This window comes from Ahaetulla prasina, chromosome 17 (assembly GCF_028640845.1).
Source record: "Ahaetulla prasina isolate Xishuangbanna chromosome 17, ASM2864084v1, whole genome shotgun sequence".
Lineage (NCBI taxonomy): Eukaryota > Metazoa > Chordata > Lepidosauria > Squamata > Colubridae > Ahaetulla > Ahaetulla prasina.
In genome coordinates, this window is record NC_080555.1 from 921,640 (window position 1) to 989,161 (window position 67,522).

The 67,522-nt window shown below is 46.5% G+C and overlaps 7 protein-coding genes across 16 annotated transcripts in view; 5 read left to right on the forward strand and 2 right to left on the reverse strand.

Moving 5' to 3' along the window:
* Positions 1-700: 700 nt before the first annotated feature.
* Positions 701-1,338, reverse strand: CTXND2 (cortexin domain containing 2). Its single transcript, XM_058160252.1, has 2 exons — positions 1,191-1,338; positions 701-965 (listed from the first exon to the last, which is right to left on the reverse strand). Exon 2 carries the CDS (start codon positions 872-874, stop codon positions 701-703), a length of 174 nt encoding a protein of 57 aa, XP_058016235.1. The 5' UTR covers positions 875-965; positions 1,191-1,338.
* Positions 1,339-2,502: 1,164 nt separating this feature from the next.
* Positions 2,503-18,347, forward strand: ARNT (aryl hydrocarbon receptor nuclear translocator). 5 transcript variants are annotated; one of them, XM_058160223.1, is made up of 22 exons: positions 2,503-2,646; positions 5,864-5,960; positions 6,099-6,143; positions 6,745-6,789; positions 8,104-8,148; positions 9,891-10,104; positions 10,771-10,984; positions 11,103-11,202; positions 11,639-11,704; positions 11,996-12,081; positions 12,285-12,361; positions 12,489-12,623; positions 13,233-13,307; positions 13,848-13,999; positions 14,742-14,852; positions 14,941-15,016; positions 15,094-15,217; positions 15,315-15,414; positions 15,624-15,783; positions 15,932-16,091; positions 16,505-16,641; positions 17,189-18,347. In XM_058160223.1, the coding sequence occupies exons 1-22, from the start codon at positions 2,622-2,624 to the stop codon at positions 17,276-17,278; spliced, it is 2,334 nt and encodes a 777-aa protein (XP_058016206.1). In that variant the 5' UTR covers positions 2,503-2,621; the 3' UTR covers positions 17,279-18,347. The 5 variants fall into 5 exon arrangements, with proteins under 5 accessions (XP_058016206.1, XP_058016207.1, XP_058016208.1 ...); XM_058160224.1 differs by having other exon boundaries at positions 15,627-15,783; XM_058160225.1 differs by lacking the exon at positions 8,104-8,148.
* Positions 18,348-21,772: 3,425 nt separating this feature from the next.
* Positions 21,773-27,593, forward strand: CTSK (cathepsin K). Of its 3 annotated transcripts, none has more exons than XM_058160244.1 (8): positions 21,773-21,957; positions 22,807-22,945; positions 23,617-23,739; positions 24,560-24,715; positions 25,736-25,954; positions 26,370-26,535; positions 26,843-26,948; positions 27,237-27,593. In XM_058160244.1, the coding sequence occupies exons 2-8, from the start codon at positions 22,808-22,810 to the stop codon at positions 27,334-27,336; spliced, it is 1,008 nt and encodes a 335-aa protein (XP_058016227.1). In that variant the 5' UTR covers positions 21,773-21,957; position 22,807; the 3' UTR covers positions 27,337-27,593. The 3 variants fall into 3 exon arrangements, with proteins under 3 accessions (XP_058016227.1, XP_058016228.1, XP_058016226.1); XM_058160245.1 differs by lacking the exon at positions 21,773-21,957 and adding an exon at positions 22,493-22,642; XM_058160243.1 differs by lacking the exon at positions 21,773-21,957 and adding an exon at positions 22,598-22,620.
* A 1,933-nt stretch (positions 27,594-29,526) lies between these two features.
* Positions 29,527-35,287, forward strand: LOC131186545 (cathepsin S-like). 2 transcript variants are annotated; one of them, XM_058160247.1, is made up of 8 exons: positions 29,527-29,825; positions 30,935-31,067; positions 31,179-31,301; positions 31,533-31,685; positions 31,764-31,988; positions 33,055-33,142; positions 33,314-33,419; positions 34,011-35,287. In XM_058160247.1, exons 1-8 carry the CDS (start codon positions 29,818-29,820, stop codon positions 34,108-34,110), a joined length of 936 nt encoding a protein of 311 aa, XP_058016230.1. In that variant the 5' UTR covers positions 29,527-29,817; the 3' UTR covers positions 34,111-35,287. The 2 variants fall into 2 exon arrangements, with proteins under 2 accessions (XP_058016230.1, XP_058016229.1); XM_058160246.1 differs by having other exon boundaries at positions 29,535-29,825; positions 32,977-33,142; positions 34,011-35,278.
* Positions 35,288-35,810: 523 nt separating this feature from the next.
* On the forward strand, positions 35,811-44,967 carry HORMAD1 (HORMA domain containing 1). Its single transcript, XM_058160242.1, has 12 exons — positions 35,811-36,747; positions 36,839-36,983; positions 38,054-38,117; positions 38,566-38,602; positions 38,808-38,834; positions 39,368-39,435; positions 40,349-40,494; positions 40,588-40,832; positions 40,981-41,047; positions 41,615-41,685; positions 42,138-42,221; positions 44,821-44,967. Exons 1-12 carry the CDS (start codon positions 36,715-36,717, stop codon positions 44,899-44,901), a joined length of 1,068 nt encoding a protein of 355 aa, XP_058016225.1. The 5' UTR covers positions 35,811-36,714; the 3' UTR covers positions 44,902-44,967.
* A 1,320-nt stretch (positions 44,968-46,287) lies between these two features.
* GOLPH3L (golgi phosphoprotein 3 like) overlaps positions 46,288-67,522 on the forward strand; it is a 46,596-nt gene continuing 25,361 nt past the window's right edge. For 2 of the 3 annotated variants that reach the window (XM_058160251.1, XM_058160250.1), the window contains exons 1-6: positions 46,288-46,474; positions 47,898-48,104; positions 53,870-54,001; positions 54,516-54,630; positions 55,374-55,572; positions 57,220-57,298. In XM_058160251.1, the coding sequence (XP_058016234.1) occupies positions 47,922-48,104; positions 53,870-54,001; positions 54,516-54,630; positions 55,374-55,572; positions 57,220-57,298 (708 nt within the window). In that variant the 5' untranslated portion in view covers positions 46,288-46,474; positions 47,898-47,921. Of the gene's footprint in view, positions 46,475-47,897; positions 48,105-53,869; positions 54,002-54,515; positions 54,631-55,373; positions 55,807-57,219; positions 57,299-67,522 lie in introns of those variants that run through there. The other variant, XM_058160248.1, reaches the window with a different exon arrangement.
* The window catches only part of LOC131186548 (hepatocyte nuclear factor 6-like), a 13,075-nt gene continuing 7,691 nt past the window's right edge, over positions 62,139-67,522 (reverse strand). Inside the window, exon 2 of the mRNA XM_058160253.1 lies at positions 62,139-62,437. Within this exon, the coding sequence (XP_058016236.1) occupies positions 62,139-62,437 (299 nt within the window). The remainder of the gene's footprint in view (positions 62,438-67,522) is intronic.

A 67,522-nucleotide genomic window follows, 5' to 3' on the forward strand; every position in this document is an offset into this window, starting at 1 on the left:
GCAAGCAGAGGTGGGTCTCTCTCTCTCCACCCTAAACTTGGACACAGACAGAGAAAAGAAGCCACACCTTTTAACAAATTCCCTGCTAATCACCTGCCCCCTTTTGCCCAGCCTCTTGCAGCCCCCAAAAATGGCCAAGAAGGTTAAACCTTGGACCTTCCCGTGTGGCTGTGAACAAAGGAAAGAAGGCTGCGCTATTAAACGATGGTGCCCTTGGAGAAGATTACCAGGAGCCTTCGGTCTAGCCAAAAAAGCCAACTGAGTCTTCCTGGATGAAATCATGACTCAGGAGACGACCAGGAAGCAGAAACTCATATATTTTGGGTGCGTGGGGTTACAAGCAGACGATGGAGCCCAAATGTCTGCCTCCGTTGAGGAAGTCAAAGACAGCAGAGAAAGCAGAATTCCTGGTCAATTTTGGATTATCAGGGACAAACCCCACCTAAGTCTTTCAGGTGACCAACTTTCCCCGTTGGAAAAGGAGGTTGCGTGTGAACAACAGTCCCCAATCTATCAACTTGGCCCTGTGTTTCCTGCAGACCGAACGGAGCAACGATAAACAGAATAACAAGAGTTGGAAGGAACCTTGGAGATCTTCTAGTCTAACCCCAAACCCAAGAGAGATTTGTAAGATTTGAGATCGCAATTTCTTTTCCACCTTACTGGACTCTCACCAGTCCTTTCCGTGACTGTCAGGCGGTCAGTCCACGGGTTCCTCCTGCCAGGTGGAGGTGGGGATGGCCGTGTAGGGGTCCACGATCAGCTTGGCGCACCTCACCATCATGGCCAGCAGGAAGAGACCCATCAGGGAGAGGAAGGTGAGGCAGATGCCTTGGTCCACGTCCACAAAGGGCTCCATCGTGGGACTTTCCATAGCCTGGATAGTGCTTGGTCTGCTATTTCCCAAAGCACCTGAAGGCCAGACAAGGAACAATGGATGGAAACTGGTCCAGGAGAGGTTCAACCTGGAAATAAGGAGAAATTTTCTGACGGTGAGAACAATCAACCGGTAGAACAGAAGTTGCCTTCAGAAGTTGTGGGAGCTTCGTCCCTGGAGGCTTTCAAGAAGAGACTGGGCTGCCATCGGTCAGAAATGGTGTAGGGTCTCCTGCTTGGGCGGGGGGTTGGACTTGATGACCTACAAGATCCCTTCCAACTCTGTTAATCTGTTAAATCTGCTTGGCACCAACCTGGTTCAAAAGTTTTCCAGCAGACAGAGGGAAAATCTGAGTCCGAGGCTCAAGATTCAAAGAAACGGGAGCCGTGCTGCGAGAAACAAGGCTGGCCTTGCAAGGAAAGGGATGGTTCTTGTTAGAGCGAGCCAGGGATCCACTCCGATCGACAAGGCACCCCAAAGGCCGTTCCTTCCCCTTCCGAAGAGCCAGGGGGCTGCTAGTTGGCCTTGGCTCCAGGCCACGCCAGGGAAACTGGTCCGCGCTGCTGAGCTGCTCCGGCTCCTCCGAGCTGCCCCTGGAAATATCATGAATACTTCAGAAGGTGGGGCTGCAATACGGGATCACGTTTCTTGCCATCCCTGCAGAAGAGAGGGAAGAAGACGGAGATGGTCCCTCTGGGGGGGGGGATCTATTTTCCTCCCCCGCTGCTATGCAAGGAGGACCCAAGCAGGTCTGGTGGGATGAGAAGTTTGGACAGTGCTCCTGAGCATGTGCAAAAAGCCTGGCAACGAATTTCTCCCTCCCCCATGTTTGGGGCGGGGTGTCCATCTGGATCTTGTTTGCTGGTGCAACTGGACAGAAAGCAGATAGGGCCATGCCGCAGGGCCTTCCGACAGAGCCTTTGGCAGCAGTGGCCACAATCTGAGGACTGGACACGAGAGCTTTGGGCTGGACTACAGCTCCCATCATTCCCCCACCAGCCCAAAGGATCCCTGTCCTTGCAGGCGTGCAGAGCTGGACTTTGCCCCCAAACTTTATTTTATTTCATTTATTTTGTCACACAGTATATATAAGCATAAGCATGAAAATAACTATATCATATATAAGCATATATATGAGCATAAGTACGTAATAACTATATTAATTGGATATAATGAAAGGAAACAATAGGACAGGAACGGTAGGCACGTTTGTGCTCTTATGCACTTCCCCAAATAAGCACCAAGTGCGTTAGCTCAGGATGATGGGGATTGTTGTCCAAGGGACCCATTAGGAGGGGGACGCATGGTGCACCAAGGCAAGTTGTATTTTACTAGGTCAAGCCAGACGGTTAGGCTGGGGTAAATGGGCCCTGTAGTGAGGGGCACGTTGGGCAGGGGACGATGGGAGCTCCAGCCCAGCCCTTGAATGGCAGCGGCGTGACGCGGGACCTTTAAAGCGACGTCACCAGCTGGCCCCTGACGTCACCCTCGCCCCGCCCCCTTCCCGTAGCTCAAGCGTCCCGCGGCGTCCCTTTTCCCCTACTTCTGGGCCACGCCCCCTTCCTCGGCGAGGGCCGTCGCGGGCCACGCCCCCCGGGCAGTTCGAGCCAATGAGAGCTCGCGCTGCCTCCAGCAGCCGCCCCTTCGGCCCCGCCCCTCCAGGGCTCGCCCGCCGCCGCCATCTTGGACCTGGCGCCAGCGAGGGGCGGCGGAGTCCGGGCGGGGGGCGCCCGCCTGTGTAGCCATGGCAACCGCCGCCGCGGGGCAGGGTGAGTGGGGGAACCTCGGGGGGAAAAAAGCGGGGTGGTCTTAGGACGGGGCTGGGGAGGCTCTTGGCCCTTCTTGCCTGCTGCATCCCAGCCGGGACTCCCTTTCCCATCGTCCCCGTGACTCTTCCAGACCCTCCTTCCCATCCTCCCCAGCCGTGGGTCCCCATCTGGCGAGACCTCCAGCTCCATCATCCCCTTTCCAGAAGAGCTGGGGGGGGGACCAGAGGCTCTGGAAGACAACTCCCATAATCCCCAGCCGCCGGGCCAGGGCTGGCTGAGCCCCATGGGCCTGTCCGGGCACTGGCAGGGCAGCGGGAGCGGTCACCCCCTGCCAAGGGCCGGAATAGCCACGCATGGGGCTAGACTGCCCCCCTGCATTGCTTGTGGGGCGGCCCTTGAAGACAGTCTGGAGCCTCTCCTGCCAAGGGCTCCTTCCAGCCCCGTGGGCAGGATCCCGAGTCCCATCGCTCCCAGCCAGAGCAGTTGTGGCTTCTGGGTCCTTCTGGAGGGCAGCCGGCCTGGCTGGAAGATCTGCTGTGCTTGATGCTGTCCTTGAAACCCTGATTGCAAAATCTGGGGGTTTTTTTCTTTTCTTTCCCCACTACTTGGAGGAGGTGGGATCAATTGCAAAATCTACAATGAATAAATATCCGGCTAAGGTACCGAAAGTGACTTTCCAGAGTTGTCATTTTCCCATTTGTGGGCAATATTTGAGTTTTGTTTTGGCCCAGAATCAGAGAAATGAAAGAGCGAGAGGTGTGTCTTTCCTGTACAGACGGTCCTCGACTTACAACCACACACGAGCCCAAACTCCCTGCTGCTAAGTGAGATATTTGTTAAGAGAGCTTTGACCCATTTTACAACCTTTCTTGCCGGAGTCGTTAAGTGAATCACTGCAGATGTCAAGTTAGAAACACGGTTGTTAAGTGAATCTGGCTTCCCCATGGACTTTGCACGTCAGAAGGTCGCAAAAGGGGATCACGTGATCCTGCAACTGTCCTAAATATGAACCAGTTGCCCAGTGTCTGAATTTTGGTCACATCCTGGAGATGCTGGAACGGTCATAAATGTGAAAAATGGTCCTAAATTCCTTTTTTCAGTGCTGTTGTAACTTTGAACGGTCACTAAATGAACTGTTGTAAGTCGAGGCCCACCTGCATGTGTATGTATATCTATATCTATAAAGGAAGCCAAACTTTCTACTTCTCTAACCAGCCCCTTTGTCGACCTCAGAAACTCCCGTGGAAGCCATAATTCGTTGGTAAAAACGCCCTCCCTGCTCAGCAAAACTTTTATCGAACTTTTCAATCATTCTTCGTTCTCTTACTTACTGGAACTCGGAGGTGGCTTTCGAGATAGGATCAACTTTGACTCCGCTTTTCGTGATTCAGACTTCCTAGAGAGGAGCCCTGTGAGATAAAATAACTCCCCCAGCCTCCTTAGTACACAGAATTATTTTGGAAATTCTTAGGAGGAATACGTCAGCGTTTGGCCGGCCTCGGGTGTTTTGTTTCTGATGTTTGAGAAAACAGACCCTTCTGCAAATAATATACTCATTCTGGAAAGGAGCTTCAGCTCTTGTCGGCGTTTGACTGAGCATTTGTCGTTTTGTTTTTTGTTTTGTTTTGTTTAAAAAAAAGTCGTTTTGCCCTCGGTGTAGATTGTAGAAGCCGGAGAGGTTGCAGCCTCGAGGAATGAGAACTACCGCGTTTTATGTTGAAAGGGTGGTTATATCAAGGACTTCTTGTTATTGCAAAAGTGCTACTCTCAGTGCTTCTGTTTTGAAGCCAGGGGAGTCTGCCTGTAAATATTTATCATTAAGTGTAGCATCCCTAGATCTTTTGTTCTCCCTCTTCGGCATTGTCTGTGCAATCGAAGTATTTTCTCTCAAAAGTCCAAATCTTGCATATTTTTTTTTCTGCCAGGAAATCAATGAAATCGAAATCCTTCTCTGGGAAGAAACTGTTTGGGTTTTTTTCTCTTTATAGACATTCTAGGAAAATCTGTCGGATCCCTTCTGTTCTTTTGATGCCAGATAGTTTTTCCCCCCATCTTTTTAGCTGCTTAAAAAAAAGGTGGGGGGGGAGCAGCTTCTTTGCCCGTTTAATCAAGTTGGGCCTTCTTTTGCATGGAGATCTTTTGGGGGTGTTTTCTGGCCAGCAAAGCCATCTCTGACGTCCTCCGTTTGAATTGTTTTCCTGCTGCAAAGTTCTTTCATCTGCACTTCATAATTCAGTGCAGAGTTTGCAGCATTTTCTCTTTTTTCCATGTGGCATCAATTTTCTTCCTCGGATTCAAGTGGAGTGGAGCAAGCCGCTGGTTTTAGCAAAACCTCCGTGTCTTTGCGCCTTTTCTTCATTTCCACGAAGAGACTTTGTGAGATTCTTTCTGTACTCAAATGGTTGATAAAAAAGTTGGATGTTGCTTCAGATACGGTTTCATCATCATCATCATCATCAGCCTCTCCTCCTTTCTCCCCTTAGTGCAATCTACTGTAGTATGGAACCACAGGCTGATATCTGTAATGTCTTTATGGGATAGAACAACTGAAACTATTTAATTAACTTGCATTTTTTAGTCTTCTGGAAAAAGAATCAGTCTTTGAATTTGTTTCTGCATGTTTGAGATGTAGTATAGGTAGTCCTCGAGGTTGAGCCCAACATTAAGCGAGACATTTGTTAAGTGAGTTTGGGCCCATGTTACGACCTTTCTTGCCATCGTTGTTAAGTGAATCACTGCAGTCATTAAGTTAGGAACACAGTTGTTAAGCAAATCCAGCTTCCCCATTGACTTCGTTGATCAGAAGGTCGCAAAAGGGGATCACTTGACCCCGGGACACTGTGACCGTCATATATACGAGTCAGTTGCCAAGCATCTGAATTTTGATCTGGGGATGCTGCAGCGGTCATAAATGTGAATAGGTTGTTCTAGCATCTGAATGTAAATCACATGGCCACTGCAATGGTCATAAATGTGAAAAATGGTCATAAGTCAGTTTTTTTCACTGCCATTGTGACGCCAAACGGTCACCAAGCAAACAGTTTTAAGTCGAGGACTACCTGTATTTTTTTGGGTTTTAATGTTTTTATAAGCTCGGGAAGCAGCCCAGAGTGGTTTTGTTATGAGTTGAACGGTAAATAAATTCAATAAATAAACGCTCAGCCCCTCCGAAACAGTTCGTGCCCTCGCCCACCCTCCTCTTTCTCCCTTGTTCCAGAAATGGCATCGGACGTTCCTCCCTTGGGAGCAGCTTCGGGCACGTCAGGACCAGCCGCAGGAAGCCTCAGCCAGAGAAGCAGCAAGCGGAGGACGGGGTACGTCAGGAAGGGTCAGGGCTCCTGGGGTTCTGGCCCCATCCCAGGGGCAAAGGCAGAGGAGGGACCTTCTCAGGCTGGGCCTGACCTGGGAGGACTTCGTCCGCCACCCCTAATTTTGTTGCTGTTGCATTTTAGGCTCGAGTTTGAGGAAGATGGCGAAGGGAACAGCAAATTTCTCAGGTGAGCTTCGTTTCCATTAGCAAGGAAGTTGGGATCGACAGAGGTGGAAGCGAAGAACAGAATTGGAAGGGAGCTTGGAGGTCTTCTAGTCCACCCTATCACAGAGGTGGGGAACCACGGCTCTTTTCTGCCTTGTGGGCTTCAACTCCCAGAATTCCTGAGCCAGCATAAAAGGGCCATGGTTCCCCCACCAACACCCATGCCCTATACCAGGGGTCTCCAACCTTGGCAACTTTTAAGACTTGTGGACTTCAACTCCCAGAATTCTGGGAGTTGAAGTCCACAAATCTTAAAGTGGATGCAGTCTCCTTCTGAAAAACCTCCAGCGTTGGAGCACCCACAACTTCTGGAGGCAGGCTGATTAATTGTCAGGAAATTCCTCCTTCCAAGAATTGGAAGAGACCTTGGAGGTCCTCTAGTCCAATAGCCCCTGCTCAAGTGGGAAACCCCATTCCAGGCAAATGGCTGTCCGGTCTCTTCTTAAAAACCTCCAGTGACACTCTTGGTAAAACAAGTGCAGGAGGGAAAGGACACGCTCGTTAATCCATGAAAATCCACCCCACTGGCCCTTTCATGGCCCCCCTTCTCCTTGTTCTTCTAGATGTGAGGATGACCAGCTCTCCACGGACAAAGAGCGGTTCGCTAGGTAAGAATTTTTGCACAGCGAGGAGAAGAGCCTCGGGGGATCCCTTGAGCCTCTTCTGCCAAGAAGCAAGATGGCCTTTTCCGTGTTCGAATGTAAGCAGGACTCCTTCCCCAATTCTTTGCAACATATCGGCTTGTTGGAGTCCAGTCTGGCCTTGAAATTAAGCCGAATTAATTGAAACAGTGCAGGAGCCTTTGATATTTCGGTACCATTTAATATTATGCATCGAAGTTCCTGGCTTTTCCTGTCGCGAAACGGTGGACTGCAGAAAGAGAGCAACCGCTGGTATCCAGGTGTGTTTTTATCGTTCATGATTTGCTAGCACCTTGAACGTAGTTCTTGGCAAACCTCTTTTTTTTCCCCCTCTTTATTTTGTCAGTTTCAGGAAATTGCTCAGGAGTTTGCTTTTATTTTTATTTATTTTGTCCTGATTTCTGCATCGTTGCAGCCAGGCTTGCAAATCAGACACCAAGCATTTTGAACCTTAGTGATGTTTTTAGTTGTCATTTGTTTTGCTACCCGTTTAAGATGCCTGTTGGAACATTCGGCAAATCATACAACAAAATCTAAATCTCGAGGATGTCCAGAAATTGCTGCAAGGCAACAGCCGGGTCCTTGATGTGAAAATGGAATAGCTGGTCGTAGCCACTGGAGCGGTGTTTTTCAAGTGTGGCAGCTTTTAAGAGGGGTGGCCTTCAACTCGTGGCTGGCTGGGGAATTCTAGGGGTTGAAGTCCATTCCTCTTAGAGCTGCTGAGATTGAGAGAACGCTGCATAAAGGCATAAAATCAACTCCACTGAGCCTGGCACTCCAAACGTCTGGGTCTTATTCAACAGTCTCCTTTTCTGCTTTACACTGGAAGAATTCTGGTTTTCTCTTATATTTTTCTGCATAGAAGGGGGGCTTCCAGTCTTTTGGGGCAGGGGGCAGAGTTCGTCCCCCCTGGTTCAGAGCCCTCCTCCTGAAATAAGTGTGTCTGTGGCTGAAAAGCAGCTTCCTTTGCACAACACGGCTCCCTCCGTGCTCCATCCATCCATCCATCCACCCGCCCCTCTCCTCCCTCTTTCTCTCCTTTCTTCCCCTCCCCTTTTCTCTTTTCTGTGCTGTGAGGCTTGGCAGCCCTTGCAGGGAGGGTCTTTTTTCTAGGGCTGTCGGGTCACCCCAACCCCCTCCTCTTCTGTTGGGCTTCTTCCGCTGAGAACCAGGCCCATAAGGTGGGTTCCCCCCCCCTCTTTCTCGGCCTGGGAGGCCAAACCCCTCCATCCACACACAACCCTCTGGAGTTTTAGCTTAGCTCACCCGTTTTATTTCTAGGTCTGATGACGAGCAGAGCTCAGCGGATAAGGAAAGATTGGCCAGGTAGGAAGACAGAGGTTTGCTTTGGATTCTCGGCGCATGACAAACCACCGTTTGTTCACTTCCCCTTCACCCCCCCTCCGTCCTCCTCCTCCTCCTGCTTCCCACCCATCACCCTTATTAGTCCCCCCTGCCCCCCTCCTCCCCCCCGTTGCCTCCCCTGCTTCCTTCCTTAATCAAGGGCTGGAAAGTGGACAGAGAGTTTGGGGAATCAGGCACTCAGTTGGACACCAGAAGCCGTGAAAAGCCGGCCAGGAAAGGTAGCAGCGTAGCAGGCAGGGCCGCAGCGGTGGCGGAAACTGGTTGGGGGTCTCGTGGACTCACAAAAGCCTCCGTGTCTCCTTCGGACGGCTAAGCGAGCCAGAGAATGGGGGGGGGGCTGCTTGGGTCAGTGACGCTGCCGTCATTCATGCAGAATTGCTTTTCAAATGCTGGCCCTTCTCAACTTACCTACCATCACCATTGAGCCTGACATTTCTGTTGCTAGGCAAAGTAGTTGTTAAGTGAGTTTTTGTTCCATTTTGTGACCGTCCTCGTCACCGTCGTTAAGTGAACTGCCGCAGGGGTTTAGTTGCACGGCGGTTAAGCGAATCCGGCTTTCCCAATGACTTGGCTCGTCAGAAGGCTGCCAAAGGGGAATCGGGTGACCCCAGGAGGACGCTGTGACCCTCAAAAACACGAGTCAGTTGCCAAGGTTGGAGAGAACCTGCAGTAAAGACTCACATTTGCCTCTTCTGCCTCCTCTTCTTCATTGCCCCCCTTAGCCCAGACACCCCCTGCCCCCCATTGCTGAACTCCTGGCCCAGGAAAGCAGAAATTTCTTCCCTCCAGAACAGTCTAAAATTTGGTGCTTTTTTTCTGTTCAGAAAACAACAACAACCCATCCAGCCTTTCCTTTCTTCACTGCGTCATTCACCCATTCATCCATCTTCCATTCCATGCTTCCAGGTCCCGGTTTTCTTATTGACTGATTTCTCTTTCTCTCTCTCTCTCCCCCCCTCCCCCCACCTCCCTTTGTCGGACAGCTTGTACAACCTTTTGGGGTGGGGGTGGGGGTGGGTGACGATTCTGCAGCAACGAGATTCTGCAAAACTTTGCAGCTGCAAGTGAGGTTTTTGCTCCTGAAGGGATGCAGAACCTTTTCTTCTCTCAAAGTGTGTTTCTACTATGCCAAGATACTAAATCTGGTTTGGGGGTGGGTGGGTTCTTTTCCCCTCCCCTCCAAAGTCGTGATGGTCCTTTCGGCACCAAGGCAGGGTGTGTTCTCTTCCTGCTCCATCGGATGCTTCTCTTTCCTAGAATTGGTTAGAAAGGGGGGAGGCCAGAATAGGCTACGATCTGCAGGTGAAGGTAGAAGGAAAAGCAGGCACACATGGGGGTGTTAAGGGATAGACTGCCTCTGTTCATGGAGGCTCCATTCACCGACACGGTTGGACCTCCAAGCCCTTTCTCTGAGCTTCCCAAAGGCAATGATGGCTGTCCATGTTTTTATTTCAAGCGGAAGGTTGCAGCTCTTCTTGAAATCTTTTCTGCTTTTCTCTGTCTGCATGCCCGGCACACATCCTCTTTCCAAACCTTAACACCTTGTGGCCCTCTTTCCGTTCTCCTTTCTCCGCTCCCCACCCGTCAGTTCTCTCCCTCTTTTTCTTTTTCTTTTTTTTTTTTTGCGAGCCCATAAAGAAAACTCTCCCGTTTTTTTCCTTTGCAACCGGGCTTCCTTTCTCTCCGCCTCTCTCCATCCCCAGGGAGAACCATAGCGAGATCGAGCGCCGGCGCCGAAACAAGATGACCGCTTACATCACTGAGCTCTCCGACATGGTGCCCACCTGCAGCGCCCTGGCCCGCAAGCCAGACAAGCTGACCATCCTGCGCATGGCCGTCTCCCACATGAAGTCACTGCGGGGCACCGGGAACACCTCCACGGATGGCAGCTACAAGCCCTCTTTCCTCACCGACCAGGTCTCTGTCCTCGGCGTTTCTGCGGAGGGGGAGGATGGAGGGGGCTGGAGATTACTATGTTTGTAATCTCCAATGTCAGCAGCGGGGTTGTGGGGGAGAAGAAACTCTACCAATGGCGCTTAGACTTATATACCGCTTCCCGGTGCTTTCCAGCCCTCGCTAAGCGGCTTACTGAGTCAGCCTCTTGCCCCCAACCATCTGGGTCCTCATTTGACTGATCTCAAAAGGTTGACTCAACCTTGAGCCGGTCATGATTGAACTGTTGGCAGTGGGCAGAATTAGATTGCAATACTGCATTCTAACCACTGCGCACCACAGGTGAATTTGAGTTCCAATTAATCAGTGGAACGGTTTCCCTCCAAAAGTTGTTGGTGCTCCAAAACTGGAGGTTTTTAAAAAGGGACTGAACAGCCATTTGTCCAGAATCGTGTAGGGTCTCCTGCTTGAGCGGGGGGGTTGGACTAGGAGAGAGTGGACAAAATCCCTTCCAACTCTGTTGTTTTGTTATTCTGCTCCCCTTTGCAGAGCTCCATAGTTCTGCTTTGAACCCGTAGCTCGTGTCCCTGGTGCAGCCCAAGTGCAGGAGAGTTGGCAGCCTTACGTGCCCACATCAGAGGGGGCTCCTTGGCCCTTTGAAACTCCGTTTCAGTTTCTCTCTTTCCACAGGAGCTGAAGCACCTCATCCTGGAGGCAGCCGATGGCTTCCTCTTCATCGTCTCCTGCGAGACGGGCCGAGTGGTTTACGTCTCCGACTCGGTGACGCCCGTCCTGAACCAGCCCCAGTCGGAGTGGTTTGGCAGCACCCTCTACGACCAGGTGCACCCCGACGACGTGGAGAAGCTGCGGGAACAGCTCTCCACCTCAGAGAACGCGCTGAGCGGTAGGTTTCCCCTGGGCTGAGCTCGGTGTGAGACACGGGAGAGCTGACGGCCGGTTCTCCTTCTTGGCTGCTGGAAGCAACCCGGTCCTCATTTTGTGGCTTGGCTTGGCTTCCACAGGCCGCATCCTGGATCTGAAGACGGGGACAGTCAAGAAGGAGGGTCAGCAATCCATGAGGATGTGCATGGGATCCCGCAGGTCCTTCATCTGTCGGATGAGGTGAGTTGGAAGCCGGCTATTGTGCTGAAGGGGGCAGCGTGCTTCATTTAAGCCAGGGGTGTCCAACCGTGGCCCCTTTAAGATGGGTGGACTTCAACTCCCAGAATTCCCCAGTCAGCAGTCCACCCTTCTTAAAGGGGCCACAATTGGACACCCCTGGCTTAAGCATGGTTTCTTTTAACCACCATTCAACAGGCCAAGACTGTGCTGCTTTGCGGCCAAGGACTGGCAGTTTGGTCAGCAGAGGAAAGGGCTCCTGTAACGCTGACGGGGATGCCTTTTTTGGGGGTGGGGAGGGGCGGGGCCCTGTGAGTCCCTGCCAGTTTAGCTGATCCGTGCCGGGGAGGCCTCTGCAGGCAGCATCTCTCAGGAGAGGCTATTCTGGCAAAAAAGCTGAAATTCGGGTTTTTTTTTAAAAAAACCCCTCATTCTGCAGATGTGGGAATGCAACCGTTGATCCCGTCTCCATGAACCGGCTCAGCTACATGAGGAATCGGTGCAGGTAAATGGCGGGGAGGGAGAAAATTTTGGAGGATGAAAATGCCTGTTGATTGTCTTTTTGGGGGGGATGCAAAGGCGGGGGCGGGGAAGAGCAGAGGGTCCCCCTTTTTTTCTTTGAAAGCAGAGATCGCAAAAGAAGAGGGGCTTCAGTGCCGTTTGGGGGTTCAGGAAAGCGACAGCCAGGTGGCTTTCGGATTTCAAAAGAAGGAAAGATTTGTTTTACTTGTTTTTGGGTTTTGGTCACTTTCCCCACCGGGTTCATAAAACCTTGTCAAATCTCTTCTCCTTCCAGGAACGGGCTGGGTGCCATCAAAGAGGGGGAACCCCATTTTGTGGTCGTCCACTGCACGGGCTACATCAAAGCTTGGCCACCGGCAGGTAACTTACCTGGGCCTTCCCCCTCCCCCACCTTGACAATTGTGCCACGCCCGTTGCCTGGCTCCCCCATCCCATGTCTGACATTTTGCAATTATTTAAAAAAAAAAAAACTACCATGGGGGGGGGGCAGAGAAACCGCAAACCGTTGCCTTCTGGAAGCCAGTTGGCTTGAATTGATTCTGAATTCAAATCCCTCTTTCCAGGAGTTTCCCTGCCTGATGATGATCCGGATTCTGGACAGGGCAGCAAATTCTGCCTGGTGGCCATTGGCAGGTTGCAGGTAGGCTGTGCGGCTGTGTGGGGCTCATCCCCCCCCAAACTCTCCCAAAGCTCCTTAGGGATAATCGGTTGCCCGGAGGATAATGCGCCCCCCTAAATTCACTGGGGTTTTCTCCACTCCTTCCTAGGTCACCAGCTCCCCCAGCTGCGCAGACATGAACACCGTATGTCAGCCCACCGAGTTCATCTCCCGCCACAACACAACTGGGCTGTTCACCTTCGTGGACCACCGCTGCATGGCCACGGTGGGATACAAGCCCCAGGTAGGGTCCCGGAGCTTTTCCAAAAAGTTGGGGGCTTCTGATTTAGACTGGAATTGAGGGACTCCAGGTTTGCAAAGAAGGGACGTCGGAGGGTGGTGGAAGCAGCCATGGAAATGCCCGAGAGGGGGGGCTGACGGGGAGATCAAATTTAATTTCATCTAAGGAGTACTGGAAAAACAATTACGTACCTTTTAAGAAGAGGCTTTCTTTGAGGGGCGGTGACAGACCCATAAGTGTTTTGCTGTCTTCTTGCTCAGTGCATTTGGTCACTGCTTGATTTAGAATACTCTTTAAAAAAAAACTTTTGGGCGCTTCCACCCCCACAATTTGGGGAGGGGAGCTGCGTGCATGTGTGCTTCCATTTGGATCACGGCATCTCCACGAACAAAAGATGCCATATTAAGAGGAGGGGGCAAAAGGCTATGAATACACCCAAGGCAAAAAGGGGCTTCTGAAAATCTGGGTCTTTCTCTTTGGAGAAGTGGCGTTTCTCTGGCCAAAGGAAGAGGAAATGCTGCCACGTGTGGCTAGGCAGAGCTTCCCCCTCCATGACACCAAAGGATGGAGGGAGGGGCCTGGTTTATAAATGGTGCCTCTCCTCTGTGCTAGGAACTCCTGGGGAAGGACATTGTCGAGTTCTGCCATCCCGAAGACCAGCAGCTGTTAAGGGACAGCTTCCAGCAGGTAAGCCCACCACAGGGCAGCTTGATATCGGCCGTCAGCAGAGCTGGGATTGCCTAATGGGTGTCCAGGCTTAGAGCAGAGGACGTGCAGAAAGAGAGAAAGAGAGAGAGAGAGTAGGGGGCTTGCAAAGGGTCCATAACACGGCATTCCACCCCATAACCATCGTCACCCACTCCAGCCTTCCAGGTGCCTGTTGAAAGGTGGGCCCAGGAGCCACCAAGTCTTCAAACGTGGTCACTTTTAAGATTTGTGGTCTAAGCCAGCTGAGGAATTCTGGGAGTTGAAGTCCACAAGTCTTAAAGAGGGCCAAGTTTGGAGACACCCCCCCCCACTTCAGGAGATGGAGCGCTCTGCCTTGTGAGTCCAAGAGACTCGATTGTCTCTTGGGACTCCTCATTTTAGAGCGAAAGGGCAGAACACATCCTCCCCCACAACTTTGGGCAGAGGCAGAAGGGCACATTGGCCCTTCTGAAGGTCGGGGGGGACCCCTCAGCCCCGGACCCTCGATGGCATCTGACAGGGTCCCACCCCTTTTTCCAGGTGGTGAAATTAAAGGGCCAAGTGCTGTCCGTCATGTTCCGTTTCCGATCCAAGAACCGCGAATGGCTCTGGATGCGGACTAGCTCCTTCACTTTCCAGAACCCCTACTCGGACGAGATCGAGTATATCATCTGCACCAACACCAACGTGAAGTACGTACTCAGGACGCCTCCCCTGCCCCTGCACCCACCTTTCCCTCGGGGAGGGCTTTGTGATCGTCTGCTCCCCCCCCCCCACAACTCCAGGAAAATCACCCCACAGCTGTCATCCGATCCAAAACGGGGGGGGGAGAACTTTAGTTCTGAACAGACTCAGCCTTGCTTCTTTGCGATTGGCCGGCCTGCTGTGATGTCAGGGCGAGTGGGCGGGACTTTCTCACAGGGAGGGGTGGGGTCAGCCAGCAGGAGGGACCCCTCGGCCTCCGTCATCATTTCAGGGCTTGAGTGATGCGTAGAGAGAGTGATGTGGGTTAATTGTCGCGGCCTCTGGAAAACCAACCATCTCCATCCCCATCTCCATTGTTTAGCTTCCGGGGTGGGGAAAACTGCCGCACCCAAACCAAGAGAGGCTGGGAGGGTCTGCAGACCAACTGACGGGGGCCACATTGCCTCAGGAAACCCCCCCCCCCAGGATGAGGGTCTTCCTGGAAAGGCAGAAGCAGCATCTCGGAGGGCGCAGGGGGGCTCTTTGGGAATTGCTGGGCATTGATGACCTGGTGTGCTTTGCAAAACTGACTTCCTTGGGTCGACTGAGGGTTTTAACTACTGGTTGCAAATGTTCTGTTCCTCTCCCCCCACCCCCACCCCCGGCTTTCTTGGGGTGGTCTCTGTCCCTGAAGGGGCTGCCCGCCTGCCTGTCCACCTGCCTCATGGTTTTCCTTCCCCTTCCCTGCAGGAATGCCGGCCAGGAAAACCGCCCTGCCAGCTCGAACCCAATGCAGAGACCCCAGCTAGGCCCCAATGTCAGCCTACCTTTGGAGATGGGCTCGGGGCACCTGGCCGCCAGGTAAGAGCCTGTTTGGAGGGCTCTCTGAGAACGTCTCTCTGCACCCACCGCCCCGGGCTGTTCCCTGATCGGAGTCTCTGCCTTTTAGGACGCAGCCAGCCCAGCCGGCGGAGCTGGACGTGGTTCCCGGGAGAGAAAGCTTAGCCAGCTACGAGCACCCGCAGGTAAGGGGGCTGAGGGTGCCAGCACTGGGGCGGGCAGGAAGCACAGACAGTGGGTAAATATTTCTCTTTCTCTCCAGGCTGCCCTTCAGGCCGTGAGCGCCTCTGGGCCTGAGCACAGCAAGCCTCTGGAGAAGGCCGAGGTCCTCTTTGGCCAGGAGCGAGACCCTCGCTTTGGCGAGATCTACAGCGGCATCAGCCCAGGTGTGGGGCGGAGGGGAAAGGCCTCCCTTCTGTGGGGTGGTTTCCAAACTATGCCTGTATCAAATCTCCCCTTTGGGTCTCCCTCTCTCTCTGGCAGACCAGACGAAGCCCATTTCAGCCAACTCGGTGCCCACCAGCCAGCCCCTCTTTGCCCCAGGAAACACCTTTGGGGCTTCCCGCCCGGCTGAGAGCTTCCGGTAAGGCTCGGAGGCCTCCTCCTTTCGTCCACGATGAAACAGCCGTTCCGGCAAGGCTGCACCCTTCGTCCTTCGAGAGGATGAGAATTTGGGGGGTGGGTGAGGAAGGGGGTGTTTCCCCTTCAGCGGTTGTGGCCAGGTGTCGTCTCCTTGGCATTCGGATCTCCCAAGCAGGGTCTTCCTTCTGCTCTGCTCTTCCTTCCCGACAGCAGCAGCAGCCTGGCGCCCCCCATGAACGTCCTGCAGCCTGGCCGGGCGCACACAACCTCAGCCGGACCCATCCTGGCCCATCTCTCTCGCCACGCCAGCCCCAGTCAGGTCTCCGGAAGCGCCTGGCCTTCAGGATCGCGCCCGCCTTTCACGGCCCAAGTAATTTTGTCTTCCTTCGGCTGTTCTGTCTTCTTCTTCTTTCCGGGGCTTTGATTTGGGCACTTCTTCACCTCCCCTCAGCCTGAGCTGCTCTCAGAAAAACCAAACGGTGATTCATCGCTTCCTTTCTGCTCTTTGTCTTCTCCAGCCAGCAGCTTCCCAGCCAGTGAAGACTCGTCCCCCCTCTTTTGCCATGGGCAGCTTCCAGGCCACGCCGTCCTCCTTCGGCCCCATGCCGAATCCCGGTTCTGCGGCCTCGCCAGCCGGAGCTCCCTACCCAAACCTTACCGGCCGGAACGCCCCTTTCGGTAAGTCCCTGGGCTGCCCTCGGAGGCCGCCTTGTAGCTGCGATGCCTTCACGGTCAAATCGTTAAATGAGCTTCTTTGGGGAGCTGGGAGGGACCCCAGAGGCCATTTAGCTGTGCCTTTCTGACCCAGAGCCAGTTGTTGAAAAGGGGACCAAAAAGCCTTTGTCTCTTGTGGGTTCTCCTGCCGGCCTGTCAGCCTTTCCAGATACACCAGACAGGAAACTGACCCAATGAGCTAATGCTCCTTTATATGAAGGCCACATGAACAGAAGCGTTCAAGTTTCTCACCGTCTCTTTTACAGCCTGGAAAGTAGGTGGGCTCAGCTGTCTCTTCTCTAAATGTTCCCCGGATGGCATTTCCTTGCTCTGTCTCCCAAGGCCTTTCTTTCTTACTGATCACTATCCTTCCTCAGCTGCTGGAGAGAGTGGGCAGAATCCCGCCCCGTTCCAGGCACGGACGGCAGAAGGAGTCGGTGTTTGGCCACAATGGCAGAGCTCAGGCGAGTCCCACATCCAGCAGCAGCAATCGGCCCAGCCGGAGGTCTTCCCGGTGAGTTAGCTGACCGGCCAGAAGAAGCAACCAAGGGGGGGAGTGGAAGCATTGTACAAGTCCTCGACTTCCAACCATTTAGCGACAGCTCAAAAACAAAATGCTTTCAGAAGAAGAGACAACGGTTACAATGGCCACACCACAACCCCCAGAGCCACAAGACCACAATTGAAGCACTACGACAACCAGCTTACATTTATGGAGGTTGCAGGGTCTTGCCATCATATGATCACGATCTGAGACCTTCTAGCCGGATTTGCTTAACAGCCGCAGTTAAAAATGGTTGTAAAATTGAGTCTGATGACCTGCTTAAAGACCACATCACTCAGCAACCGAAATTCTAGCCCCAGTTGTGGTCGTAAGTCGAGGAATGAGAGCTGATTAGAAAAACGCAGGTCCTTTTTTTCGACTTGGCTCACCCCGTGTGTTGGTGGTCTCATTTCTTGGACCCTTTACAAGTTACCCCAAATTAATCGCAGGTCTTATTTTATTCCGGATTATGCTTATGGCTTCTTTTTTTCCCTTTTTTTTTTTTTTGACTTTCCAGGATATGCTGTCTATGTTGGGGGAACAAGGAACCAACTACAGCAGTGAAGAATTTCCCGAACTGAACATGTTTCCGCCCTTTTCGGAGTAAGAGAGGGAGACGACCTGCCCCTGATGGACGTTATCCTGTGTAGCAGCATGGAGAGGGGTCTCTTCTTCACTCCCCCTGACCCTTTGCAAAGAGCCCCCAAGTCTTCCTGTGGGGGGGAAGAGAAGCCTCGGGGGAGAGTCACAAACACAGGAAGGCTGAGGCTGTTATCTGCCCAGGAAGATCCTCCCTCTCTGCCAGCCCGCAACGGACGTGACTTGGGTTTTGGAGACCCTCCGAGACGTATTCGGGTAACCTTGGAAGGAACCTATGGGATGTATTTTTTGACATCCAACACGGGAAAAGATGCTGGGGAAGGCAAATGGTCAGCAAGGGTTGTTTTTTTTCCCCGGTCTTGTTTTTGTTTTTAATTCTACGACGTAATCTTTTATACTTACCTTGTATTCTTGTTTATACACGTTGTGAGAGCCGAATTTTGTCGAGAGGCTCCTGCTTCGTAGGCGGTTTTGTGACTTGTGAACCGGGGAGAACTCCCCGCCCCGTGTTTCTTCCCTGGCACGCTCGCACACGCGTGTCTCTCTTATCTCTCTCACAAGCAGTATTAATGAAATGCGGGTGGGGGTGGGGGTGGCTGATATGCCCCCACCCCCCTCATCTGGTCCCTTTGTTGGTTAGCTTGTCTTTCCACACCTCTTTCAGGCCACATTGCGCTCTGCGCTTGGAGATTGTGCTGGCACAATCTTCTTCGTGAAAATCCCCTTTTTGGGGAGCGATTGACAATCATGGTGGACTGTCAGGAGAAAAACGGTCCCTGTTTTAAAATAATGTTTAGAGCCCTGATTCAGGGAGGGGCTGACCCATTCTCGAAAAGTAGGGAAAGGATGCTGGTATATAATCCTGGAGATGATCAAGGAAGCTGGTTGGCACCTTTTCAGCGCTGGTACCATTGGGACTTGGTTGGTTGTTCTCTGACCTGGGCGATTAGCGTGGGTCGGGGTGCTTTCTGGCGCCCCCTCCCTTCCCTTCCCAATCTGTGTGAAGCCCTTTTCCTCTTTTCTTGTATGCGCTTTCCCACGGGGACACCTAAAAGCCATAAAAATTGCACAAAGAGCACATGGTGTTTTGTCTTCCTTTGTTCTGACCTAGGCTTCCTTTATCTCCCTTGACACGCTGCCAAAGACCTAATCGGCAATTAGCTTTGCAAGGCCACACGGAGCACAGAGTCAAAACGGAGCTTCAGAAGTCAAACCAACCAGAACGAACAAAGTTGTTTCCTGCAAAGGCTCCCATGTCTTTGCTCCTCCTTTATGTCTTATGGGAGGGGCCGATCATCTCCAAGCCTTACTTCCAAGTCACCCCTTTTGTCTTCACTGTTCTTGCCTCAGCTCTGTGCATGCGCACACTGGGAACAGGCTCTCCCTGTTCCTCTGCCTCACTGATGTCTGACTCTAGAGGCTCCGGAGGCAGTACATAACTCCCAGATGGCCCTGGCCCCCTCTCTGCTTCCAACGCAGAGCCCTCGTCAGAGCCTTCCCCAGACTCCAGGACTGGCCCATGTTCCTCCCCAACTTCCTCACTGTCTGAATCTGCTGCCAGCTCCACAGGCTGCCGGCAGATTGCCAAACTCTTGTGTCCTTCCTTTCACCGTCGGAAGTAAAGGGCACAGATTGTCCCTAAATCAGGTTTTCCAGGCATTGTCGTGCAGATTTTATTTTCTTTTTTCATTCCAAAGAAAAGAATATTTTTCTCCTCCCTTCATGGAAAGCTTGTCAATTTCTCCCTCCCCGCCACTTCCCCCATACACCCAGAGAGTAAGGAGCAAACACGTTCTTGAAATGGACACAAGGAGGAACTGGGTGGCTCTTTTCAGGAAATCTGGGTGGACGAGGGCCGTAATCCTGCAGCTGACCTCTCCAGCATGAGCATGGCTCTGGATTAAAAAAGAGAACAAGGAAGTTCCTAGTCCTAGTTCCGTCCATTGGCAGTTAGCATGGGAGCTAAATTGGCTCCTCTCGTGTCCCTAACAATATGGTAGAGTGTTGCTGGATAGAAAGGTTTGACCAGCCTAGCAGGGCTAGTTTTTATTTTTCCAAGCTGAGGACATCATCTCCAGCTGTCTGTTCCTCCTCCTGCATCCAGCTAGCCAAACGTAACTTGCTGCAGCTTTGTGGCAACTTATAATTTTAAAGATAGACTGTGCTGCCTGCAGGAGCTTTCCTCCCTCCTGCCACAGGTAAATTTCTCCACCCTGTGCCATTGTCTCTTCCCGCTTGAAAGACTCTGGCAAACGGATGGGCCATTGCCACACTTCAGGAGTTTGGAGCTGGCACTTTGTAGGAAGCCTGTCTTGGCATCAGGAAGCTGGCAGACTCTGAAATGTATGGATGCTCTTAGTCTCTACAAAGTTTTAACTGCACGGTTTGCAAAAAAAGGAATTTACTTTTCATCAGCCAGGAAAGAAGAACCAAGTTACAGAAAAGTTGCACTGTTTGCATTTCCAGAAAGATGTGTGTGTTTGCGAGGAGGGTGGGGGGGATTAGTCATGTGATCAACTGCTCAGGATTAAATTCTCCATATGGGGGTTGTGAATGCAGATTCAGAAATCTAGTTGGAGACAGGCCTCCTTAGAAGAAGCAATTGCAATTTTGTGGGAATAGCTTGGGTGAACTAAGTCTTCGTCCCAGAACCGCATGACTCACTCACGTGCTTTTACTTAATTTTTTTTTCTTCCTCGTCATGGTTTTTTCCTTTTTTAAAAGATTTATCGGCTGCCTTAGTCATGGTAGGAAAAACAGCTCAGGATCCTGGGTCACCTTGAAAGCCAACAAGTCTTCTGTGCCTTCACACTTCAGGTTGCTCCATACAGGAGTGCAAATTGCTTTTCCGGGCGAAAGATTTAACACAGCTTCTTATACGTTGGAAGTGTCCGAGAGTGGCTAAAACTTTTCCAGATTTCTATGAGAAGTCTCCATCTTGGATCTTGTGGGAGTGATGAGGCTTAGTTAGGACAAAACCTGCTGAGATTTGATTGGAACAAAATGACTTTTTAATCAAGAGTTGCGGTTATCCAGAAGGAAAGAGCTGAACGTTTTTTTAAATCCACAAACCGGACTGTTAATCAGGTCTCCCATCATCACTTGGCAGTTAGAAGCCAAGAACATGATTTTAATGTTCTTGAATGTCATTGTTTCATTCCTTAACATCTAGACTCAAAATCCTGATCAAGACAGGTAAGACAAAACAGCCATGCAGGAAAAGAGCCAGCAAGCCACATCATGCCTTCTGTCAAAGCACTGACAATGATGCCTAAATTGGTAACACAACTATGCTTGGCACCTGCCTTGTGGTTTCAAAGTTTATTTCAAGATCCTGTTGGCAAATTAAAGCCGAGCCCTGAATCGCTTCTGCATTTTGTCCTGCACCTGGCGTGTCATGCCGCCAATTCACGCTCGCATGAGTTTCTAAAACGGCACAAGGGAACCAATCGCAACCAGCTTTCTTTGCCACTTGGCAAGAAATGAAATCGCTTTTGGTCGCAAGGATGGATGTTGTCAGGAGTTGTGAATACCCTTCTGCCTTGGTTGGGAATTTCTTCCCAGTCCCGGAGAAAAATATGAGAAATATACATTTCTGCAAGCGAAACTGAATGGAACTCTCTTGTCCTTCCAATTCTCGGAACTTGAGATGGTTAAATTAATCTGATTCAAAACCTGGGCAATGTGAGGCGGGGGAAACCCAGCCATTTCTGGGTTTCATTAATAAAAATCTGCATTCCAAGCAAAAGAAAGTCTTGGTTTTTATTCAGAAGAAGGTACCATAACTGATGGAGATTGGTGCACGGACCAGAAGGGGAAAAGGTGTTTTCCTGGCAACTTTTAGATCGAGAAGGAAATACTGGATCCTCCCATGTTATAAGGAGGAAATTATTGAGACGAGATCGGCCTTGAAGTATTTTGCAGAATATGGAAACATGTTCAAAAGCACTGCAAGTTTTAGAAGAGAAATGAAAGTAAAGTCCTTCCAATTTGGGCGAGAATTGGCTCGCTTTCTCAGCTCCTTCTCCTCCTCCTCGTCACTCCAGGCTACTTCAAAAATTGTGCCTAAATCAGGATTTGTTAGCTTGGGGTTAGCTGAGCCACAAAAGCTGAGAATCGGAACCTGATTTCAAAAATTCTGCAACTTTGCGAGACGATCTTGCAAGCTTGGGAAAAGGAATTTTGTAATGACTTCATTCTTTTATTTGTTAAAAGCTTCTTTCCATGTTTTTTATAATGGCCACGGGCCCCACAAACTTGCTTTTTATGGGGGAGCATCCGGCCAATTCTCCAGGGGGAGGTAGGTTTGGTGGTTCCTCTCTGCACATCAAAATCCCCTGGTGTGATTTTAGTCAGAGGATCATGTGAGGCAGCTGAGCCCTCCTCCCCAAAAGCCCCTCTTTCCCCCCCCCGCCCCTTCCCGGTTCCCCGCACAGGATGTCTGCCTCACTCACTGCCTTGCTCACCCGGCCGATTGGAGCATAAGTTGCATGAGATCAGTGCTGCAGATTTTCCATTGTCGGCTAGACTCTCCCCCCACTCCTCCCCAGCCGTATCACCATAAAAACAAACCAGGCAGCTGAGATTCTTCCTATTCTGAGTGGCTGCCCCAGGGAGATCCTCTCTTGCACAAGAGCTGGCCTTCGACTCTCTTATCTGCTGAGGAAACAGTGATTTCTGGGACAGGTAAGCCAAAGAGAGAGCATGAATTCCAGGTATGGGGTTTTTCTCGAGGGTGGGGGAGTGAGCAAACTTCCTTGCAGCCCTTCCTAAGTAAGCCAGATCCTCCACAAGGGAGCTGGGAAGAGGGATCCAGTGCTCGCTGTCTCAGCCTGATGGGAATCCTCACTGGATCCTCAAGTCCATTGGGGACACGGGTTCAGGCACAAAGTTATCCGATTCCCACCCCCCCAAACCAGCCTCTGCCTTTCAGCTGCCAAAGTTGCAGGACTTTTAAATGCTCGGAAAAAGAGGCGTAAATCAAAAGTTCAAAGGCTCTAAGGTTGCGTCCTTTGTGTGATGCCCCTGAACAAAAATTTCTCAACTCCTCATTTACCTCTGATTGCATCCAGAGGCCGTCCTGTTTTGCCACCGTTGGAGTTTTCATGCTTTTAGGGGGGGAGGAAAAAAACAACCAACTTTCACGTGACACTGGAAAACAGTTTTCCACCCTCCAAGGAAGGGTGAGGCGGGAGGAGCTATTTAATTCTTAAGTCAGGAAACAAGCCGCCTGTTTGTACACCAGATAAATTAGGAGAAGAAGGCTTCATTTTTGCTTCTAATTTGAGGTTTTAAGTTTCTCTTCGGCTTCCTGGGCAGACGGACGTCTGTTTTCCTGCAAATGGCGAAGTATCTCTAACAGGAACCAGCTGTGGGTCTCCTTTTGGAAGAAAGGATGGGGAGGGGGAACGAAGATTGGTGAGGGGTGGGAGGAGATTTCAAATGGGAACCGAATCCTTGGGGCTTGTCCAATAAACCCTCTGGCACAATCTCTGAGCTTTCCCATGGTGTGTCTGTCCTGTTTGATCCCCCCAGAATGTGGTCACTCGTCCTCCTGTTAGCCACGCTGTTGCCCGTGGCAAACGTGGCAGCCATGGAATCTTCTCTGGACAAAATGCTGGACTCTCAGTGGGAGCTTTGGAAGAAAATTCACCGGAAGGATTATAATGGCAAGGTAAGGGCCCGGAAGCTGCCCGACTCTCACCTGGGCGTGAAATCCATTTGCGCCAAATACAATCCTGCTGTGCCAACGGCTTCTTTGTGCCGCCTAAAAAAGCCAGCTGAGGGCAGCCTTCAGAGATCAGCTAAACAGCCCACTAGGCAGATTTAAATTTGTAACGCGAGCCTAATATCTTATCATTCAAGATGATGAGGACTAGACTCTTAGTTCCTTTTAAAGCTAAAGGCTGCAATGGAGTAGTAACTGCACTGCGGGCTAACAATCCAGGTAAAACTTTTAATGCCCCCTTGCTGGGCTGGGAAAGATCCTGTCTGAAATCTCAGGGGATCCCATGTGAGTAAGAAATCTGATTTATAGACCTGTCGGGTGAAGGAAAACTCTTCTGCAAAGTCTTACCCAATTCTACCTCCAGGGGTGCCATAGATCAAATCTGTTCCCAGGCTTATATTTCTGCCTCTGAAAACCGTAGCACAAATTCTTGAGTAAGCGAAATAAAATTTAGGGATTTCATCCTCATTTTTAAACAAGCAACCAGAACTTTGGGGCATAGAAATGCTCCCCATGTAACATTCAGGAATCCAGACCGAAAAACAAAACAAAAACATTTTGCCACGTGGATATCAGCTGAGTCTTTGAATCTAACTTTTGCTTGGGCATCTTAACAGATGGAAGAAATTCCCCGAAGGATCATATGGGAGAAAAACCTGAAATACATCAATACCCATAATTTGGAATTCTCCCTGGGAAGACACACGTTTGAGCTGGCCATGAACCACCTGGGGGACATGGTAAGATGCGACGGTTTCTCTGTTCGATAATCAAAATGGGATGTTTGCTCAATGATAACGATGCTGCGGATTTAAAATTGCGCCTTTGTGCTAGCTGGAAAAATCAAATTTTCTTTGCAGTTTTCTTCTCTATGCTAAAGAAACCAGGTTAACAAATGTACCAAAATGTCTTTGGGCAAATAACCCGAAGTGAGAATTGTTGTGCAATTCATTGACGTGGAAAATCCACAGAATTTCCCTATTTACTGGTTGCAATGCCTGAGCTAATTTTGAAGCAAATGCTGTATTTTTTTCCCCAACGCGTATTTGTGCTAATTTGGCATCGATGCCCAAGCTGTGACTCACATGACACATTAAAACTATATTTTCCATTTGGCCTTGGTGCATGTAATTATATTCTCTTATACATTTTGGCCTCCTAGGTTGCATTTTCTCTTTCTCTCTCAGAAAGTGTGCTCCTTGGGACATCCCCCTAATCTTCCAACCACAGAAAATGCATCAATAGAGTTGAAAGGGTCCTTGGAGATCTTCTAGTCCAACCCCTAGTCCATCGAAGAGACAACCACAATTCTAGACCTTGGCATGGTTTTAGGAATTCAGATGTGGGTGGTCTTGTCTGGTGGTCTTCTCTGCCTGGAGGCCTTCCAGTTGGCTGGGGATGATGGGACCTATGGAGGCTTAGGGAACAATTTGGAGAAGGTCGTTTTGTGGTCTCGGGTGTAAAAGCCATCATGAACTGGATTTTTATCAGAGATCAGAATCCCATATTCTGCTTAGCCATCTTCCCCTTTCTTTCTTTTCCTCTTTTTCCCGTCTTCAGACCAGCGAGGAGGTTGTTCAGAAGATGATGGGGCTTAAAGTCCCTCCGTCTCGTATCCAAAATAATGAGACTCTTTACATTCCTGACTGGGAGAAAAAAGTTCCAGATACTGTCGATTACCGGAAAAAGGGCTACGTAACCCCAGTCAAAAACCAGGTAAGGGCCCGGCTGGTCCTTTTCGTGGGCTGATGATTGTTCGATGGAGATCCTGTTGCATCTCTGTCAGGATATTATTCCCTTGTGTGTTTCACTCTTTTCGGTTGGTCCACTGATGCAGCTTCATTCATGCACCTTCCATCTCTGCGCTTCCCAAAGTTGGCTTTCTAAGGCGTTAAAAATCAGAATTTCATTCCCTTTTGGCAACCGAGAGATCTATTAGACCTTCCTCTGGTCCTCATAGGCGATCAGGAATGACAGGAAGGAAAAGGATCCAATGGCAGACAGAATCGGAGCATTAAGTACATTAAGTAGAACTGAAGTTAAATAAAAATAAAAAATAAAATTCCGATAATGGAAAGCTGTAATAGTGTGACTGTGATTTTAAAGGTTTTAGCCGGTTTAGCTCTGCCTGGTAAGGCCTGTTATTAAGAACACAAAGCCTGCAATTACTGCAGGTTCGAGCCCGGCCCAAGGTTGACTCAGCCTTCCATCCTTTATAAGGTAGGTAAAATGAGGACCCAGATTGTTGGGGGGGCAATAAGTTGACTTTGTAAATATATACAAATAGAATGAGACTATTGCCCTATACATTGTAAGCCGCCCTGAGTCTTCGGAGAAGGGCGGGGTATAAATGTAAACAAACAAACAAAAAAAAAAAAAGGTTAAAAATGTTGAATAAAAATATTAAATAAAATAAAAAAATAAAAAATAAAACTTCTAATAGAGCAAGCAGCTTAGGCAAGAGAGCGAAAGGAAGCCAGGGGTGTCTGATGAGGGATGGAAGAGCCAATTCTGAGATATTTAAAATTATTTATTCCTAGTCATTGAAAGAATAACATTTCACCAGCCTTTCAGAAAGGTTCCTGCTTTTTGCTTGGCTGCAGACCAGTAATCCAGGGGTGCTTGTGGAAAAAAATAAAATAAAATAAACCTGATAGACACGGACGCAGACACACAGCTGTGTCAAGATTTGGGGTTCGTTCCTCCTGTTTGGCAGCCGTTCTTCTCCCTTGGCAGGGCCAGTGTGGGTCTTGCTGGGCGTTCAGCTCGGTGGGCGCTCTGGAGGGGCAGCTGAAGAAGAAGACGGGCAAAGTGCTTAATCTGAGCCCCCAAAATCTCGTGGACTGTGTCACCAGCAACAGCGGCTGTGGTGGGGGCTACATGACCAACGCCTTTGAGTACGTGAGGGAGAACCGGGGAATCGATTCGGACGTCTCTTATCCCTACATCGGCCAGGTAGGGGCCTGCCTCCCATTTCAACTAGCATCCCCTTTCAGATGGCCTCTGGATAGGGGAGACTCCCCAAGTTGACTCACGGTCAGATAAAATACCCTAAATAATTTTGTGCCACCGAAATGGACAAAATACAGAGCCATTAAAATGCCGGTGGCGCCTTACCGTGGCAAATTGGAAAAACAATGGGGGTGTTTTGATTGAGACCGTCCACGTGCCAACGGTCATCTCAATTAATTTAATTAAATGGAGGAGTTGAGGAACTGGACAGAGTTTGGAGGGTGAGGAGATGGTTTTATTGGGAGAGGGAACCTGCTGATGGCAGGAGACCTGAAGAGATGGACTCGGCCTTGAAAGGATTTGGTTATAAAGGAAAGAAGATCTGATGTGGAAATCCACCCTCTTTCCTTCTCCGTAGGATGAAAATTGCATGTATAATCCTACCGGTAAGGCTGCCAAATGCCGTGGTTTCCGAGAGATCCCGGAGGGCAACGAGCGGGCTCTGAAAAGGGCCGTAGCCCGGATCGGCCCCGTTTCGGTGGGCATCGATGCCAGCTTGTCTTCCTTCCAGTTCTACAGCCGAGGTGAGTCGGGAAATAAGTCAGTTGTCAAGACTGGGGTTACATAGGGAAGCCATTCTGCCCACCTGGGACACGGGAAGTCACCTTGGGGTCTCCTTCTCTTGAATTAGCGGAGTGTTTTCTGTAATTGGACTCCCAAAACCTTCCCTGTCCTTCTGTGGATTTTAATTCATTGCTGTTAGAAAAATGTACCTTTTCACTCATCCTGGGACGTCAAGAGAAGCATTATCTCCCCATACCTCAAGGATCTGGCTGTCAAAAGGAAGTTGGTTTCTCCAAAATTGAAGGCTTCTCTTTCTGATTTTCTCAGGGGTGTATTACGATGAAAACTGCAATGCTGGTAACATCAATCACGCTGTCCTGGCAGTGGGTTATGGGAGTCAAAAAGGCACCAAGCACTGGATCGTGAAAAACAGGTATTGCTCAATTTACCCTCCATTTTATGCAATAAATACCTTCTGGTATAACAAACCCTGTATTTTGGGATAGATAACCATCAGAAAACCATAAATGCAACTTATGTTATATGTAATCATCATCATCATCATCATCTCCCCCAATTAAGGAAGAAAAATATACTGGAAAAGCTAGCTCTGGTCACAAATAAAAACTTCATAATCCAAATGTCACTTACCATCACAAAGCTGGATGACCAAATGGTAGCGATTTCAAAGTCTAACCTTTATTTTTCTTTCCATCCCCAGTTGGGGGGAAGAGTGGGGCGACAAAGGCTACATCCTCATGGCCAGGAATATGGAGAACGCCTGTGGAATTGCCAACTTAGCCAGCTTCCCAAAGATGTGAGCGACGGTGGCCAAACCTGGTGGCAGACCCTGGTCCTTCCTTGGCCGATGGCTGGATTCCCGAGCCGATGAGAGGGACACTGATACATAAAGGACCCATTTGGTTTCATAAGCAGTGCTGAGAGTGCATTAAAAATATTTAATCTTCCAGTTTTTTTAAAAAAATAAATTGTTGCTGCATTTTTTTTCCTTTGCAAAAGCTGGAGAACTGTCTTCCTAGGAGGCATAACTTTCAAATAGAAAAATCCAGATGGAAAACTTTGGTCTCGAAGTATTTTCTTGGCTTCTGAAGTAAGAACTGATGAAAAAAAATAGTAAAAATAAGCATTTTTGTAAGCCACCCAGAGTCACTGGAGTGAGTTTGATGGACTTCAACTCCAGCCACATGGGGAATTCTGGGAGTTGAAGTCCACAAGTCTTAAAGTTGAACAGCCCTGCCTTAAGCCGAGATTGTGTTCCTTCACTTCTTCACCACTTGGCAGAAATTTACTGCTGCAAATTGGATTGACTGGGCAGAGACAGCCTCTTAGCGCAACTGGATTGGTGTGTGTGCGTGTGCAGAACTGGGGTATCGGAACGCCACTGAATTCCTGGATCCCTGCTAGAGGTTGGGGTATCTGCAGAGAAAACCAGTGTTGGGTGGGGGGGGGGGTCACACTCCTGTTAGCAAGGAAAGAGAAAGCCTATTTCCCAAACGGGCTTCGGAAGTTGTGACCCGGAGAAGGAAAAATTACACACCCGCCTCCAATTGTACAAACCAGGAAGCTTTTCTCTGAAGAAGCGCATTATTCTTGCAAGCATCCAAATGAGGAAATGGATAAACAAATTCCTCCCCCCACCCCCGACCAGGAAAAATGAAACTCTACCCAGGTGTTAAAAAAAAAGAGCATTTGTGTGTGATGGTTCACTAAAATAAGATATTTTGGGTTACGCATGGCCCCCCTACAAATCCCTACATGACTAATAAATACACCTGGTTCAAGGAGGATATTCTTAAATGGTGCATTTGCCCATCCTGACAAGCTGTTCTCCGGAGGAAAGCATGATCCCCTCCCCTTGGTTTGGGGTTTTGCAGCTGGAGGGAGGATCTGGTTGCAAATTCTGTTCCTCCTTTCTGTTCCTTTTGGTAGTTGCCAGCTGCATCTCTTTGAGAAAAAGGAAGTTTGTGCATTTTCACTCACAGCCCCTTGTGCACAAAGGCCTGTGACCTCTGGGGTCTCCTTGCCTAAGCTAGCCAAGAGTGCGCCGAAAGTTGTAGCTTCGTAGCTCCTGTTTCAATTGTGCTGAAAGCATGGGGTGCTTGACCAACCGTTCTCCAGACCTCACAACAGCCGTTGGCTTCAAGCCTCTGGGCTACACTGTCCACATCCCAGCAACTAAGGCTCAGTTGCCTATGGGCTCAAGTTATCCATGAACTCTTGAGGGCAGCTGACCCAATAAATCATGATTGGTTAGGTTCACCCCACACATGCACACACCCAGAGGTAAGCCATGACTTACAAACACGGGATCCGAGTCCAGAAAGTAATCAAAAGAATATCCAGAATAATTGACTTGGAAGGGAGCTTAGAGGTCTTCTAGTCCAACCCCTGCTCAAGAAGGAAACCCTATGCCAGTTCAGACAAATGGTTGTCCAGTGTCTTCTTAAAAACCTCCAGTGCTGGAGCATTTACAGCTTCTGGAAGCAAGCTAGAAGTGATCAATTGTTCTCACTGCCAGGAAATTTCTCCTTAATTCTAGGTTGCTTCTCTCCTTGATAAGTTTCCATCTGTTGCTTCTTGCTCTGCCTTCAGGTGCTTTGGAGAATAGGTTGACCCCCTCTTCTTTGGAGCAGCCCCTCAAGATATTGGAACAGTGCTATCATGTCACCCTTAGTTCTTCTTTTCATCAAACTAGACATACTCAGTTCCTGCAATCCTTCTTCCTGCAAGTTTTAGCCTCCAGTTCCCTAGCTTTAAGGCTAGCTGGGATGGGCCTATTCTAAGTTAAAGTCCACACATCTTACCAAGGTCACACTCCTCAGACAATAAGGAGACCCAGAGAGGGGAACATTGTGTGTGTTCATGTTTGCCCACGAGCAGCCAAGCTTTTCAACAGGAAATCAACCCTCTCCATGCAAGCCCATCATCCTGGTCTTTCTGGGCAAAAACTCAGGCTCAATGTGGCGTTCTTCCAACCTTCATCCCCTTAAAGGATGAGCAAAAAACCTGGTAAAACCCAGCAAGGAAAAACAGAGAAGATCATTTTTGGTTTGGCTGAAAGTGAAAATCACAGTCCATTTCCTTGTTTGGGGCAGGCTCACGTGACAAGGGTAATAAATTGATTGTCTCCTGTTGGCACCGGCATTGGGCGGCTGCTGCTTTGGTGAGCGGCTGTGTTCGGCTACGGAGTTAGCAAACAATTGGCAGAAAAGAGAAAATTATTCTCTGAGGGGGGTCAGATATTGGATGAGTACAATTTGGAAAAGTCTGCCAGCTGAAAGATGTTCAGGTAGGTAGAAGGCCATCTTCTTCCATGCAACACTTTATTTGAGCAGGGTGAGAAAATCAGTTTTTTTGTCAAAGGAGATTTGCAAGAATGTTAACTTTTAGTTTTGAATCTGGATAATGCTGGGTATCTTTTTATTGGGGTTCGTATCTAACAAGTAAGAAACAAGGAATTTACTACCAAACCTGGATCTGACAGGAACTTACAGCCATGACACTTTGACGGACTAATTACTTTCTTCCTGTTTTGAGTGTATTTGTTTAGCAAAAATTAAATATGAGCCGAGTCTTCATTAGCAAAGGTGTGTTTGGTTTAAGAAATTGGAGATACAAAGGAGATCTATCTCCTTGATTCTTTGCATGTTTTCCAAGCAGCCTAATTCAAAATGATATCCTCCAATTTCATACCAGACTTGACAGAAATGTGATGGGTAAGGAACTTTTCACATCATTAAAATATTTATTTGAGATACAACCTCTCCAACTTCCAGTGAGTGTTTAACTTACTGCTTGCTTTAATTTTGGAAGCTGCCTGGAGTCCCTGTGAGTGAGTTGGGAGGCCGTATAAATGTTCTTAACAAATAAATGAAATAGTGCTTTATCTTCCTTGCATTGTGAGCAAACTCAGTAATGTAACTGAAAGTGGGGCAATATGTTGCCTAGTGGACTTCGCTATTTCTTTGTAAAGAAGCGAAGCAAGATTCCTTTGAGAGTATCCTGCATTTGGTAAAGTGCATTTAGGAGTCGATTTATCGGAGTGGGATAGGGAGATTGCACAATGTCTCCAGTAATTTGATCACAATGGACATTAGGTATTGTGGCTTCAAAATTGTACAAACTTCTGACTGAACACCCTTGCTGCATTGTGCGAAGAAACGTTCTTACAGGAGCATAAATAGTCAGCATTTCAACTATATCAATGGGCTTCCTTCTTGACTTGCTAGTAATTGAGCAAAGAGAGTTAAACAATAGTTTCTCTGGCGTGCCCTGACTTGAAGAAATCCAGAGTGATCATTGTTACGATTCATAAATGCAAGGCAGTCTTCTCTCAAGCTCATGTTGTCGTTCCAAATTTGAGTGGTTCTCTTAGTTCATAATCCTATATTTCAACAGGATGGAGAGACACGTTTGGTTGATGGCCTTTTGTGTTATTGTCGCGTCTGCACCCCAGTGGCGCAGGGACCCCAAGCTGAACAAGTACTGGGAATTATGGAAAAAGAAATACGGTAAAGAGTACCAAAATAAGGTAAGAGGGCTCCACAGTAGCTCCTGGAGTTAAAAATAAAAGAAGTACATATTTTTTTTTATAAGCAAGGTCTTCTCGTCCGCTAATGGTGACTTCTGCTTTAATTCTCAGAATCAAGAAGAGCTGCGTCGAATGACTTGGGAAAAGAACGTACAATTTATCGCGCTGCACAATCTCGAATATTCGCTGGGCTTGCATTCTTATGAACTTGGGATGAATAACTTAGGAGATATGGTTAGCTATGTTGATTTATTTAATGGATATTTAAACGGTACTGCCACGCTTTGGGAAAAAAATGTGGATGGTGAAGATTAAAGAGTACAGCAGGTTGAATTTTTTTAGGGAGCAGGGAGTTGGACTAGAAGACCTCCAAGGTTCCTTCCAACTCATTTATTCTGTTGTTCTACTATTCTGTTATTTCTTCTTTTGGCTAAATTAATGCATGTATTTCTGATCTTTCCACAGACCAATGAGGAAGTGTCATTGCTCCTGACCGGCTTGAAGATCCCATCCTGGTGGAACCGAAATTCCACATCGCATAAATCCATCGTAGGCATCAGCATTCCTGACTCCATAGACTGGAAGGCCAAAGGATATGTCACAAATGTTAAAGACCAGGTGAGAAGGACTTTTAAACATCAATCAGTCTGTTCAGGATATTTTTGTGCAACTGATTTTGACCATTTTGTCTTTCAGTATTCATGTGGCGCTTGCTGGGCCTTCAGTGCGGTTGGCGCCCTGGAAGCTCAATTAAAACGCAAGACTGGAAAACTGGTGTCGCTTAGCTCACAGAATCTTGTTGATTGCTCCAATTTCTATGGGAACCATGGCTGTAATGGAGGTTACATGCCTGCTGCTTTCCAGTATATCATAGATAATAAAGGAATCAACTCCGAGGCTACCTATCCATATAAGGCCAAGGTTTGTATGGTTATTGTTGCAGAAAATTGCTTACAAATTGTGTGCAAACTTGCTGTGAATTGGGGTGTCCAATCTTAAAAATTTTAAGATTTGTGGACTTCAATTCCCAGAATTCAGGGAGTTGAACTTGAAGTCCACAGATCTTAAAGTTACCAAGGTTGGACAATCCTGGTTTAAATTCTGTCTCTCTTTGATCTTCTTTCATGATAGTTTGCAAAGCATGGGGAATGTTGTAATTAAACCTTCACATTTAATCATTTACCTGACTTCCTCGACGGAGGTTGCAATCCTACGCACAGCAACATAAATAAGCCCTTGCTACTTGTTCCAAACTTAATTTATAGGATTGTGCCGTAAGATCCATTTGGGCTTCTGTGTAATTATCCCACTTTAAGAAAAAGAAAAGGAATAATTCAGAATGAATGGCTGCTCCAACTTAAAAGATATATATATTTGTTTCATTTGCATCAAATGAGCATTATCAAGGTGGCACCTGCACCTTTTGAAGCAACGAAAGAGGTGACTATGTCATGGAATTAAATTATATTGCAATGAATCAACCATTAATTATAAGCAGTGATCTTTTAACATATTTTCTCAATCCTGATCACTGCTATAAAAATTGCATGCTTTTCATTTATCCCTCATCATGCTTTTGCTGACCAAACTGAGGCGGAGAAATGCTTATCGTGAGTCCAGACCCATTTATTTTACTTTAATTAAAACCTTGTTTTTTTCAAGACACCCAATGCAACATCCATTTATTGAGGTTGGGCTGAGTCCCAAGCCATAAATTTTAGCACCTCCCAAAGGTGTTGGCCTCACCTACAACATGAAGGAGGCTGGGGTTTTAAAATCCAGAGAAATTATTTATTTAAGGTTATTTAAGAAATAAGCCAGAGGGAAAAGCACTGAGATTGAGCGGGGCACAAATCTGTGGGTTTACTCAGGTGGAAAACTAGTTTGGACTTTTTCCTGTTTCCCACAGGATGGGCTATGTCATTATAATCCCGCTGCACGAGCTGCTACCTGTTCTAAATATATCTTGCTTCCTTCTGGTAATGAGACTTACCTTCAGGATGCTGTAGCCAAGATTGGACCAGTGTCAGTGGCCATCAATGCAAACCAGCCAACATTCTTTCTGTATAAGCAAGGTGAGGTCTTAACATTCACACACACATACATACACACACACACAGAGACCCAGAAGGAAATGTGTCTGCATATATGTTGATCTGTTAAATGAAAAAGATTTGGTTTTGTGAGCTTGGGATCCTGGGTTCCCAATAAACATTTTCAAGTGATTTCAACTTTTTCCCAAATAGGAGTTTATAATGATGCCAGATGCACCAGTCAGCATTTGAATCATGCCGTCCTTGTGGTTGGATACGGAAAGGAGAATGGCATGGATTACTGGCTTGTGAAGAACAGGTATGCCAGCCCTTGGGCAGTTTCAGGGGCTAAACCAGGATTAATAATCTGGCATAGTTATTTTAAGATGCTTTGGTCTTAAATATAAACACAGCATTCTTTTCTTACAAGGAGAAATCCTGCCTAGGATTTAATTTAGGGACAGTTGAAGAATTAGTAGCTTCTGTCAGTTTGCAAAGGTACAGGAGGGAAATTATGCATGATGTCTGATCCATTTTTATGCAAGAAAAAATGAATTGTAAATGGATTGAAGTGATGGATAATTTTGCAAATCTCTTGATTTATAAGCCATATTCATGGCTTCTCAAGCAAAAAAAGGAGACCCAAATTATTAGATATATTCTCTCTTAGTATGTTGTGAGGATGCAGCTTGCAAGGGGCCACCACTCTTTTGTACCAGCATCTTTGACTAGTTTTGTCCCTTGTCAATCAAAGCATCTAATTTTTCAGACACCAAAGAAATCTTGTATAATTTGAGAAATATCAGTGGCATTCGCAACCCACAACACTGCATCCTCATTTAGACTCCTTACTTAAGAAAGCTCCTTCCTAAAGCATATGTTCATTATTTTCCTCTTTTTATTCCAACAGCTGGGGAATCAATTTTGGCCATGAAGGCTATATTAAAATTGCCAGAAATCAAGGGAATCGCTGCGGAATCGCCAGCTACTGCTCGTATCCATTAATTTAGATGGCATCTCCAGTTTGCAGTGGATATTTTCTTCGCTTGAGAAGCCCTATTAGGCAGCTAATCTTAGCCTTTAAATATATAAAAATCTAACTGTTGCATTTGGGAAGAGCGATTGATCGCCAAAACCCAGATCTTCCATTTGGCTCCACCTGGTAGATCTGAGACAAGCAGCCCAAATGAGGGTTTATCTGGGTTTAGTTTGGAATTTGCTAACGATCCCTGGGGCACTGCCAGGCTTAATCGGTTAATCAGGTAATGTCTGCCAATCTGCTTTGAACAAGCAAAGAGCACTGGGTAATTGTCAGGGATTTCCATTTCGGGCCACCTGAAAACGAGATGGAGTAAAAACAGTGTCCAGAATCTACATTCATGAATGTAAAGCAAAATCTTCTTTAAAGTTCGGCTATTTGCAAGACAGTTTCTCACCTGGAAAGAGTCAAATGCATACAAGTTGAACTTCGGACTCATTTAACATGAGGAAGAAAAGAACATTTTCACTGCTTGGAGCCATTGCATGGAATATGACATTAGAAACAAGCAGTCTTAGGGCTGGAAGGGATCTTGGAGGTCATTTAGTCTAACCTTCTGCCCAGGACAGGAGACCATATACTATTCCGAACAAATGGTTGTCCAATCTTCTTTTGAAAACCTCCAGCAATGGAGATTTTTTTCTTCTTGCAACATATGCTAGATCCTTTCTGAACCTGGTTGAAACATAATTCCAAATGTATTTAACCTTGGCCTCTATTAAAGATTATTAAAGGCAATGCATGTTCAAGAATCATGGTTTAGTATGATGTGATAATCCAGTTGCCGTGCTTTGTTGATTGAATGGTGGTTTAATGTTGGTATGTTGTCCCTTTGACCAAAGAAAGGAAGAAAAAAGGATAGAGAATACAAGGGTTAGAAAAAAGCATCATTCTACCCTAGCCCTGAAAAAGATGGCGCATTAACTATTACACCCCCCCATCATGAATGATGGGTATTGTAGTCGCACCATGATTCTTCCCCCTCCTCCCTTCCTTGACCTGGGAGAAGGCAGGCTTTCAATAACCCATCCTTCTCTGTCCATTGAACATGCTGATTTGGGGTGGAGATGGGGTTTGTAGTCCCAACCCATCTAGAAGGGGACAGCTGGCCAAAGTTGACTTCTGGTTTTTAAGGATGCTTTTAAAATTGCCCTTAAACCTTCATATTAAAAGTCACGTATATGAACAGAATGAGTTTAACTAATAAATAAACACATGTATTAATTATAAATGCTGGCGATGGGTGGCCAAAATCTTTAAATCTTTAAATAATAATAAAAAATTTTAAAGACATGTTTAAACCTCATCATCAGAGGCTATATCTATTTCTATATATCTATATCTATATCTATATATCTATATCTATCTATCTATCTATCTATCTATCTATCTATCTATCTATCTATCTATAATTTTTTATAACAAATGAGGAGATTCCAATTTAGAAGAGAATCCCCAAGAGGGAGTGAATGATGTCATAGGCACGTGATGTCATCCTGCATGACGTCATTGGGCAGGGCTCCAATCAGCAGCCACGCCTGCTTTGAAAAAAGGCGGGGAAAGCCAGGGGGTGGGGGTGGGGGCAACTGTTGGGCTGCCTGAGGAAAAAAAGGCGGGAAAGGCGAAAACGCGCCTCGTGTTTGAGGGAGAGAGCAGCCCAAGGCGGCCATTTTCTCCCCTCATGGTGGGCCTTCTCTCCCCTTTCCCAATGTCCTTTTGGTTGTTGTTTTTAGAAAATGCACAATAATAGGTGTTAACGTATTGTAGTTCCTCTCAGCAGTGTTTCTAGTCTGTGCCATGGGGGCTCCAGATCCCTTTTACCAGGCAATCCAATTTCTCCTCCCCTGCATCGGCCATGATTGCTGGCTGTGAGGAGAATGGCTGGTTCTGGCTCCCTTTGCATCCAGTGGCTCTTGATTGCCATCTTGAACCTTTGTGTGGAACAAGATGGCGAAGACGAACCTTGGTTCCCCCTCGAGGGCCAAGCTTTCTCTTTATCTTAGGAATGGAAGGGCAGCAAAAATGGAGGATAGCTAGGAGGGTCTGGTAGATTGACTTATCATCCTCCACTAGCTGGCTTTTCCCAATATGGCAGCCACTTTGAGGTCCTGAGGGGGGGGGGAAAGATGGTGGACTGTGCAATTCTCCATACTTTGGGAAACTGTGGCATCTCCACAACAATAAATCTTGACACATCTATTCCAGGAACACTTAATTGCTCCCATCAAAACTGGTTCTTCCTGAAGGCCACCTTCCCCAACCTGTTTAGCCATCCTGGTTTGGCAACTAGAATGATGGCTTAGGGTAGAGGTCTCCAAAATGGCAATTTTCAGACCTGGGGACTTCAAGTCCCAGAATTCCCATGCTGGCTGGGGAATTCTGGGAGTTGAAGTCCACAAGCCTTAAAGTTACCAAGATTGGACATCCTTGGCTTAGGGCATTGTGGGAAGGCAGCCATAAACACACCCCTAGCTGGACCATTTCCCCTTATTCTTCCCCTTAACAACCCAGGACTAATCAATCCTTTTATTTATTTTTATTAACAGAGGATTGCAATATCCCGTTAGAAAAGGACATGGCAACTTTGCAGAAGCAAAGGAATTCTCTGGTAGGCTTGAGGCGCCTGAAGACAGATCCCATCCAGGATTGAAATCTAGGATCGTTTGGCCCGCAAGATAAAGGATTTCTTTCTTTTCCAGACTGCGGCCATATTCCCCACCAAAATTGCAACCGAACAGCAATCCCTCATCTTGGTGAAGCGGCTGCTGGCCATCTCCGTCTCCTGCATCACCTATCTCAGGGGCATTTTGCCCGAATCTGCCTATGGGACAAGATATTTAGATGGTAATGCCCTTTCTATGGATTTGGGGCAAAAAGAAGGAGAAATCCTGATGGAAAAGGGTTTTGGAAGGATGTGGAGAAACTTGAAGGCTCCAAGAGAGAAGATGGACCTTTGAGAAGAAGCCCGTCTCCACCATCGATCATCCCACACACTCCTTGGAGAGTCCTTTCTCAGAAAAAAAAATGCATTTAAATGCATGCAAGAAAATATATAAAGTAGTGGTGTCCAAGTTTGGCAACTTTAAGGCCTGTGGACTTCAATTCCCAGAATTCCCCAGCCAGCCATGCATGTGGACTTTTGGACTTCAACTCCCAGAATTCCCTAGCCCTGGCATGGCTGGCTGGGGAATTCTGGGAATTGAAGTCCACAGGTCTTAAAGTTGCCAAGCTGATATAAAGGGATAGGTTGGTTTGCAAAGGAATCAGTCATGCTCAAGTAATAACATTGAAATGTTTTTTAAAAAATATTGCATATGAAAGTGAAAAAGTGTCCTGCCTGGGCAGGGGGTTGGACTAGAAGACCTCCAAGGTCCCTTCCAACTCTGTTGTTGTTGTTGTTATTGTTGTTGTTGTTGTTGTTATTATTATTATTATTATTATTATTATTATTATTATTATTATTATTATTATATAAGTTACTTTAAAATTGTCTAAAGTAACTAGTGTGAACTTTTTTGCTAGGCTGGCGAACAACAGGAAGTTAAAATAACCAAAACCTTTCTGGGGGTGGGAGGGAAGGGAGGTTTTGTTTCTTATGGAGCAATTATTAAAAAAACAGTTCCATTTTCAAGACTTTGGGGTGTAGGGCTATTGGCATATTTTGCATGGAAAGATTTGGATCTTTGAATCTCCTAATCAGGGAGATTTTGGATATGCATGATGTCATACAGATGACATCATTTCCCTGCACAATGACATCACAAGGGTGATGTCATTGGCCTCTCCCCCCCCCCCGACAGCCATCAAATGAGGCAAGTGAGACTTACAATTCAGTTTTCATAGAAATAAAATATTTTAGATCAGCCAGTCAAAAGTTTAATTGCAATTAATGCTGGTGGTTTGTGTCTTTCAAGATCTCTGCGTGAAGATCCTAAAAGAGGATAAAAAATGCCCTGGGTCCAGCCAGCTCGTGAAATGGTATGTCTTATACCATTTGCAGTTTCCAGCACCTTTGTGTCCTGTGGCAGGGTTGGCCAGCAGAAAATGAATGATGCTTTTGCAAATTTACATGTTTTCCTGATTCGTCTTATTTAACCAAGGAGATGAATGTATTGGACAGCAAAGTCGCTGGTATTTGGGCAGTGTACAAATTAAATAAGTCTCGGGGATGATGTATTGTAAAAGAAACATGTTTTCAATTAAATTAATGTTATGCTTCATGCATAAGTATATAAATTGGCTTTCTTAACCAAACCCACTGGTAAACAGTCATGAATACTATATGGAATACTATATATATGGAAAAAATTGCATAATCTGGCACCACTGCATGTTTTTTGTTTCCATTAATACACTTAAAGTGTATTTTCAGTTCATGCATGCAAAAGCTAAGCTTAAAGCCTCAATCTTACTTAATTTTTTGCAGGATGCTAGGATGTTACGATGCCCTGCAGAAAAAATATGTAAGTCGGCATTTTGTCTCTAATGGGCCACAGTTTTACAAATATGAAAACCCTTCTAATATCAATTTCTTTCTTGCTTGTCTTTTAAACAGCTCAGATTAATCGTCTTAGCAGTAAGTTTAGCAAACATATATTCCATATATGGAAATAAAGGTTTCCTTTCTCTTTGCTTGATTTTCATTTTGTTGTTTATCACTGAATACAGGTCTACACCAACCAGGAGGATCCCCAGGTATGTCTTCCATGTAATTTCTTACAAACTTTGTGATTGGATGCTTTGATTTGGATCAAAACTTCTATTAAAATTCTTATAAAGGAATTTATTACAAAGAACATTTTGATAAAGGTGGATACTTAAAGCTTTGCATGCAATCTAACATCAAGATAATAGGAACCATCAGAACTGGAGCTAGAAAGAAATGAGTTAGCTCTTTTGTTCTTGGGGAACAAAATAGTTTTTTTCCTTATAAAAAATACTTTCCTTGACATAGAAAATAACAAAGCTATAACCCACTAGGTGTCACCCTACCTCTGTATTATATTATTGTAAACATACTGAAGACTGGTTCCCCCCACCTCCTTACAGTTTTAGTTGGACCATTAAGAAACCACCTACTGTTTGATTTTTTGTGTGTAAAATGCTGTTTCCCAAATTTATCTTATGCACGAGGCTTTGAAATTTGTTTCTTGGCATTGCAAAATAGATTTGATCCTGTCATTCCGCTCCCTGAGTGCTAGATAAATAACTGCTGCATTTTGTATTAGACGGTTACAGAATGTTACCAGTTTAAGTTCAAATACACAGACAAAGGACCTTCAATGGATTTCAGAAGGTATGCCTTTATCTTTCTCTCATCATCAAAGAACTCCAGTAAAATATTTTTCTAGCTATTTGTCCCAGTAAAATGTGGAGAAATATATGCTTTGATTTTGGAACCTGAACATTAATCCGGGTGTGCTTGTTGACAAGGAAAATGTATATTTGTTTCATAACAATTGCTCATTAAGAATGAACTTGTTACAAAGTCTAAATAGGGTTGTTGCAACAAATATTATAAAAAACATCTTTGACCACCTCCGAAATTCTGCAGAAATACAAAAATTTCAAACATAGTCTTCCCTTCTAGAATTAAGAAGACCCCTAACTCATCATGCAAGAATGAATGAAGCCCAGGATTTTATTTCCAGAGGCAGCCTCGCCCCCTCGTCCTACTCCCCACAATTGGTATTCATGCTCATGTGCCCTTTGACCTTTTAGGTCTCGTCCAGCCTTCCTGGTTTGTCCTGCCTGATAGATTTATTTTCCGTGATGAATCTGACTAATTCCCTTTTAAAGCTACTTAAGCAAGTGGAAAGAACAACACCACAATCTATGGAGTAATTGTCATAAATTAGTTTGTGGCATTCTGTGAAAACATTCTGCCTTCGGTGTGTGCTGCTGAATCAGGTTGTGTTCACCACACAACCCTATGTACCATCTCCATATCTTGCACACTTTTACAAACGTCTCTGTTTGTGTTTAATTTCCCTAACCCTCCTGGTCAAGAACTGTTGCGCTGCCCTTGCTATGCTCTCTTTGGGGTAACACTTGTCTGCAGACACAGCTGGCTGCAAAGGAATGACTTGGATAGAGCTGAGTTTACAGATTTGGGAAAGAAGCTAAAGCTTCAGGATCCTCCTTTTTAGGGGAGGTGATGAACTTATTTGGCCTTGTAACACAAAACTCCGGCTACTTTGTGCTTTTAGTCAGCAGAGTCAATCAAGCATCACATGTGCTGATACTAAGAAAGCAAGTATCCTGCTCATCCGGAAGATTTATATCCTGATGCAAAACTTGGGCCCATTGCCTGATAACGTCTGCCTGACAATGAAGCTGTTTTATTATGATGAAGGTATCTTTAAAATCTTAATACCATCTAATAAGGAACACAGGTCAAACTAATCAACATGTCTCATGTCAGAACGTGGATTATTTTCCCCCCCAGTTACGCCGCCTGACTACCAGCCCCCTGGATTCAAAGAGGGTGACTGTGAAGGGATGGCCTTTGAGGGGGAGCCGATGTACCTCAATGTTGGGGAGGTTCCTACCCCTTTTCATATGCTGAAAGTGAAAGTGACCACTGAGAAGGACCGCATGGAGCGTGTGGACAAAGCCATCCTAAAGGAGGATGCCAGCCTTGCTTCCCTGCAGGGCTGGCACCTTCAGGAAGACCAGCATCAGAAAATGGATGTAAGAGTGTTGGGATTTATTTGTATGCTTGAAGGAATCTGTTTTATGTTATGCTGTGGGTCACAATAACATCACTTGCATTTGCCCATCTTCAAAATAATCAAAACAATTCTGTTGGAAGACATTCTTGTTTGTGTACTTTACACAGGAAGATTTTGTGCCGGAAAATAAAACAGGAGGGCAGAAGAATGCAAGCAGGATGCTACACCCTGAAGGTACACATGCCATAGGATTTTTTTTCTATATCAAAATAACAGGGCATTCATCTAAGTTGCCTTGATTTTTCTGGGAATCAGATGAAGTTGTGAACTCAATGCTTTTAATGTGAATCGTGTATGTTTTGAAAAATAAGCATGAGATTTAAAAAGATGACTGCAAAACAAATACTCAAAGACCTCTTTTCACCTCCAGAAAGATGATACAAATCTTATGGGTTAAATTCTGCCCCCATGAAAAGTCCTTCTGACTGGAAAGCATTTTGCTTACATTTCATTGTAATTTGTTTGTTTTATTGAATTTATATAGTTGTCTTTCTCATGCATGTAAACCCTGGGTGCTGCAAATTGAGTTGGGACCAAATGCGGATAGAGTCATATTTAGCTACTTTGCTACTCTTGGGAAATGGGAGAGGAACAACTGTTCCCAACACAGCCTTTCAGCCCTGCTTCCTGCACAGAGAGCAGTGTGATTCCTTTTGCCTAATTTTGAAAATGTATTAAGGCAGTTCAAAAGTTTAATTATCGTTCATTTGGTTTTCTGATGAATTGCATAATCCTTTACAGAACCAAGCCTAATTTGCACAGAGGAAGAGAAAATCACAGAACACCTGAGCTGCCCCATCCGTAATTCTAAGGTACAAAGCTCCGTTTTCTTTCCCAACATCCCTGTTCTCCCCACGGGATAAAAGAAGAAAACCGGTTCAGCTACTTGAGTGCAGGAACGTGCTGCTTACCCCAGTTCCAGCCTGTGCCATTATGAATTTATTTCCCCAACCATGCCATGTTGGGATAGCTTCTCAACTCCCAATTAATTTAATTTTGTTTCATTTGCTGCGTGGCAAATGATTCTTAAAGCCCAAAACGTCAGATGGCCCAACAGAAGCTTATGAACAAAACTGTATTTAGAGTTCAAGGCTCAACTTGAAGTTGACGATTGTATTGCAAAGGTGAGAGAAAGCCAAACATCTGTCATGCCTGTTCCTAAGTAGATTGTGGTACATAACTCTTAAGCCTGAAAAAAGCAGAAATGTGGTCTCTTAAACTTGGCTACTAGCCAGTAACCATTTGGTTGTTTAACCCTTTTTAGGTGGATCATTTAATAAGCAAGACATCAGAACTTGAAGTCACCGAGAGCAGAACCCGAAGCGGAAAAAAATTTCAGCAAAACATAGTAAGCAGTTTATTTTTAAACATCCATTCTTTTAAAAGATCAGACTGAGAGACATGCAGGCATGACAGCATCAATTGTTAGTACTAACTGTTCTTAATTTGTTCTCCTAAATTTGAATTACTTTCCTGGTACCTCCATTGTTATAGGAACAGTAACAAAATGGAGATACCAGGAAAGTAATTAAAATTTATGTTTGTTGTTAATGAAAATATTAATTCCTACTACAAATTTTCTTGCAACCAATGATCTTATTTTATCCTCCCACCGATCTTTTCTTGTGAATGTCTTAAGACCACATGCTAAATCATAGACTTTTAGACTGACTTTAAATTTGGACAGCTAGGATCCAAGACGGGAAATCTGAGCATAGCTAGGTAGCAGCCCTGAATGTCTCTTCTGGTCTTCACACCAGCTGTTTAATAAAAAAACATGAAGTCAAATCAGTCCCAGGAAGGCTTCCAGCTCTCATTCTTGATTGTCCACAAGGTGAAGAGAAAACGGTGCTGATTAAGAGATTAAATGACTGGAGTGAAAGCCGGTTTGGGTGGGTGGGTGGGCTTTATAAAAACTCCCACCCTGAATTCCCAGTTTCCAGGAGAAAGTGTTCCAGAAAGAACCTTTAGGTCAGTCTGAATCTTTGCAGATCCTCCCATCCATCATACAAAGTGCTACTAAAAAAACAACAACAACCCTCTTTGCACCAGCCAAATGCCTGATTGATATAAAATTGTCCACCTATAAGCATTGTGGGAAAGATTCTGCCAGAATCAGCAACTTAAGAAGTGCCCTTTAGCATGTACAGCAGGGGAAGTAAATCACATGTCATCAGGACCAAGCTACGGCTTGCCCTTACTGTCGCCACTCTTAGAGAGCCCTTCATTAATTTTTTAGCACGAGCTGAGGAAGAGTAACAGCCTGCAGATGCCTCGCGAGCGTCTTAATAGCCGTCTGCAGGCTTTTCTTCTAGAGTAACAGTTCCTCTGTCTCTGTCAAGGGTGCCGTGGAAAACACAAAGCAGAGACCATCCAAGGGTGCCGAAGCCCAGAAGAGAAGGAGCTCAGAACTGGATAAGTCTGTAAGTGCTTCTGTGCTGCACTTAGACCTCCCTCCTTTCTTCAAGCAGAATAAATAGAAAGTTTGACCTCTTGAAAGGGAGGTGGCCCGTGGGACAATAGAGGTTCACTGCTGCCCATCCATTTAACGTCTCTGCACATTTGCCTTGCAGTTCTTTACTCGCACTTGCTCCCGTGTAAACTATGCCTTGGACTGTAGCCGCAGTCAGAAATGCACTCTACAAAATAAGCGAGCAAAATCGGAGCTGCATTTCAACTAGCAAATCCAACTAGCTAGAGATGTGACAAACTTAAAGTCTTGCAACTGAGCACAGCTCCGCTTCTGCTTGAAGCTCTGGAGCCATCTCGGAATATTGTTCTGGGGTGAACAGCCACACATTTGTGCATGTAACAGGTGTGACACAAAAGGTAGCCAGGCCTTCTTAGGAGCCTCCTGGTGTCTCTTTTTTGGCCGTGTAAAGTTTGGGACTGATACTCTGACAATTCCCTCTTCTACAACTATTTGTTTTTGTAATAGAATGATCTGCATTTTGCGTACTAATAAATTTCCCCACCTCTCTCAGTCCCTCACTGATGGAGGATCAACCTATTTTGGATAGCGGTATCCACCTTATTACTTATATTCCCAGGCACTTCCTGCAACATTAGTGAGGCTTAATTCTCAATCAAATCCACATCCATTCACAGAAACGATACCCTAAATCTTAAACAGGTTTGCTGGAGACGGCCAATCTTGCATTTTTCTGCCGAACCCTCCATTTAATCTCCATCGATGTTTTTATTGACGTTGTGCCACATTCTTCATGTTTACCGAAGAATAAGTCCCCTAAAGTTCAGCCGCGCTTGCATGATGTGAAAGGCAGGCCGGATTGCAGCTAAATACATCTTTTTTCCCCTCCCTTTTTTGCAGTGGTGCCTGAGAATTTACAGGCCTTTTCTCATCACCTCCAGCCTAAGTAAAGAATTACATGTTCCGGCACTTCCCTTGTATAAATGAGTGGCTGTTAATGCTCGTGGCGCTTTCAGGTCTAATGGCAACCAGGGCACACACAAAAAAGAAGTAATAGAACATATTGGCTGGAATATATTAGCTCCAAAGGGAAGCGGAGTTGCGACTGCAGTTGTGATTGTGTATTAAATGGGCAAACATTTCCCCGGTTGTTGCTTGGGCGCCCCGTCCTCTGCAAAGGGGAAGCAGAGTTTAAAAATTCATATTTGATTTCACTTCATTAAACCTCAGAGACAAAGGTTTGTCTGTCAGGAGCATCAAGACTTTCCCTTAAAGCAAGAGAGGAGTATTAGGTTTGTTTGCCGCCCTGAGTTATTTATCAAAATAATAAAGGTGGGATAATAAATAAATGAATAAAAATAAATAAAAAAACCATCTGCGGACCTGCTCCGCTCAGCAATTCAGCCAAGACCAAAGAGTTTATTTGCAATCAGTGAAAAGAGAACGAGGAGGAAGAGGAAACAAAATTATATTCTGCAGGAGGTGCATCTCTTTTTGGCTTTTTCCCCCCTTCCAGGTTTATCCTCTGGATTTCTCTTCTAGCCAAGACCTCAGCCCCAAACGGAAGAAAATTAGCCAGCCCAAGGAGGAGTTCTAGGCAGCCGCTTCTCCGTGTTCTTTTCCTTCTCGCTTTGGATGCTTTAAAGAATTCGTTTTAAAAAGATTAAAGCCACTGAAATTGATGGGGCTCCTGTTTTTATTTTATTTAAAAGACGGTCAGGCCTTCTTGGGGAGAGATCCGGGGGCGCGCATCCCACCCACCAGCCTGGGGGCGGAGGGGGGGGAAAGGGGTTACTGGTGGTCCTCGACTTATGACCACAATTGAGCCCATCATTTTTGCCACTGAGTGAGTCAGTTGCCAAGCGGTTGAATTTTGATCACATGATCACAGGGATGCCACGACGGCAACAGAGTGAAAAACGGTCCCTTGTTTTCAGTGTGGTTGTAACTTCGGACGGTCGCTAGAGGAACTGTCGTAAGTCGAGGTCTTTGCTGCCTTGTCCCAAAAAGGGGCGCAACGCCCGGGATTTAGGGCCCCTCCGTGCCACGAGGGCCCCGTTTGGTCTCACAAAGCCATGCGGGGAGTGGAGGAAAAATCTGCCCCCAAGAGGCGGGGGGACCAGCTAAGCGGCCAGGAAGGGGTCTTGGGGGTCCCTCTGTGTGTGTGTGTGTGGGGGGAGGTTTCCCCCAGAGAAAGCCCCTTCCGGAAGCCCCTCCCCCACCTGGGCCTTCCCCCCCTTTTTCCCCCTCACCTGCCAGGGGGTGAGTGGAGGCCCCCCCCCGCCCCTGCGCCCCCCCCTCGCCCCCACACGCTCAGACGGGGAATCAGGGCCTGTCGGGCACCTCTGGAGGGAGAGACCCAGCTGGCCAAGCCAGGGTTTAATCAGGGTCTGTTGAGTGCAAGGACGCCTCCCCCACCCCCTCACTAGGCCCTGGGCTCCACTCCCAGCCCTCAGGGACCCAGGCCTGCCCTTTCCTGGGCCAGGGTCTCCCTCGCAGGCTGTGTGTGTGTGTGTGTGTAGTGGGGGGGAGAGAAGGGGGGTCTCCTCAGCCTTTTTTATAGGCCCTCAGGGGAGGTCAAGAATAAAAAAGTCCCTTCAGAAACAGATTTATTTATTTATATATTTTATTTATTTATTTATTTATTGTTTGTGTTTATTCATGTTTTAAGCTCCCTCACCTCACGGGGGAGCACTCTGCCGCCTCCCCCCCCCTTGAGTTTTCCTCAGTCGTGCCGGCCAGGCCAAAATAAAAAAAGCCACTCTCCGCGCCCCCATTGGCCGCCGCGTCCGTCAATCAGGCGGGCTGATCCCACCCGCCTCCCGGACTATCCATCCTGCCCACTTGGCAACTTTGCGAGTAGCCGGGGTGGGGGGGAAGGGGAGGGGGAGGGAGAGGGAAGCCCCGCCTCCCCCAGCAGTCGATTGGCGGTTTTGGCGGCTGCCTCTGCTCCCATTGGCCCCCGGCGCGACTACCGGGATACGTTTCCCGGGGACACCAGGAAGCGATGGGGGAGTCTTTGGGGCTTTTCTTCTCTCCTCTTTCCTTCCCGTAGGTGACCCAGGAAGCCAGGCGCGCTCGTCTACCGGGGCTGCCGGCTGCCCCAGGAGGTGGAGAAGGGCGAGGAGGGAGGCTGAGCAGCGGCTGGGAAGGCAGAGCCAGGAGTGCGGGTAAGGGTTGGTGCAAGGGAGTGGGGGAGAAGCAAAGCATAGCCATAGATGACATAGAGGAGCGAGGACGATTTCTTCCATTGGCAGGAGCAGGTGGAAATGGTGGGGGGGGCTTCTCTTCTGCTCCCCCCCATGGGGAACCAGCCCTGCTTGTAACGGGGGAGCAGCTTGCAAATGAGGAGGGTGCTGTGCAAAAGGGGCTGAGGGCAGGCCGTGCAGCCCCCCTCGGCGTTTGTCGGGTAGGGAAAACCCAGGTCTCTATTTGGAGAGAGAGAGAGAGAAAACACGTGTATTCAAATCCCTTTTCCCCTGGAGGGTTTGCTCCTTGTGAAACCAGAGTTGGGATGGCTTCTTTCTCCTTCCTGCCCACACCTCCCAAGGGGTCGCCTTTTAAACTGACATTTGCCATGATTTATTTCCACCCGAAAGGCTCAGGAATAGAACCGAAGCCACCTTTTCAAACCCTTTAATTTTCTGCCCCATGGCTGCCACATATACAGTTCCTCTTTCATCACATGCAAAGGGGTGTCCTCACCTGATGCAGCCAGGTTCCTGTTTGCTCAAGATTGGGCCCTCTTTCATGGACTAAGTGCTCCCTGAACGAGCCTTGGATGCTGCTGCCTATTTTGCCTATCTTACGGATTTATCATAGCTTTTTTTTAAAAAAAAAACCATTCTTTTTAACATTCGCTCTCAAAACCTGGCTGGGAAAATAAGGGAGAGTCTTTGCATCAGGTTCTTTGGCAAAATGGTTACTCAATAAGGATTACTGTCCTGTGTAGTCCATTCCAACTTTAACTAGCTGCCTCTACAAGATGGTTGAAATGCTATGTTTTCTGTGGTCGGCATTTAGAAACAGAAGGGGGAATAGCCTTTGGATTGTATTGGTACTACAGCTCCCAGAATTCTCACTGGCATAGGAACTCTGGGAACTCTGGTCCCAACACATCTGGATCCCATGGAAACCAAGTTTAGAACTTGCTTGCAAACCACCCTTGGTAAGCTAATAAGCGAAACTTGTATGTTGTTTTATAAAACAATTAGTCTGTTGTTTTCAAGTCCCTGTGGTCGTTATTTGATACTTTGATTACCTTGGGGTTGATTCATTAAATCAAGATTGAGCAAACTGTGGTTTAGCATAATAGATGAGCTGTTTTTTTTTTTTTTGAAGGCTGTAGAGTTCACGTAGAAAGAATCCTGTCTTCTGAGCGTGGGGTCTGTTCCTCACTTCCCCACAAAGAATGTGTTCTAGGTTGTGGATTTGGGTCATGCGTGTGGGGCAGGGCCTAAAGTCTATATGGGGAGTTGCTATGGGGAGGTTGCCTGGGATTTGAGGGGTTTCTTCACACGGCCGTTGAGAGGCCTGGCAAGTGAGCACAGATGGCACAATCAACGGCTGCTTATACAATGGTGTTTCCGTTAGGCTTACACACCCAGCAAAGAAGCCATGACAACGTTGATCCATCGAGGGAAACGTGTGGAAGTCGGGAGGCATGCAGACAAGCGGCTGGAGGCCGAAGAACATGCCGTGGTCAACCAGACTTTGGGGGAAGAGGATCCCGGCGACTGCAAGGACATCCGTCTTACTCTCATGGAAGAGATCTTGCTTTTGGGTCTGAAGGACAAAGAGGTAGGATCCGACTGGATCTCTCGCGTTGGGGGTCCTTTCCTATTTACAGTGCCATCTCTTTTCCCAATAAGGCCCCTGACAGTGTACAGAATTTAGATTTTTGGTTTGTAAGCAACAAAAGGTACTCGGAAATAAGCTCAATTTGGTAACAACTCTGCACAACTAAAACAAGTTTCCTAAACAAGCCAGCAGCGTTAAGAAAAACAACACAGCAGCTTTGCAACATGATGTGAAGGGGCAAAGAAAAGTTCAATCAAGTCAGAAAATTGAAATCCAGTGTCGGATTCTGCTTCCTCTTTGACTAAGATCATCGAAGATTCAGTTGCAATTTTAACAGTGCTTGTATGAAGGAGTGGAGTTCATTATGATGGGTGGTTTGTATTTTAAAGCCGCAGTAAACTGATCCCTCTGGCATTTGTTTTACCAGCAAACCAGTTTGTCAAGGTTTTTTTTTTTTGCCAACTCCAAGGCTCATAACTTTCCCCTAATTAGAAAAGTTTGATGGGAGTAAGGAGGGTTGTGGGAGAAGCAAAATTTCCTCCTTGGGCATTGCCAATCCAGCTATCATTACTAATGTATTTCTGGCTTGGTCAGCCAATGATGTCACGTTAACTCCTGAAATGTTAATTTAATGCCATTGGCAGGAGAAGAGACGCTTTCTCTTGATTCAGTTCTCAACAAACAGAACCCGATTTAATCAAAAACCAGGAAACAGCAGCCCATGCCAGCTTGGCTCTCTTCTCCAGGGTGGAACAATAGGAAACTTGGGGCCCGCATTTTTGCCGGTCAAGTATGTGCGCAGAAAGTCCTGTAACTTTGGCCATCATAGATAAAGAGTAGGGAAATGCTCCCTAAGAAGCCGGAAGTTGCACTTGGAGGCTGTAACATAACAAACCAGCATTTAACCTTGGTGTGTTGTGTACATAACTCCTTGCCCTTTGGGGACAATGTTTAAATTTCCAGTGTCCTAATTCTAGCTGCACCTGTTCTGTGGCTTTTTCTCAGCTTCATTTCCTGCTCTTCCATGGGGACTCTGGACACACGTGGCAAGTTCACTCAGAGAGAAACTGATGGGGCCTTTCCTTGATTGTCCCTACTAACAGTGTCCAGATGTAGCTCCCATCCTGGATTTCCTAATTTTGCAGACCTGGAAGCTAATTGTAAAAGACTGAATAGAGGGATTGTAGAAGAATGCATAGCTTTTTTTTTTTTTTACAATAGGGGATACCAAATTGAATCACCAATTAAATAGAATAGAATAGAATTTTTATTGGCCAAGTGTGATTGGACACACAAGGAATTTGTCTTGGTGCATATGCTCTCAGTGTACATAAAAGAAAAGATACCTTCATCAAGGTACAACATTTACAACACAAATGATGGTCAATATATCAATATAAATCATAAGGATTGCCAGCAACAAGTTATAGTCATACAGTCATAAGTGGAAAGAGATTGGTGATGGGAACTATGAGAAGATTAATAGTAGTGCAGATTCAGTAAATAGTCTGACAGTGTTGAGGAATTATTTGTGTAGCAGAGTGATGGCCTTCGGGGAAAAAATTGTTCTTGTGTCTAGTTGTTCTGGTGTGCAGTGCTCTATAGCGTCGTTTTGAGGGTAGGAGTTGAAACAGTTTATGTCCAGGATGCGAGGGATCTGCAAATATTTTCACGGCCCTCTTCTTGATTCGTGCAGTATACAGGTCCTCAATGGAAGGCAGGTTGGTAGCAATTATTTTTTCTGCAGTTCTAATTATCCTCTGAAGTCTGTGTTTTTCTTGTTGGGTTGCAGAACCGAACCAGACAGTTATAGAGGTGCAAATGACAGACTCAATAATTCCTCTGTAGAATTGGATCAGCAGCTCCTTGGGCAGTTTGAGCTTACTGAGTTGGCGCAGAAAGAACATTCTTTGTTGTCCTTTTTTAATGATGTTTTCGATGTTAGCTGTCCATTTGAGATCTTGCGATATGATAGAACCCAGAAATTTGAAGGTTTCTACTGTTGATACTGTGTTGTCAAGTATTGTGAGAGGTGGAAGTATGGAAGGGTTTCTCCTAAAGTCTACCACCATTTCTACGGTTTTGAGTGTGTTCAGTTCCAGATTGTTTTGGTTGCACCACAAGGCTAGTCATTCGACCTCTCGTCTATATGCGGATTCATCATTGTCTCGAATGAGACCAATCACTGTTGTGTCATCTGCGAACTTCAGTAGCTTAACAGATGGATCATTGGAGATGCAGTCATTGGTATACAGAGAGAAGAGAAGTGGGGAGAGCACACAGCCTTGGGGGCCCTTGTGCTAATTGTACAGGTATTTGATGTGATCTTGCTTAGCTTCACCTGCTGCTTCCTGTTTGTTAGAATCGGTTAAAATCGGTTGTTAAAAGAATCGGTGGGATAAACACCTTTTTACCTTCTTAAGGATGGGATTCCCAAGACTTGTAATCGGGATTTGCTTCTCTTGTTTGTAAAAAAGGTGCAGCAAAATCCTCTATTTGTATCGTTTTGACTGACAGAAGTCATAAATGGACAGTAAAATTGTGTTTGGCTTGAAATGGAGCCAAAAGGAATTGAATTCAAATTTAGTTCAAAGACAAGTTAGAATCGCTTTCGATCAGAATAGAGCTGGAAGGACCTTGGGGTCTTCTAGTCCAACCCCTGCTCAAGCAGGAGACCCCTATACCATTAGCTTGTTGCAATAGTGAGATAAATGTCCCACTTCCTTTTCTTCTTCTTATGATTTACTTATCAACCCTTTAGGAGAAAGAAGACATGCAAAATGAGAGAAAGAAAGAAAAAAGTAGGAAATGCTCCGTAAGAAGCCGGAATTTGCACTTGGAGGCTGTAACATAACAAACCAGCATTTAACCTTGGTGTGTTGTGTACATAACTCCTTGCCCTTTGGGGACAATGTTTAAATTTCCAGTGTCCTAATTCTAGCTGCACCTGTTCTGTGGCTTTTTCTCAGCTTCATTTCCTGCTCTTCCATGGGGACTCTGGACACACGTGGCAAGTTCACTCAGAGAGAAACTGATGGGGCCTTTCCTTGATTGTCCCTACTAACAGTGTCCAGATGTAGCTCCCATCCTGGATTTCCTAATTTTGCAGACCTGGAAGCTAATCGTAAAAGACTGAATAGAGGGATTGTAGAAGAATGCATAGCTTTTTTTTTTTTTACAATAGGGGATACCAAATTGAATCACCAATTAAATAGAATAGAATAGAATTTTTATTGGCCAAGTGTGATTGGACACACAAGGAATTTGTCTTGGTGCATATGCTCTCAGTGTACATAAAAGAAAAGATACGTTCATCAAGGTACAACATTTACAACACAATTGATGGTCAATATATCAATATAAATCATAAGGATTGCCAGCAACAAGTTATAGTCATACAGACATAAGTGGAAAGAGATTGGTGATGGGAACTATGAGAAGATTAATAGTAGTGCAGATTCAGTAAATAGTTTGACAGTGTTGATGGAATTATTTGTTTAGCAGGGTGATGGCCTTCGGGGAAAAAACTGTTCTTGTGTCTAGTTGTTCTGGTGTGCAGTGCTCTATAGCGTCGTTTTGAGGGTAGGAGTTGAAACAGTTTATGTCCAGGATGCGAGGGATCTGCAAATATTTTCACGGCCCTCTTCTTGATTCGTGCAGTATACAGGTCCTCAATGGAAGGCAGGTTGGTAGCAATTATTTTTTCTGCAGTTCTAATTATCCTCTGAAGTCTGTGTTTTTCTTGTTGGGTTGCAGAACCGAACCAGACAGTTATAGAGGTGCAAATGACAGACTCAATAATTCCTCTGTAGAATTGGATCAGCAGCTCCTTGGGCAGTTTGAGCTTACTGAGTTGGCGCAGAAAGAACATTCTTTGTTGTCCTTTTTTAATGATGTTTTTGATGTTAGCTGTCCATTTGAGATCTTGCGAAATGGTAGAACCCAGAAATTTGAAGGTTTCTACTGTTGTCAAGTATTGTGAGAGGTGGAAGTATGGAAGGGTTTCTCCTAAAGTCTACCACCATTTCTACGGTTTTGAGTGTGTTCAGTTCCAGATTGTTTTGGTTGCACCACAAGGCTAGTCGTTCGACCTCTCGTCTATATGCGGATTCATCATTGTCTCGAATGAGACCAATCACTGTTGTGTCATCTGCGAACTTCAGTAGCTTAACAGATGGATCATTGGAGATGCAGTCATTGGTATACAGAGAGAAGAGAAGTGGGGAGAGCACACAGCCTTGGGGGGCCCCTGTGCTAATTGTACAGGTATTTGATGTGATCTTGCTTAGCTTCACCTGCTGCTTCCTGTTTGTTAGGAATCGGTTAAAATTGGTTGTTAAAAGAATCGGTGGGATAAACACCTTTTTACCTTCTTAAGGATGGGATTCCCAAGACTTGTAATCGGGATTTGCTTCTCTTGTTTGTAAAAAAGGTGCAGCAAAATCCTCTATTTGTATCGTTTTGACTGACAGAAGTCATAAATGGACAGTAAAATTGTGTTTGGCTTGAAATGGAGCCAAAAGGAATTGAATTCAAATTTAGTTCAAAGACAAGTTAGAATCGCTTTCGATCAGAATAGAGCTGGAAGGGACCTTGGGGGTCTTCTAGTCCAACCCCCTGCTCAAGCAGGAGACCCCTATACCATTAGCTTGTTGCAATAGTGAGATAAATGTCCCACTTCCTTTTCTTCTTCTTATGATTTACTTATCAACCCTTTAGGAGAAAGAAGACATGCAAAATGAGAGAAAGAAAGAAAAAAGTAGGAAAAACACAGACTAAACAGCCAAGAGATTTATAAGCATCATAAAACAATGAATTGAGTGCAGATTTTCAAAACGGTGCTGAGTTCTACATATTAAAATGTTTTGCCTCATTTAAAAACTACAGATGGTTTTTAAAATCCCATTTTTCCTCCATTACTTTCAGGAACTGTGTAACGATTTAATTGGATGTTGAGAAGGAAAGGAAAGTTGGTGTTTTACGAGTATTTGCATATTTGAAAGATTTGATGGTAATCTGTACGTGTGTTCTAGACATACAGGAACCGCAAAACATCTGTTTGTTTTTCTATTTGTGTCCACATTTCATCCAAATGTTCTCTGCTACAATTATTTCCGGTATAACCTCCCTATCTCTGCTGTCAAAGTTGGAAATACAATCTAAAGAAATATATTATTAACCTAGCTGGGCCTTTTTTTAAAAAAAAGCAATCACAGCTAGCATGCTTGGTTATTAGGCATCATTACAAAGTTTGTAGCCATTATCCTAATTGACTTATAATTATGTAATCTCAGAATCACCAGGCAAAAGAAAAAAAAATGAACAGATAAGATACAACATGACTGATTTTTTCCCCACACTTGCCTGATAAAAGAATGCAAGTTGTAAAATATGACACTGAATTCAGTGTATCTTAAGTGTCAAGGTTTAATATCTTGGATTTAAACTCTGCACTTATGGATACTGTCTTCCTTCTCGGAGGCACATTTTCTGAAAATCTGAATTTAATGATAGTTTCGCTGCTTCTATTTTCACACCCTTTTATCAAGAACTGGTGTGGGGCCTTTTGCTCCCATTATTAAATTGACAAGTAAGGGAGGACCTATGGCTGATGTTTGTGTGTCAGGATGTATAACAATTATGCAAAATGTGCTGGGGAATTAACCTGTGGGCAAAGGCTGGCAGGACCAGGGGGATTTGCTGTGTGTGCACTTTAGGAAGTGCTGAACTCCCTCCGTTGACCTCTGCTTTCCTCATCCTCTCAGGGCTACACATCCTTCTGGAATGACTGCATTTCTTCGGGCCTGCGAGGGGGCATCCTAATTGAGCTGGCCATGCGAGGGAGGGTACAGCTGGAGCCCCAGTCCATGAGGAAAAAGCGCCTGCTGGATCGAAAGGTAGGTGTCAACCTTGAAGCTGCCTTAACTGTGGCCATTTTCTTTTCTGTAGTTTTCCTCTTAAGGAGGTTTCTTTTCGCACTGCTTCAGGGCTGACGCAGCCTGGGGCAAAGGGGCCAGGGAGGGGTGGGTGGGAGTAGAGATAGCTGGGATGTTGCAGCCAAAATAAAATTCTCTCTCCTGGGAATCAAGGACGCTGGTGCAGGTGTTCGAAAGGTGGAGACTGTGGTCACATGGCAACTGGGCTATATGTTGATTGGACCATGTGACCGGTGACTCTGGGGGGAAGTGATAAAGTTTTACTTAAAACCGGAACTTAGAACCGTTTTTCCACCAATTTGATATGTCCCAATAAAATGTTCTTTGAGGAACTGCCTTGGAGTTCTCATTGTTGGGGACGTATTACTTGGAACCTTGACAGCAGGATTTGCCTTCCCTGCTCGCCCGTCCTCTTCAGGGCTGCGGTGCCTTCACCACTTCAGCGCACGGACCCCCATTTTCTTCTCTCACTCAGGTCCTCATCAAGTCGGATGCCCCAACTGGAGATGTGCTGCTTGATGAGACCCTCCGCCATCTCAAGGCCACCGAGCCACCCGAGACGGTGCAAACCTGGATTGAGTTGCTTACGGGTAAGAGAGATTGAACGACTGCGTTGCGGGCCTGCGGACCTCACCTCTCAGATCGCAGCCGTCGGCCCCCTGCAAAATGCTTGCCTTTTACCTGCAGTGTGGAAACCTCCTTCCCTGGGCTTGTTGGTTTCTGCATTTGGGGGTCATGGGTTGCAGTGAGCCTGGGTTTTGTGGAATCGGTTGAAGTTGGCCAAAGCCGACTCAATTGTAACTCTGTGCTTTCAAGCCGTCACAGCTCAAATAATAATTTAAAAAAAACAGAAAATGGTGTACTTTATGGCTCAGTGCAATGCATAGATTTGGGCGGAAGGGAAATTAGTGAACCGTTAAATCGTTGAAGAAGCCAGCATTAGCTTGTTTTAGGGACACATTCAGCTACCAGTATAAACCATTGTCCAGAAATTGCAGTGACCGTCAACCCCAAAGGGAGAAATCAAATTAGCTTCTTCCAAGAGTTGGGATTCCAGCGATCATCGAGTCAGCTTTTAACTTTGTCCAAAATGTTGGGTGTAACACATTACCCAGGGGTAAACAGAGAATTGGTTTGTAGTGGATATAAATCCATATGTTTTGGAGATGATCTTTAAAAAACTAGGACTGAAGAGAATAAAGGGGGAGGGAAACGTTTTCAGGCTGGCCTATCCAAAGCGGTTGGGGGCTTCCGTCACAATTTGCCCGCAGAGTGAACTTTTGGATCCTCCGGGAAAGACACTCGTGACTCCGAACGGTCCCCTCCTTTGCAGGTGAAACCTGGAACCCCTTCAAGCTGCAGTACCAGCTCCGCAACGTCCGCGAGCGGATTGCCAAGAACCTGGTGGAGAAGGGCATCCTGACCACCGAGAAGCAGAACTTCCTCCTCTTCGACATGACCACCCACCCGGTCACCAACACCACGGAGAAGCAGCGGCTGGTGAAGCGGCTTCAGGAGAGCCTCCTCGACAGGTGGGTCAACGACCCCCACCGCATGGACAGGAGGACTTTGGCGCTGCTGGTCCTGGCTCACGCCTCGGACGTCCTGGAGAACGTCTTTGCCAGCCTGGTGGATGAGAAGTACGATGTGGCGATGAATAGGTCCAAGGATCTGATGGATAGGGACCCAGAGGGGGAGGCCGCCAAGGCAGCGGGCACCGAGATGATCTGGGCCGTGTTGGCGGCCTTCAATAAATCCTAAACCTTTCTGGCGCATGAAGTGGTTCCAAGCGGCTTCGGCCTTTTTCTCCTCCAGGAAGGGAGCCCATGGCTTGGTGGTATCTTCCCACCTTCCTGGGCTTTTGGTGACTGCGGCTTGCCAGGCCCACCGTCGGCCTTTGAAGCTGGGCCTGGAGAGCTCAATTCTGTTACAGCCCTACCTACACACACACACACACACACACACAGAGAGAGAGACACACCTCCTTCTAGGGATCGGGGGATCAGCCAAGAAGTTTGCACGTTGCTCTGGATCCCTGGTTGATTTTTTTTCCGAGACCCCCTCAAGTTAAAATGAAGGAGGGGCTGCGTCTGGGACAAAAGGACAGTTCTTTCGCTCTGCCCCCCACTTTGCTCTCAGATCCTCCTCTCCCCCCCCCCGTATGGAGGAGGGGGATTCATTTCAATGGGTGTGTCTGTTCCATTTTTTAAACCTCACGACCCCAACCTCATTTTTTTTGTCCTGCCGGGTTTTTCTTTTTTTCCCCCATCCGTTCCTTTTGCTTTTCCTTCCTTCTTTCTTTCTTCCTTCTTTCCTTCCTTCTCATGCTGTTCTTCTGTTTGCCGAATTACAGCACGCGCCTCTATGCAATCTTGCCCCGTGTTTGGTTTCTGCTTTTTGAAAGTAAAGGTGGTGCGGAGAGTCTTGGCAATTTAAGAGTGACCGCTCCAGGTGGTTTGTTTCCTTCCTCCTGGCGCAGCCGTTCAGATGCACCCCAGTTAGATTAAAGTGCATCGAATTTAAGAGTTCAACCCTGTACTGGCAACCACCGAAGCCAGAATGCATTGTTACAAACTGGTTATAGGTTTTTCTTGAAAGGGGTTGGGATAAAACCATTCTGTTTTATTCGACTTACCTTGTGAGACTTTTAAGAGGTCCGTTGGCCTCGAATGGCATGCTTTAAAAGCCTGTTTTCAGAACCATGAGATCTAGAAACCTGAAGCCGAATTCAAAAGGAAGCTGAATTCCGGACCTACTACGTAAAATTGTACCTTAATGCTTGTGATTCTGCTCACAACTCAGTGTACTTTAGTTTAGTGCCTTACCATGTGTTCCCAGAGGTGTGTTGAGGCTGCCTGAGCCACGAGTTAGAACTGACCCTTTGAAGCTGCTACAACACACAGTTGAGGCCTCGACTCCTCCCGGTCTGTTCAGGGTCTTGAAGAACCATGGTTTCTGTGGGTTTGTAGTCTCTAGAGGCCGTTGCCTTGTTATTAAACTCTTTCCTTTCCTTTGAAAGTTGTGATTGTGTCCCCTGTAATTTTTAAAAAAAATTTTTTTTTGTGGTGGTTATGTTAGAAAAAAAATATTGCGGGAGGTTTCTAACGTGCAAAACGGATGGATTTAAGACCCTTTAAGTAGATTTTAAAGCCCGCTGAACATTTCCTCCAATGTCGTAGATGGAGGAAGAAATTTGGATTGGAAAATTCAGAAGAACCTTCGGGCTGGATGGGAAGAGTAAAAGGTTGCAGCAGCTAGGTAAGTCGGTGAGAATCCCTACTAATGCCTAGAACTGGGTTACTAACTTGGTGCAGCAGAAGACGCTCTCTAGATCTCAGAATTCCCCTTTTTAAAAAAAGTTAAGTCACCCCACTTTCCCATAATCCCACCCCCTCCCCTCCCGCCCTTGCGCATAAAACAGCTCCGTTGTGCTTCGGTTTAAGGACGTTTACTTTCTCTGAATAACATTTCACCACAAACAGCTACAGGATGAGGTATTCAAGAAGAAAAAACTTTGGTATAAAATGTACAGCTTTCGTTCCAACTTTTTTGGTCTTTTCGTTTTCTTGTTTACAGGCAAAGGGGGGGAAAAAAAGACTTTTGTTTTTTTTTAGTTTTTTTTTAAGTTAGCACGGTTGACAAACGAAGGAGAAACATTCAATTCATTAATAGAGAGTAATGCACTGCTTTGATTTTAAAAAAACAGGAGGATCACACCACTCAGCTTCCACTGGCCAGGGAGTAAAGAGGAAGGGGAATAGACAGGGTAGTTTTTGTTTTTTTTAAAAAAAAGATCTTTTATTCCAGTGGTTTTGAACCTTTTCTTCGCCACGGCCCCCCTTTAAATACCCTTTGTAGCCACGGAGCCCCCCAAAGACTTAAGATTTAAATCATAACATTTCTTCAAGTCTTCGTGGGCCCCCTGTGATGACATCATAGCCCCCTCCCCAGGGTCCATGGACCACAGGTTGAGAAACACTGTTTTATGCTATAGAAAACTTTGCCTATTTATCTCTGGAATAATCATTTGTTTTCAAAGTTATCAATCTGATCTTACAGGTAGGGGGAAAGTCATGGAACATATTTTTGGGCTGCTGTTACTATGGAGGGTCTCAATTTGGTAATATAAACAAGTCCTGGTTTTGTTTAATGCTCCTACCAAGCTGGACAGGTTTTTACGCTTATAAACTATTTAAGAGGCTAAAAACAAGGTGGAACATGTCAGGATTGACAGAAAAACACTCAACTCAAGGAAGTGAGATGGAGACGTCATCAAGGCTTGGTCTGAGCCCAGGTGTTGACTTAATCACAGGCAGTCTTTAAGTTTTGTGTGTGTGTCTGTGACGTTGCAAAGCTTTGGTTCCTGAAAAATGTACCGGCTGTGTGACAAGCAAATAAAAATAGCGATAAGACAGATGATTGAGACTCTGGAATCGGAGTTGAGTTGCACACCTGGTACTTAATTGATGTACTCCCAAGAACCGGTTGGTATCCGATGGATTCCTTGCAAAACCAGATTCATCGGACTTTGGAACTAAATTCATGGAGTTTAGCAAACCATTTTCTTAAAGCCACCTATTAGCCTTGGTTGTCACACCTTGTCAAACAGGTGAGAGGCTGGTTGGTTGCCTTCCAGGTCTCGTTCGCTACAAGGATGTGTGTTTGAGGCAGGTTAAAAATAAAATAAAATACAAAATCTCCCAAGAGCTTAACAGGTTGGCAAAAAGGCCGGCTCAGAACTTGGTTCTTACGGAATTGCGTGCCTTGAGATTGTAAAAGTAACCTGTTTTAAATATATATTTTAAATACCAGGGTGAGAAATATGCCTATTTTAAGGCATCCTCTTTCAATTTGATAGTCGAGGCCATATTGACGAGTGTGAATTTTTCCCCCCATTTGTTCAGATGTAGTTTAAAGGCCCCAAAACACTTTTTTTTTGGAGGAGGGAGAGTGAACGAGTCACATTGTGCTAAAGCAAATGCTAAGCTAAGGTTTATAATTGTGGCTTATTACCCAAGCCTCCATTGGCTGGTTTGCATAGAGATTAAGTCGTCATGGATGTGTCCACACAGCCAAAAAGAAACCACATTAGGGTTCATAAACCCAACTGAAGAGAGGCAAGAGCTCTCTTGTTTTTTCTCCTGTAATATTCTGACTTTTATCGGAATTCTGCGAGTGAGGTTAATACTGGAGTTGCGAGGAAATAGATGATTAAAATATGAGATTGTTCAAGAGGGCAACACTTCTGCCATAATCTTATCCAGAACTTTGAAAAGCTCCGATCAAATATAAGTACTAAACTTAGCTGTTCATTTAGAAAATGCGTGAATTAGATTCCAAATGGTCCCCCCCCCCTTTTTAAAATCCTGTTTGTTCATTTGGTGGCTCAAAGGTAACTTCTGTCCCAGCAGCTGAGTCCCTTAAAGTGCATTATCTTAGCTTCCATTGGGAACGCGATGGCCAGAGAGTGGGGTGAGGGGTGGGGTGGGGGAGCAGTTTGGGAAAAACGGGGGTTCAGGGTCTTCTCCCACTCCCAGTGCCCTCCCTGTCCAGAGCAAGCTGAGCGTCCTGACGCAAACCAAGTACTTAGAGAAGCCATGCAGGAAATAAAAAATAGAGAACTATCTATTACGACGCACGCACCCGTCCACGGACGCACTCTCCCCAGCACACACCCACATACACACCCACACACAAGAGTTTGTTTGCAAAAGGGAAACAAAACCATCTTTGGTATCTTTTGGTGCAAGAGACAAAGTGAGGTAGAATTTCTTTTTTTTTTTTCCGGTAATTTTGAGAACTTTTCTGGGAAACAAGGGAAACACCCAAGAGGCATAGAAGGGGAGGAGGAGGAGGAAGGGGAAGGAAGCTGCAGCCGCCAGTGGTGGGGAGGGAGAAGAAGGGCCCGAAGAGGGGGAGCCCCAAGGTGGGTCTGGTGCCCTCGGCATAGACTGCGGTGACTTTGACCACCGATCAGATAAAACAAAGGCAGATTTCCAAGGTGCGCGGAAAATAATTTGCGTTTGTCCAGCCCTTGGCAGAGACCGGAGATCGGAAAGGCTTCCCAAATTCACGTTTTCCATTTCCCCAGGAAGTGGCCTGCTCCTTGCCTTCCATCCATGCTCCTTAAGCCTTGATGCTCTCTGGGCAACCCCTGAATGGCTCCCTCTGACTCTTAGCCTCTCCATCTCCCCCCTCACCCTGCAAGAGATTCCTTATAAAATTTTAAAGGCTTGGCTGTGAAGGGTTTCGCTCAAGAATTGGGGTGACAAACCTCTATTTAAATAACAAAGTTATGGAAGGGAGTTTACAAGCCCAGCCCATGAGGTTTGCCTGGTTTGATTAGGATGAAGAGGGGTCTTGCCACATCCTGGTTATTTTCTTTTGGAAAAATTCAGGAGAGACCCTCAATGCACAGCCCCTTCCACCCCACCCCACCCCCGTACCTGTTGCAAGGCAGCCCCCTCCCTAACAAAACCAGCTGGAACTAGGACCAAGCCAAAATAGGAGGGAAAAAAATACATTCGGAACCGCATAACCCTAACGCAGAAGCGAGAAGCGAGTTGCCATTTGCAAAAGTTTGTTAGATGGGTAGATGGGTAGATCTTTGCTCCAGAGGCCGGATTTTGGGCAGTGGGCAGGTTCCCCCACACAGGGGGTCTAATTTCCCCCCAGGCGTTGGGCCCTTCTGCCCCAAGGCTTGGAAAGAAGCAAGCAGAGAAAATCAAACTGGAGGTGGATCCATCCAGAAATGCTCTGAGCGGCTTCTTTGTTCAATTGCTTTTCTTTCTTTCTTTCTTTCTTTTTTTCTTTCTTTCTTTCTCCAGCTGCATTTGGGAAGGACTGAGGCTGGCGAGGCCAGGGGGAAGAAGGGCAATGGGGAAGGGGGCGAGGGGCGCGAGATGAAATGATTGACAAGAGAAGACCTTTTAGGGCTGGATGGAGAAAAGGGACCACCAGGAAAAAGAGCCAAATTGCAGGGCGCTTTAAATAAATTTAAAATAGAACAGAGGACGGTGCCTGAGTGCCTTAAAAGAGGTGCCCGGTCTTGTTTTCCATACCATGAAAAAATTTCACCTGCTTTTTTTCCACAAATGAAGTGCGGCTCGTGGCATTTAAGTTTTCTTTTCTTTTTCCTGGTCAGTTGACCATCTCCATCCTGAATATTCCAAGCCAAGAAGGCCTGTTTTGCTTCCTGACCCCAGGAGGGGAGCCGTGAGATAAGTGGGCCACCAGAAGATGCTGGAGAAAGGGAGGGGGGGAGGTCAAGGAGGGGCAGCAGGGGGATATTCCAGATGTAAAATTAGTTGTGGGGGGTGGACCTCTGCACGGAGAGGGACGGACGGACATTTGTGCTCATCTGGGATTGCTGTCTGTCCTGCAGTGGCTTAGAAAACACACGGAGGAAGAGGAGGAATCCTGGTTTAAGACCGGTTCTGCTTTGTCTTAACTGGTTTGAAACCGTGAGAGAGTGAGGAGGGGGGGGGTCTCCATCATTACGCTTCATGCATCGAATTGTCGGGGGGTGGGAGGAAGGGAGGTTGGGGGAGATTGGGCCGTGCCCACCTGTGTTGGATGGTACTTGGTGCCAAGGACTTTAGAAGGAAATGACTTGCTTTGGGATGTTTGCCCCTTACTCCAAAGGGTAAGGGGTCTCCTCCTTCCTCCACGGTGGAAGGTAACCCCGTTCTGGTCCTTCGTCTCCCCACCCTCTCCACACTTCCCCCCCTGCTTTGAACCACTAGATGGCGACGCATCCTCGTTGGGGGACCCACAGGGGAGAGTTTATAGAAGGAAACAAAAGGAACCCCAACTTCTTGGAGGCAGCAGCCTTGACTGTCCTTCTCAAGGTCCTTCAGGGAGTCCGGTCCAAAAAAGAAGGGGCTCACCTTGGCCTAGACTCCCCCCCCCTCCCCTGCTTCCCGGGGTCTCAAATTACAGGAGGGTGGTGACCCCCAGAGCAGGATTCAGAAACGACGGTCCCTTCTTCTCCTTTGGCCATTTTAACGCCTGCCCGGCTGAAGTGCTCGTCTTCCATCTTTGGTGCAAGAAAGGGGGGGGGGAACGCCCGGCGTCCTCTGGGGGGGGAGGGGGGGGGTCACGCTTTGGTGCAAGTGACCGCCGAGGACGAGGTAGAGCCGGCGGAAGGAGACCTCCCTTCCTCCATCCATTTGTCCAAGCTCCTCCGCCGGGCGTTCATGAAGAAGTTGCTAACGGTGGACAGCTCCAGGCCCAGCTGTTGGGCGATGGTGATCTGAAGGTCCTTGGAAGGTCTTTGGTTCTCGTGGAAAATGGCGTGGAGGGTGCGGCGCTGGATGTCCGTGAAGACCAGCCGGTGGCGTTTGGGGACGTGGTTGCGGTCAACTTTGCTTTGGTCTTGTTCTTTTCTTTTGCAAGCTGCGGTGGGAGGGCGGGGAGGGGGGAGAGAAATGGGCAGATTGGAAGGACAAGAAGCCGTTAGTTATGCAGCGTATAAAAGAAGAAAATAAATATTAATTCCCTCTGGATGGCTGTTCACTTTGGCAGAGGATCAGCTCACATCTCCGCCCAGCGCTCTGTGGCTATTACTATCCTTATCACCACCGGCACTCTGGTAGACTGCCCCTCTCCAGGGAGGTTTTGTGGAATGAAAGAGGCATCCAGAGATCATCTTCCCTCCCAGCCTTCCCTCTGCCTCCTTTCCATCATGTTCTAAACCAATTAAGATCGAGGCCACCTGTACAGGCCTGAAATTACAACCTGGTGCATCCAGGTCGAGAGAATATTTCTGCATTATTGGGGTGGGGTGGGGGGAGGATGGGATAAAGTGACCGGCCTCCAGTTGATTTGGGGGGCAGGAAGGTGGAGTAGCTGGGTTTGGGGGTCAGATGCAAAGAGTTTCCACTTCTTTGCTTATATAAAAAGAGCATTTTTATTTCATTTTTTAAAAAAAAACTTGGGGAGCTTTTCCCTTTGCACAGGTTTTAAGATATACCCAAATTTCCTAAGCTGTTGGAATTGCCGGCTGGTGAGGTTTTGATTTTCTGGACCGAAACATCTTGGCTGGTGTGGAAATACCGGAGGATATTGGAGCTCATTCCCAGCATTGTGTTTTTGGGGGAAACAGAGAAGCATAGAAGAGAGAAGGCCACCCTCTCTCTTCCAAAACCCTCGGATTTAGGCTTGGAAAAACCATATAATTTATGATTTTCTAGCCTGGGATGAGGTGAGAACAACCCTTGAACCAATCTCGGCTTAGTGCAGGGGCTGAACCAGGCTCTGTGCCCAAGCTCTCTCTCTCTCTGTGTGTGTGTGTCTATTTTGCTTCCCTTCCCTTGGAATCAAAAATAAAAGTTTGCTCTTTAGCCTGAGGATGACCTTAAAGCACACAACTCCACCCGCTCCCTGCTTTTATGCCTTCCTTTAATGGCAGGGATGGAGGAGGAGGAGGAGGAGGAGGAGGAGGAAGAGGGGAGCTTGAAATTTAATGCTAAATCAATAGCTCTGGTGACTGAAATCTTCTGTCTCCTTTTTCTTGCCTCTCCAGCCCTCTGGCTCCTCGCAGTCCTTTTCCCCAGCAAGAGACCCATGTGGGCATCCGGAAGCAAGCCCGGCTTACATGGCCAGGGCAGCCCCGTCCTCCTCAGGGTAATCCCAAATTTGGCTCAAGGGAGAAATACGCTTCCTCCCTCCAGCAAATTCAGAAGCTTGAGTGAGATGGTTGGGGAACAAACCCTCCCGACGCGCCAGCCAGCCCTAAACTTGGTCCCGACGTCTTACCCAGGGTGCCATTTTTAACCCAGTTTGATCAGCTGTCACGCAACCTTTCCGTGCAACAGTGGTGGTGCCTTTTAGAAACCTGCTTGATGGGTTGGTAAAAAATAAATAAATCAGAATAGCAGCTTTCCGGATTAGATGTCTAGTGACTAAAATTTAAAGACTCGCACATTTGTGCTAGTCATTCCCGACTCTAGGGGGCGGTGCTCATCTCCGTTTCAAAGCCGAAGAGCCAGCGCTATCTGAAGACGTCTCCGTGGTCATGTGGCCGGCATGACTCAGTGCCAAAGGCGCAGGGAACGCTGTTACTTCCCACCAAAGGTGGTCCCTATTTTTCTATTTGCATTTTTTAAAGTGCTTTCGAACTGCTAGGTTGGCAGAAGCTGGGACAAGTCACGGGAGCTCACCCTGTTACGCGGCGCTAGGGATTCGAACCGCTGAACTGCCGACGTTTTGATCGACAAGCTCCGCGTCTTAGCCACTGCACCACCGCATTCTTGTGTCTAGTGACTAGTTTTACCTTTTGAGAGCTTATTCAGGAAGAAAAGGAGATTTTTCTCCAACTAACAAATACATCACTTACAGTAATTGGATCTGTAGAACACTTGTCTATGGAGATTCTCAGTCATCCAGGTCATGGTTGCCCCAAAGGTGCTTTTTCAAGAGGCAATTGGACTTCCTTGTTTCTTCTTTGAAGGCCTTTTGCTTCTCCTCCAAGAAGCTTCTTCAGGCTCTGATTGAATGGTGGAGAATGGATTTATTTATATTCCTTGCAGTCATCTGGTTGTTGGCACGCTCTCTGAGAATCGTTGAGGCCGCTTGGAGGTTTATCCGTGCCCTCAGGGTCACCTGAATCTTGTAATCTGGATTCAGGTGACCTCCAACTGGCCTCAAGGAGTCTCTGTAAGGATGCAAATGACCAGCTTTATCTGCCAGGAGTGTAAACCCTTCCATTCCCACCATCCAGTCAGAGCTGAAGAAGCTTCTTGGATGAGAAGCGAAACCTCTTCACAGAAAAACCAGAAAGTCCAGTTGCCTCTTGAAAAAAAACACACCTTTGGGACTATAGAACACTTACTCTATTCTTATGAATCGACATGCTTTGAAATGTAACCTCTAACAGTCTAACTGATCTATAATTTCCTGAATCCCCAAAATTCACTTGCAAAATTCACTATGTAGTTGTATCATATACGTACCATAGTAGTATGTGCTCATTCTGTGTAATTTTATTACTGTTATCCATGTGCTCTATGCCATGCGCTACATAAATAAATACATTTTGTTAGATTTCCTAACTGAAATTTGTTTGAGTGTAACTAAAAATTACAGGTAGCCACTTTTGAAACACCGCCTCCTAGGATGGGACTTGGAAAAAAAAAACTACTAATATGGAACAATGATGGAAGCAAAATTTAACATATAACATAACATAACATAACATAACATAACATAACATAACATAACATAACATAACATAACATAACATAACATAACATAACAACAGAGTTGGAAGGGACCTTGGAGGCCTTCTAGTCCATCCCCCTGCCTAGGCAGGAAACCCTACACCATCTCAGTCAGATGGTTATCCAACATTTTCTTAAAAAATTCCAGTGTTGGAGCTTTCCATTTAAACAGGGATTTTCTCATTTAGCTTTCCAAACATAATTGCCAAGGAAGGCAACCCTTCTTTGGATGGTGTATCCCCACACAGTGATGGTTTGCTTAATTGTGGTTTATAGAAAAGCCTTAATCGCCTGAGATCGCACAACAGGGGAAAACTCAATTCAGAGCTTCGGATGGTGTGTGTGAATCCAGGACCAACAATCAAAGTGCTTTCTAAAGCTTCAACCTGCCAAATTTGTGAACAAAACTATAATTCTTTTTCTCATCTGTTGCCAAATCTTGCAGGTTGACAATTTCTTTTGACAGAAGGGTGGACATCAACATCAAAATCATGTAGATCTCGATAGGCCGTAGCTAGAGAAACACCTTTGTGCATCACAGCAGTCAAAGGTGATTGTTGTTGGGTTGTGTGGGTTTTTTTTTTGCAAACCTAGATAGTTTTAAGCAGACTGAGTGTTTTAATGTTTCACGAACTAAGGTTCGATCCTCACCTCGTGTTAAAATCTGGCGCAAGTCTTTATAAACAAGCCCTTTATTTGAATGAAGATGTTTCACAGAAGGATGTTGGCTTAGAAAGGACAACTTTGAAACTTTCTGCTCCCAAAGAATGAAGGATGTTGAAGGAAATCTGGAAATTTGCCTCAAAAGTCTAAGAGGCCAAGTGACGTTCTGATTGTAAAATTGTGTATTTCACAATCACAAACCTGCTTGTGGTTTGGAAAGTCTGACTCTGCCGAGGGTCCTTTGTTCCAAGGTTGGCTTTGGCGTGGCAGGATAAGAGACGGGACTTTTTGGTGTTGGGCCCAAGATTTTGGGAAATTCTCTGTTCCAGTAAGATCCCATTTTTCCTACCTTTTAAACTTCCGGGATAATTTTGCACAAGGGATCTGTTTTAAGGTAGTTATTGTCTTGTGTGTTGTTTTTTTAAAGCACCCCGATTGCTAGTGATTATTTTTCATATACATAGCCACACACCTATGGTTCCATATATGTAGATAAATGCCTCTTTCCCTTTTCTTCAAGTGACTTTGGTTACTTTCCGTTGCGAAATTTGGAGTGTGTGGAACCAAAGAGACATCTGATTAACGGTGATTTTAATTGCCTTAATTGTGGGCAGGAAACCTGCCTGAGGATAGCCTAACCTTTGAAGGAAGCACGTACCCATGGTCCACAGTGGAAAAGGCACAGAAAATGCAGATTTTTACAAGTAAGAGTCACAAATCGTTCTGCCATGGGATTTTCTCCCCCCCAAAAATTCTGATCTTTGCTCCTGTCTTGTGGCCATGAAACGTGACAAGCTTGTTTTGTTCTTCAGCTCTTCCCAAGCAGACCCTCCCCAACACACACACACACACACACACACACACACACACACACACACACACTGCCTTTGCTACGCTGCTCTGGCTGCACGCTGATAGAAAATATTGATCAGATCCCAACTATATGGCTGCAAAGAACAGCCAGTTTCATGTTAACCCTTGCAGGGCAGGATTGATGGCGGGCCTGATGCTCAGGAAAAGAGGCGGGAGGGGAAAATCTTTCAGGAAAGGGGACACTCCCTTCAGCTGCAGAAATTGGGGTTCAGCTCTCCCAAAATCTCTGGGCTTGGCTCTCTTGAATGCGCTATTGGTGTCCTTCCTACCCCAAAGTCATCCGATCGAGTTTATCCCTCTCTGGGTGGACACCGACCGACTAGACGATGGCAGAAAAGACAGAAATCTTAGCCTGGGATCCACTAACTCAAAACAGAAAGTCCCGCATCATCAGGTTTTTCCTGTACTTCAGAGCTTACCTAAAATCTGGTAAATTATGCATTAGGATTTTTCTCGCCGCGTTAAGCCAAAAGGCAATTCGCCCACTTGAATCGAGCGATTGCTGGGGCCAGTCTCTGGCCTGAAGTCTTGAAACTGGTGAAGAGGCATTAGAGTCACCGGCCCTAAAAATCAAGGCATCTTCCATTTATTATCCGGTTTGGATTCATCTCGGGCTCCTGGCTGAGTTTTAACCATGTCTGGACTAGGTTTGGCTCCTCTCAATTCAGTAAATGCTTTGCTCTTATTTGTGGAATGGAAATAGAGCCGGATTCCAAATTAATTT

Excerpts from the sequence above, each read along its gene's own strand:
- CTXND2 (XM_058160252.1), bottom strand. The coding sequence starts at position 874 with ATGGAAAGTCCCACGATGGAGCCCTTTGTGGACGTGGACCAAGGCATC.
- ARNT (XM_058160223.1), top strand. The coding sequence starts at position 2,622 with ATGGCAACCGCCGCCGCGGGGCAGG. Across the intron at positions 8,149-9,890 it reads GATAAGGAAAGATTGGCCAG|GGAGAACCATAGCGAGATCG; the intron begins GTAGGAAGACAG and ends CTCCATCCCCAG. Across the intron at positions 15,784-15,931 it reads GCCCGCCTTTCACGGCCCAA|CCAGCAGCTTCCCAGCCAGT; the intron begins GTAATTTTGTCT and ends TGTCTTCTCCAG.
- CTSK (XM_058160243.1), top strand. Across the intron at positions 22,946-23,616 it reads GGAAGGATTATAATGGCAAG|ATGGAAGAAATTCCCCGAAG; the intron begins GTAAGGGCCCGG and ends GCATCTTAACAG. Across the intron at positions 25,955-26,369 it reads CTTATCCCTACATCGGCCAG|GATGAAAATTGCATGTATAA; the intron begins GTAGGGGCCTGC and ends CCTTCTCCGTAG.
- LOC131186545 (XM_058160246.1), top strand. Across the intron at positions 31,302-31,532 it reads TGAATAACTTAGGAGATATG|ACCAATGAGGAAGTGTCATT; the intron begins GTTAGCTATGTT and ends ATCTTTCCACAG. Across the intron at positions 33,143-33,313 it reads ATTCTTTCTGTATAAGCAAG|GAGTTTATAATGATGCCAGA; the intron begins GTGAGGTCTTAA and ends TTTCCCAAATAG.
- HORMAD1 (XM_058160242.1), top strand. The coding sequence starts at position 36,715 with ATGGCAACTTTGCAGAAGCAAAGGAATTCTCTG. Across the intron at positions 40,495-40,587 it reads GCTGTTTTATTATGATGAAG|TTACGCCGCCTGACTACCAG; the intron begins GTATCTTTAAAA and ends TTTCCCCCCCAG. Across the intron at positions 41,048-41,614 it reads CAGGATGCTACACCCTGAAG|AACCAAGCCTAATTTGCACA; the intron begins GTACACATGCCA and ends AATCCTTTACAG.